The 72089-nt window shown below is 44.3% G+C and overlaps 2 protein-coding genes, 1 long non-coding RNA gene and 1 pseudogene across 6 annotated transcripts; 2 read left to right on the top strand and 2 right to left on the bottom strand.

The window, feature by feature from the left end:
- Nucleotides 1-9296: 9296 nt before the first annotated feature.
- On the bottom strand, nucleotides 9297-32832 carry LOC123396440 (annotated as a pseudogene).
- LOC123400128 (serine/threonine-protein kinase RIO1-like) lies at nucleotides 10572-16302 on the top strand. 4 transcript variants are annotated; one of them, XM_045094539.1, is made up of 7 exons: nucleotides 10572-10889; nucleotides 12844-13100; nucleotides 13465-13593; nucleotides 13878-13957; nucleotides 14109-14555; nucleotides 15475-15633; nucleotides 16038-16302. In XM_045094539.1, the coding sequence occupies exons 5-7, from the start codon at nucleotides 14316-14318 to the stop codon at nucleotides 16233-16235; spliced, it is 597 nt and encodes a 198-aa protein (XP_044950474.1). In that variant the 5' UTR covers nucleotides 10572-10889; nucleotides 12844-13100; nucleotides 13465-13593; nucleotides 13878-13957; nucleotides 14109-14315; the 3' UTR covers nucleotides 16236-16302. The 4 variants fall into 4 exon arrangements, with proteins under 4 accessions (XP_044950474.1, XP_044950475.1, XP_044950476.1 ...); XM_045094540.1 differs by having other exon boundaries at nucleotides 12849-13100; XM_045094541.1 differs by lacking the exons at nucleotides 15475-15633; nucleotides 16038-16302 and adding an exon at nucleotides 11313-11473 and having other exon boundaries at nucleotides 14109-14598.
- LOC123400129 (probable inactive receptor kinase At2g26730) lies at nucleotides 11697-12837 on the bottom strand. Its single transcript, XM_045094543.1, has one exon. The coding sequence runs from the start codon at nucleotides 12453-12455 to the stop codon at nucleotides 11916-11918; it is 540 nt and encodes a 179-aa protein (XP_044950478.1). The 5' UTR covers nucleotides 12456-12837; the 3' UTR covers nucleotides 11697-11915.
- Nucleotides 32833-34055: 1223 nt separating the features above from the next.
- Nucleotides 34056-34585, top strand: LOC123400130. The gene is made up of 2 exons (XR_006610486.1): nucleotides 34056-34217; nucleotides 34436-34585. It is a non-coding gene; the product is annotated as an uncharacterized LOC123400130 (long non-coding RNA).
- Nucleotides 34586-72089: the final 37504 nt, after the last annotated feature.

Here is a 72089-nt window from a genome sequence, read left to right on the forward strand (position 1 = left end):
TGGAGAACTTTGTATTGAAGATCCAAGAGAGAGAAGAAGCCATCTAGCTACTAGCTATGGACCCAAAGGTCTATGGTGAACCACTCATGCATCATCGGAGAGGCAATGGTGTTGATGAAGAAGCCCTCCGTGTCTGAATCCCCCCTCCTGCAGGGCACCAGAACGTGCCCCAGATGGGATCTTGCGGCCGGGCCTGGGTGGCTTGTGACCTCCTCCGAGGTACCCTGCCTTGGTTCTCAAGTTTCCTGCGTGTCTTCTGTTATGGAAAAAAAATCATTCCGCAGGTTTTATTCCGTTTGGACTCCGTTGAATATTCTCCTCTGAAAAAGGTCAAAAACACGGAAAAAACAGGAACTGGCACTTGGCACTGAGTTAATAAGTTAGTCCCAAAAAGATATAAAATAGCATATTCATGCATCCAAAACATCCAAAGTTGACAAGATAATAGCATGGAACCATAAAAAATTATAGATACGTTGGAGACGTATCAAGCATCCCCAAGCTTAACTCCTGCTCGTCCTCGAGTAGGGAAGTGATAAAGACTGAATTTTTGATGTGGAATGCTGCCTAACATATTTGTCCTTTGTAACTTATTTCTTGTGGCATGAATGTTCACATCCGTAAGATTCAAAACAATAGTTTGCTATTGACATAAAAACAATAATACTTCAAGCAAACTAGCAAAGTGATCATGAACTTTTGAAATAACAAGGCCAAAGAAAGTTATCCCTACAAAATCATATAGTCTGGCTATGCTCCATCATCCCCACACAACGAATTTAAATCATGCACAACCCCGGTATTGGCCAAGTAATTGTTTTTGCACTCTTACTTTCTCAAACTTTTTCAACTCACACGCAATACATGAGCGTGAGCCATGGATATAGCACTATAGGTTGAATAGAGTGTGGTGGAGGTTGTGAGGCAAAAAAGAGGAGATGGTCACATTGACTTGGCGTATTAATGAGCTATGGAGATGCCCATCAATAGATATCAATGTGAATGAGTAGGTATTACCATGCAACGGATGCACTTAGAGCTATAAGTGTGTGAAAGCTCAAAAGGAAAACTAGTGGGTGTGCACCCAACTTGCTTGCTCACGAAGACCTAGGGCAATTTTGGGGAAGCCCATCATTGGAATATACAAGCCAAGTTATATAATGAAGATTACCACTAGTATAAGGAAGTGTCAAAACAAGAGACTTTCTATCAAGAAGAACATGGTGCTATTTTGAAGCACAAGTGTGGAAAGAGATAGTAGCATTGTCCCTTCTCTCTTTTTCTCTCCTTTTTTTGGTTGGGCTCTTCGGCCTCTTTTTTTCATTTTTTTGGTGGGAAACTTTGGCCTCTTTTTTTATTTCCTCACATGGGACAATGCTCTAATAATGATGATCATCACACTTTTATTTACTCACAACTCAACACTTAGAGCAATGATGACTCTATAGGAAATGCCTCCGGCAGTGTACCGGGATGTGCAACCATCTAGCTTAGCATATGACGTTGAAACATCTCGCTAGCTATCTTATGATCATGGAATGGCAATATGAAAGTGACGGCACAAGTCATGAGACGGAATGGTGTGAGTTGCCTGGCAATATATCTCGGAATGGCTATGAAAATGCCATAATAGGTAGGTATGGTGGCTGTTTTGAGGAAGGTATATGGTGGGTTTGTGCACCGGCAAAAGTTGCGCGACACTAGAGAGGCTAGCAATGGTGGAAGGTGAAAGTGCATCTATACCATGGACTCACATTAGTCACGAAGAACTCATATACTTTTTGCGAAAGTTTTATTAGTAGTCAAAACAAAGTGCTAAACGCATACTCCTAGGGGAAGGGTTGGTAGGTGTTTAACGATCGCGCGATCCCGACCGCAACACAAAGGAAGGCAATCAATAAAAATCAATTATGCTCCGACTTCCTAACATAGCGGTTCACCATACGTGCATTGCTACGGGAATCACTAACTTCAACACAAGTATTTCTAGATTCACAACACCCTACTAACATAACTCTAATATTACCAAATCCATGTATCAAAACTAATTCAGAGGAATCAAACTTCTCTTTATAATCAATGCACATGAATATGGAAGTTATTATTATATCCTCTTTGGATGCCTATAATCTTTAGGACTACTTTCATAGCACAAGCCAATTACCAAGTTACTCAGAGAGAGCACTCTCAAAAAGATATAAGTGAAGATCGAGAGTTCTTATTTCTCCAAAATATGACACCGCCGTGCTCTACAAAGATTTAGGTGAAGCACTAGAGAAAATTTATCTAGCTCAAAAATATATAAGTGAAGCACATGCGAGCTAAATTGCCTAACTCAAAAGATATGAGCGAAGCTCAATGAGTATTCTAGCAAAATCACGATGAGTGCATGTCTCTCTCTCAAGAAGGTGTGCAGCAATGATGATTGTGACACAACAAAAAGAAAAGACTCCTATAATACACGACGCTCCAAGCAAAACACATATCATGTGGTGAATAAATATATAGCTCCAAGTAACATTACCGATGGATTGAAGACGAAAGAGGGGATGCCTTCCTGGGGCATCCCCAACCTTAGGCTTTTTGGTGTCCTTGTATTTGGCTTCGGATACCTTGGGCATACCCAAGCTTGAGATCTTTCCACTCTTTTATCCCATTGTCCATGAGAACATCACCCAAAACTTGAAAACTTCACAACACAAAACTTAAACAGAAACTCGTGATATCATTAGCACAAGAAAACAAACTACCAACTCTTTAGGTACTGTAGCAAACTTGATTTCTATTTATATTGGTGTTAGATTACTGTATTCTCACTTCTCCATGGCTGGTACCCCCCGATACTATCCATAGTTTCATCAGAATAAGCAATCAACACAACAAAAACAGAATCTGTCAAAAACAGACCAGTCTGTAGCAATCTGTATACTTCGTATATTTGTGCTATCTCAAAAATTCTAAAAAATTATGACAATTAGGGAAATTGGCATATCAACCAGAAGCAAAAAGAACCAACTCAAAATCTCTTTCTGTATAGGAACTAAAAAAAAGTTCATGAACACAAAGTTTCTATCTTTTTCAGCAAGATCAAACAACCATCACCAAAACTGATCATAAAGGTTTTGCTTGGCACAAAAAAAAAGAAACACAAAGAACACAATCATAACAGAATTATGATGGTGTGGACACAACAAAACAAAAAGCAAAAAGTAAACATAAATTTATTGGGTTGCCTCCCAACAAGCGCTATTGTTTAACGCCCTTAGCTAGGCATAAGGCGATAGAATCAAATATCGTCGTCTTTGGTGATCAAACCATAAGTAGCCCTCATCATGGATTCATAAGGCAATCTTATTTTCTTTCTAGGAAAATGTTCCATACCCTTCTTTAATGGAAATTTAAATCTAATATTCCCTTCCTTCATATCGATGATAGCACCAATAGTCCTAAGGAAAGGTCTACCAAGAATGATGGGACATGTCGGATTGCAATCAATATCAAGCACAATGAAATCTACGGGTACATAGTTCCTATTTGCAATAATAAGAACATTGATCCTTCCCATAGGTTTCTTAACAGTAGAATCCGCAAGATGCAAATTAAGAGAGCACTCATCAATCTCATTGAAGCCTAGAACATCACATAAAGACTTTGGAATAGCTCAAATACTAGCACCCAAATCACACAAAGCATTGCATTTATAGTTTTAAATCTTGATTTTGATAGTAGGTTCCCACTAATCATGAAGTTTTCTAGGAATAGAAACTTCCAACTCAAGTTTCTCTTCAAGAGATTTCATCCTAGCATTGACGATATGATCGGTAAAGGCCTTGTTTTGGCTATAAGCGTGTGGAGAGTTTAGCATGGATTGCATAAAGGAAATACATTCAATCAAAGAGAAACTATCATAATTGAATTCCTTGAAATCCAAAGTAGTAATTTCATTACTACTCAAAGTTTTGATATCCTCTACTCCACTTTCAATGCTTTTAGCATCAAGATAGATAGACTCCGAATCATTGGGGCGTTTCTCAACCAAAGTGGATTCATATCCAGCCCCATCATCATTAGGTTTGACATTAGAAAACAAGGATTCAATAGGAGTGACACCAAGCACTTTGAGATCTTCGTGATTCTCGTCACGAGAACACGCCTTTTTAAGCCATTCATGTCTAGCACGAATTTGGTCGGTTCTTTCTTTACTCCCATTCTTGGAAACACGCATAACTTTCAAAGTTTCATCCATATTAATCTTGGGAGGATCACATCTCAATTTCAAAGCATCAACATCAAGAGACATTCTATCAACGGTCCTAGCCAAGTCATCAATTTTGAGCAGTTTTTCTTCTATGGACGCATTGAGAATCTTTTGCGAGTTGATAAACTCCTTAATATTACTCTCAAGATCAGAGGGTAATTTATTGTAATTTACATGAGCATTGTTGTAGGAATTGCCAAAGTTATTAAAGGGATTACTAGGAAAAGGCCTAGGAATAAAGTTTCCTCTATAAGCATTGTTGTTGCCAAAATTATTCCTACCAACAAAATTAACATCCAAGCTCTCATTGCTACTCTCAATCAAGGAAGACAAGGCATATCATTTGGATCTAAAGGAGCACCTTTACTAGCAAACAATTTCATTAACTCATCCATCTTAGCACTCAAAGAGTTAATTTCTTCTATAGCATGCACTTTTTTACTAGTAGGTGACCTTTTAGTGTGCCACTGAGAATAGTTTGTCATGATATTGTCTAGGAGTTTTGTAGCTTATCCTAGTGTGATTTCCATGAAAGTTCCACCGGAGGCGGAATCCAAGATATTTCTAGAAGTAAAATTCAAACCAGCATAGAAAATTTGTATAATCATCCACAGACTCAAGCCATGAGCGGGACAATTTCTAATCATCAATTTCATTCTATCCCAAGATTGTGCAACATGTTCATGATCTAGTTGCTTAAAATTCATGATATCATTATAGAGAGAGATAATATTAGCCGGTGGAAAATACTTGGATATATAAACATTTTTACACTTGTTCCAAGAATCAATGCTATTTTTGGGTAAAGATGAAAACCAAGTTTTTGCTCGATCTCGCAATGAGAACGGAAATAGCTTCAATTTAATCACATCATTATCCACATCTTTCTTCTTTTGCATATCACATAACTCAATGAAGGTATTAAGATAGGATGCGGCATCTTCACTAGGAAGGCTGGGAAATTGCTCTTTCATACCAAGATTCAACAAAGCAACATTGATTTCATATGATTCCGCACTAGTGGCGAGAGCAATCGGAGTACTAATAAAATCATTATTATTAGTTTTTGAGAAGTCACAAAGTTTGGTGTTTTCAGTCATGGTGACTTCAGCAAGCAGACAAGCACACAAGCGAACAGAAAGCAGCGAAAGAAAAGGGCAAACGGAAAAGGCAAATATTTTTGTAAATTTTTGTTTTTCAGAAGTGGGGGAGAGGAAAACGAGAGGCAAAAAGGTAAATGCAAGAGATGAGTTTGCGACAGTTACTTGGATAAGCTTCACTTAGAATCGTCCCCGATGCCAAAAATTGACACGTTGCATGAAGACTATTCTTGACTTGATGCTCCCCGGCAACAGCGCCAGAAATTGGCACGTTGATGGGAGACTATTCTTGACTTGATCCTCCCCGGCAACGGCGCCAGAAATTCTTCTTGCTACCTCTTCAACTTGCGTTGGTTTTTTCCTTGAAGAGGAAAGGGTGATGCAGCACAGTAGCAGTAAGTATTTCCCTCAGTTTGAGAACCAAGGTATCAATCTAGTAGGAGTATCAAGGCAAGTCTCCAAAGTACCTACGCAAAAACAAACAAACTTGCACCCAACGCTATAAAGGGGTTGACAATCCCTTTCACGATTGATTGCAAGGTGAGATCTGAAGGTGGAAAGCGCAACAAAGTAAATGTGTAGAGCTAAAAATATGATGTGAAGTAGACCCGGGGGCCAGAGTGTTCACTAGAGGCTTATGTCATAAAAGCAAGTATTACGGTGGGTGAACGAATTACTGTCGAGCAATTGATAGAACCGCGAAAAGTCATGATGATATCTAAGGCAATGATAATGCATATAGGCATCACATCCGAGACAAGTAGACCGGTACTGTCTGCATCTACTACTATTACTCGACACATCGACCACTATCCAGCATGCATCTAGTGTATTGAGTTCATAACAAACGGAGTAACGCCTTAAGCAAGATGACATGATGTAGAGGGATAAATTCATGCAATACATATAAACCCCATCTTTTTACCCTTGATGGCAACAACAAGATGCGTGCCTCGCTACCCCTTCTGTCACTGGGTGAGGACACCACACGGTATGAACCCAAAACCAAGCTCTTCTCCCATTGCAAGAATTATAGATCAAGTTGGCCAAACAAAACCCACAACTCGAAGAGAATTACAAGGATACGAAATCATGCATATAAGAGATCAGAGGAAACTCAAATAACATTCATTGATAATGTGATCATAAATCCACAATTCATCGGATCTCGACAAAGACGCCGCAAAAGAAGATTACATCGGATAGATCTCCATGAAGATCATGGAGAACTTTGTATTGAAGATCCAAGAGAGAGAAGAAGCCATCTAGCTACTAGCTATGGACCCAAAGGTCTGTGGTGAACTACTCACGCATCATCGGAGAGGCATTGGTGTTGATGAAGAAGCCCTCCGTGTCTGAATCCCCCCTCCGGTAGGGCACCAGAACGTGCCCCAGATGGGATCTTGCGGAGACACAAGCTTGCGGCGGCGGAAAAGTATTTTCGTGGCTCCCTCCCGTGGTTTTAGATTTTTAGGGAATTTATAGGCGGAAGAAGTAGGGCAGGGGAGCCACAGGGGGCCCACAAGCCTGCTAGGCCCGCTCCCCTAGGCCGGGCTTGGGTGGCTTGTGACCTCCTCCGAGGTCCCCTGCCTTGGTTCTCAAGTTTCGTGCGTGTCTTCTGTTATAGAAAAAAAATCATTCTACAGATTTTATTCCGTTTGGACTCCGTTTAATATTCTCCTCTGAAAAAGGTCAAAAACACGGAAAAAACAGGAACTGGCACTTGGCACTGAGTTAATAAGTTAGTCCCAAAAAGATATAAAATAGCATATTCATGCATACAAAACATCCAAAGTTGACAAGATAATAGCATGGAACCATAAAAAATTATAGATACGTTGGAGACGTATCAGTTACCTCTATGCCTTGTGGTGCATGTCGCCCAAGAATTTGATCATGTTGTTGCACTAGGAAAAACTAGATTTTTGCAAATCATCATGCTAGTGATATGTCATACTTTGTTATTGCCTTGTTCCATATCATGGGTTGCTTGCGAATACTTTCAAAGTACTCATTGGCTTGCCACTGGTTATTTAATTGGCCATGCATGGAAGCACCGGAGTTTGGAGAATAGTTTGTTGGGGATGAACATGTGATCTACCGCGCTTTCTAGGAAGAATGCGTGTAGGTTAAGGCAGATGGCATGGGTTCACATTATCCTCCAAGTTATTTGCTTTCAGTAGTATGTTGGTGTGTCGGCCTTCGTGTTCGTATTTATGTAATGACTTGGCCCTAATGTCCTATTTTTTCAGACGTTATGTATGTATGTAAGACTCTTGTTATTTAGTATCTGTGTGTTCAGCGAGCATTGATCTCTGAGACCACTGTACACATGCATTCGGTGATCTTGACCTACAAGTCGGGGTCCCCACAGTTTTGAGACCAACCACACACGCATGCGCCCGAGACATCGCTTAAATATTGCTTTTAAAACTGTGTAAAAATATTCTTCGAATGGGTTGAAAGTTGGCGTGCGGTCTTAATATAGTGTAGGTAGACCGTCTGCCAAATTTCATCGCATTCAAAGTTCCTTTGATACCCGAACCATTAAACCTATAACGACACTATAGTCGGTCAAACGTCACACATTTTTGGTGTTTAAAAATCTGATGTCGGGCTGCCTGTTTGCCCTCTCTTCTATGCCTAGCCTCTCTACACAATGCATCGACCTGCTCGCAACCTAGTCCGAAACCTTTTCAGAACCCAAAACAGGCGTTCATGATCATTAGGTCCGGATCAACCCCATAATACCCCAAACCATCATCGATTATTGATTTGGACTTCCTAACCCAATTTTTCCGACCATTCGATCAAGATCGGAGGATCTAAATGACCCTAAACCTAGACCACTTGCTATATATAGTGCAACCCTAGTTTATATTGATCAACCCAAAAATCTATGGAGTTTGTCCCTTCGGCACTGCCGGTGTCTTGTCCCACCTCAGCATCCTCCCAACTCGCCATCGACTAACCACCGTGGCTCCTCTGCTTCCTGAGATCGAGATCCATCACGCCCACCTTCTCCCGCACGGACGCGTCCGCCGCCCGCAAGCGCACTAGTCTAGCACCCGGATGCCCAGCCGCTCTCGCAACATCTCGTGCATGTCGTGCTCAGCCTCTAGCCCGCAACGCCAGGTGCTCTAGCACCCACACCTCTCATGCACGAGCACCCCAGGGTCCTCGCCCGCGTGTCCTCTAGCACCGGTGACGAGCATGCCAGAGCTCCAGCGAGCCGCCGCTGTCGTGGGACCTTGCCCAGGTCGGCCCCGTAGTTGCCCTCCTCCTTCTCCTTCCTTTTCCCATTACCTCTCTCCCTCTCCCTAGTTCTCTCATTCTCTTTCTGTACTTGCAGCAACACGAGCTCCCCAACCATGGTCGCTGCCATGAGCTCCCTCTACCTCGGATCTGGCCTCCCCTCACCACAGAAGCCGTCCTGCACCCGGACCTCATCGGATCCGTGGGCCCTCGCCCAACCTCTCCCTTTTCGGCCAGCCCCGCTACCCCTTCCTCTACGCCATGGATTCCATGCTGCAACGCACACACGTGAGGAGAACGGAGACGCTCGGTCGTTTTCGCCGTCACTCGCGTTGACCTAGTCAGCCCTTGCCGCACCACCGGAGGCCGCGTCCTAGCACCTTGCCGTACTGCCGTTCGCCAACGCCATCTTGCAAAGCTTCATCACCGTCGGCCTTACCTCTTCTTTGACCAGGCAAACCAAGCCATTGTTGTCCGCTTTATCTCTACTAATAAAAGCACGAGAGGGCAGATTCAACTGAGGATATCAGCCGTTGATTATACATAATCTAATGGTCTTAAACAACATTGCCGAAACGTTAACGAAACGTTAATCCCTTCGTTAACGAAACCAACCACCGAAGAAACCCACCCCCACATCCACGCTCGGAAACCGCCCCACACTCGAACTCGCCCCGCCCACCCTACCGCGCGCAGCCGCCGCCCGCACGCCCGACGCTCGGCCTGCCCACCCTGCCTCGCGCAGCCGGCGCCGCCCGCTCGCCCGACGCTCGGCCTGCCCACCCTGCCTCGTGCAGCCGCCGCTCGCGCCGCCCGCTCGCCCGACGGTCGGCCCGCCCACCCTGCCTCGCGCAGCCGCCGCAGCTCGCGCCACGCCGCTCGCCTCGCCCCCACTCGCTCGCCACACTCCCCTTCCCCAGCACCTCCGCCGACGCGCGCAGCAGGTCCTCCAGGTCGAAGATGTACCCCGCGCCCTTCCCTACGAACACCAGCCGGCTAGCCTCCCCCGTCCCGCCTCCCGCCGCCACCGCGGCCACAGACCCGGAGGTTCCGGCGTCGTCCTTTGGCGAGGACGCTGTGCCCGTGCCATCGCCGGACGACGCCGGCGGTCTTGTTGTGCCTGTCGCCGCCCTTGGGATAGTTAGGCGTAGTGCCGACCTCCAGATCCGCCACCGCCCGATCCGACCTCCTCTCATGTTCTTTGCCTAGGGAGCAGCTCCCCACGCGCCGCTCCGTCTCGTGGATGGCCTTGTACTGCTCGGTGAACGAACACTGAATCTGAAGTGTCTGTTGTCTGCAGGAAGGCGATGTCATATCCATCGCCGATAACTCCTACTCTAGGCAGCAGATCCTGTCCATGGAGAAGAATATCCTGAACAGCATGGCGTGGAACCTCACGGTGCCCACCCCGTACGTCTTCCTGGTGCGGTTCGCCAAGGCCGCCACGGGCATCAAGGAGGTGAGAAGAACTGTTCATGGATTTTGATTCTCATCTCTGAACTTGTCTCTGTCTGACATGGAATTTGCGTCCTACATAGTGCTGAACTTCTTTTCCTTCTGTTCTTGTGAATGAATGCAGCTTGCAAACATGATATTCTTCTTCGCCGAGATGGCGCTCATGGAATACGAGCTGATCACCGTGGGCCCCTCGCTGCTGGCAGTGTCTGCCGTGTACGTTGCTCGGTGCACGCTGAAAATAAGCCCTATGTGGACAGAAACCCTTAAGCATCACACTGGACTTGCTGAACCACAGCTCCTGTGAGTGATCCATTTACTTGTCTCTTTGTTGTCTACCTGCCTGATCGATGAACTTGGCTGCATGAGCTGGAATTCATGGAAATTCTATCTGTTTGTTGGTTTCAGGGGGCCTGCCAAGATGCTAGGCATGGCTCACGCCGCTGCCCTGCAGAGCAAGCTCAAGGCCATCTACAAGAAGTACTCTTGAGAGCAGTATGGGCGTGTGTCCCTGCACGCCCCAGCAGTTGCTCCTCCACAAGGCCTGAGAAAGACCTTATTAGTTGTTCATACAATTTAAGTTATTGCAGGATGCATGCACCATGACAGAGCAAACCCCTATCTCAAATTTAACAGAAGATGGAAATGAATGGTTGTTTTTTGTTGTAGGTTACTCCAAGAATAAGTGCATCTTCAAACTAGATGGCGTATATTGTCCGTCCATAATATGGTTGCTTGTGTATCATGCGACTTGGTTCATCCAGGAGATGTATTTGTGCATGCTTGTAGGACATAACACAAAACTGTAATTTCTAAGAAAGGTACATTAAGTTATGTCATGGCGTCACACATGGATAGTGTTGCCATCTATAATGCCTTACAAGTCTGAGCTCCATCGTGACAATTTGATTACTGTGCCACAATCCTCCCATTTCTAATTTACCAATTCAGTAGTTACTTTAGAGTTTTACATAATGTAGATTTTTCAAAACAGAAATAACTGAATCTATAACCCGATTTTACTTTATTATTTAATCCCAGTTGACTTTGTAAATCCCAGTTTCTCCAGTGTTATAACTCCGTGCCAAATCATCAAATTAAACATATCTTTCTCTTTGGACAACTTGCAATTTGTAATATTACGATTTTCTTTTTTAGAAATCACTTCAACTACCACAGGGCTATGTCTATTAGTGCTCCAGTATTTGTCGGAATGAGTGAACACATTGTATGCCATGAAACAGGCAACTGAAGCATGATGATTTTCGTAATTTCTTGGAAAGATTGAGCCCCTGAACCCAGGATGCATGCTTCATATCAGTTTTTTAGCTGCTGGCCTGCTTCAAGTTAAGTGTCTACAGATTACAAGGAATATGTTTCTTCAAGTGTCTACATGCTACATGAAGTAAGCTTTTTATAGAAGTAGTCAAACCTAGATACCAATTTATTGGAACTATAATATTTTTTATAGAAGTACCCAAACCTGGATATCTATTTATTGGATCCATTAAGGAGAGGCAACACTCTTTTGCGCCGTCCGCGCGCACGCCTCGTCGGGACCTCTTGCAGCAGAACAGGATGGCCAGAAGCAGCAGCAGCGCGACGACCACGGCGGCCACGATGATGCTGACGATCGCTGCGGTGGATACCTTCTTCTTCTTCTTCAGTGGCTTGCCATTGCTGGGGCCCATCCCTGGCGCCGGCGACGGGGACGGGAAGAAGGGGCTGCAGGGGGCAGCGGTGTGCCGCACAACTGGAGGTTTCCGACGAAGGTGTCGGCGGGGAACCGCGCGAGCGCCCGCGGGATGGAGCCGTTGAGCCGGTTGTGTTGAGCCCCGGGTTGGCGATTATGGGGATTTTGCCGGACTGGCGGTTGCTGTCGAGCCTGAGCGCGCGGAGCGCGGCGAGGCCTCCGAGCGTGTAGGGGATGGGGCCCGACAGGTTGTGGTGGGAGAGCACGAGCCGCTCCAGCACCGCGAGCCTGGAGACCCCCGGCGGGATGGCGCCGGAGATGGCGTTGTCCTGCAGGAAGACGGAGTGGAGAGCCGGAGGATGTAGTCGGGGATGGCCCCGGACACGCGGTTGGCGCGAAGGGACAACACCTGGAGGTTGGTGAGGCGACCGATGGTGGAGGGCGGGATGGGGCCGACGAGCCCGACGCCGGGTAGGCGCAGCTTGATGACGGTGGAATTGGCGGCGTCGCAGGTGACCCCGACCCAAGCGCAGGCCAGCGTGGAGGCGCTCCACCCGAGCTTGCGCTCCTGCGGGGTAGCGGCGAGGATCGCCAGCAGCGCCGACTGCTCCCTCGTCGGCGGGTCTGCGAGTGCTAGGCATGCCAGCAAGACGACTACGGCGGCCGCCAGCAGCAGCACCGCCGCGGACGCCATTGCAACCGACGGACGTACGGACGGGCGCGCCGGCTACGAGCTAGGCGGCATTGCTGGGGCGAGGAGGAAGTGGGAAGAGGGGATCTGTTGGGGAGTGAGGGAGGGAGGAGGGGGAGGCGAAGGAGAGCGGCATGGTGGCTCTGGAGTCTGGACATCTTCTTGTCGAAGTTAGCATGCCATACCATCCATGGTATAGGATGCCATTTTACCATATATATGGAGCAGGTTGTTGGGTTCAGTAGCTGCTCAAATGAATTCCAACATTTTTTAATCATCTTAGCTATCTGCCGGTGTTTATTTCTGCATCAATTATAACCTACTTAATTGAAAATTGGGTGTTTATTTCTGCATCAATTATAACCTACTTAATTGAAAATTGTTTCTTCAGCACAGCTTGATCCAAGTTTATATAAATGCTGAAATGAGTGCTCTGGAGCAATGGATTCGCAAGTATGGAGAGGACACACAGTAGTGGCATCGACCCAGATCCGGAGTCAAGCAGGTGAGCACACACAGTGAAGGTGTTGTTCCATCTCTCTGATGGCTCCTGGACATATTGTCGGCGGCCTAGCAGATCCGAGCTCATCGGCAACGAAGCTCCGCCCAGAAGTGTGCTTCTCGCAGCAGCCCCGCTATGGCGATATGGTAGTCTCTCTGCCTCGACTATCCATGCATTCTTTCCAACCAGCCATTTCTAGGTGGTGCGAACTTACAAGTCGTCACCACGGTGGTTCGTCCTTCTATATCATTTCGTACCATTGGTAATCATACAAAAATTGTAGTCGTTAACTGTGCAGAGATGAATTGCTTAATATTAATGAGTGTTATCTGATATTATAAATGTGCACCTGATTTGCATCTGCTAACTTGGATTGAGCCAATGTACTCCCCAAGTTCATAGAGGGTGCCTAGGCACCCGGGTGTTGAAAATCCACTCTCTATCTACAGTCTCGTGTTATGGTACGTTGTGCTCAATATCTTATGTGATGGATTTTGTATTATTTATAAGGAGTGGGAAGGTCGAATGAACGTGGGGATGTCAAATTCGGTAGCGACAGCAATCAGGGACAGCATAAGGGATACATCAATTGGCAAAATAAGGAACCATGAGAAGGCCGATCGTGCTACGGTGGAACAGGTCTTTACATGCTCCCTGCTAAGTGATATTTATTCTGTCCTATGCCTTTTGGAGCCAAACATGTCTGCTTGCACTTGCCATCTTGCATAACCCTAATGTACCATTCCATTCCCTTAATAAATGAAATACAGCTCCTTGTTCGGTAAATTAATAAATGAAATACAGCTCCTTGTTCGGTAAATATAATAAAAAGAATGCTGCTCTATCCGCTTGGTTTCGATTAGCTGTTTTATCTATTGGGTATATCTACTTCTATATTCAACATTAATCCACTTCCTGTGCAGGCAAATGTCTATCATGCAACAAAAATAGATGGCCAGGAGCTAGCAATCAAAGTCTATAAAACCTCGGTCCTTGTCTTTAAGTAAGATTTGATTCTTTACACTTGTTTGTTGCTCCCTATAGATTCTTGTTGAAACATATTGCAGTACTGTGTCATGTGATATGCTCTATCCTTTTCGCATTTGTTAAAATAATTGTTCTAAAATGGTTTGAATGACATTTCTTTATTGCAGGGATAGAGACAGATATGTTCAAGGAGATTATCGTTTTAGATGTGGTTACTGCAAGCATAATCCCCGGAAAATGGTTAAAACCTCGGCTGAAAATGAAATGAGAAATCTTAAACAGTGGGATATATTTTTCATACCTTATTCGTAATTTCATATTGCTGTTACTAAAATATCTATGATTAATTTCAGGAATTTGTAGAATCATTAGGAATGAATTTTCTTGCGAATTATGCTGAGGAATCCATCAATGTGGAGAGAACTTTCTTAAATATGTCATCAGAAATCAAGAAAAAAGTAACCAGGAACTTCACACTTTTAGAGGCCCTTTTTCTTCCCAGTTTCTCTGAAGTGGCGGCGGGAAGCGGCCCTCGATCGGGGCCATGGTCCTCTCTCGGCGGGCAAGGAACAACGGCGGCCACGGACTTGCCCAACTCCCGCACCGGAATACATGTAAAATATGAAACTTTCAATAAATTTATCATATACTTTGTTAGGATTTCTGATGTTTGACATATCGTTTGTTATTTTAGACGTGCGTTGCACGTGCACCATTACTATCTCTACTAATAAAAGCTCGAGGGGGCAGATCCAACTGAGGATATCAGCCGTTGATTATACATAATATAATGGTCTTGATCAGCATTAACGAAACGTTAATCCCTTCGTTAACGAAACCAACCATGTTAATCCCATCGCTAAAGAAACCCACCCCCACATCCATGCTCGGAAACCGCCCCACACTCGAACTCGCCCCACCCACCCTGCCGCGCGCAGCCGCCGCCCGCTCGCCCGACGCTCGGCCCGCCCACCCTGCCTCGCGCAGCCGGCGCCGCCCGCTCGCCCGACGGTTAGCCCGCCCACCCTGCCTCGCGCAGCCGCCGCCGCTCGCGCCGACGCTCGGCCCGCCCACCCTGCCTCGCGCAGCCGCCGCAGCTCGCGCCGCGCCGCTCGCCTCGCCCCCGCTCGCTCGCCGCGCTCGCCTTCTCCAGCACCTCCGCCGACGCGCGCAGCAGGTCCTCCAGGTCAAAGCTGTACCCCGCGCCCTTCCCTACAAACACAAGCCGGCTAGCCTCTCCCATCCCGCCTCCGGCCGCCGCCGCGGCCACAGACCCGGAGGTTCCGGCATCGTCCTTTCGCGAGGATGCCGTGCCCGTGCCGTCGCCGGACGACGCCGACGGTCTTGTTGTGCCTGTTGCCGCCCTTGGGATAGTTAGGCGGAGTGCCGGCCTCCAGATCCGCCACCGCCCGATCCGACCTCCTCTCATGTTCTTTGCCTAGGGAGCAGCTCCCCACGCGCCGCTCCGTCTCGTGGATGGCCTTGTACTGCTCGATGAACGAACTCTGAATCTGAAGTGTCTGTTGTCTGCAGGTAGGCAATTTCATATCCATCGCCAATAACTCCTACTCGAGGCAGCAGATCCTCTCCATGGAGAAGAATATCCTGAACAGCATGGCGTGGAACCTCACGGTGCCAACCCCGTACGTCTTCCTGGTGCGGTTCGCCAAGGCCGCCGGGGGCGACAAGGAGGTGAGAAGAACTGGTCATGGATTTTGATTCTGATCTCTGAACTTGTCTCTGTCTGACATGGAATTTGCGTCCTACGTAGTGCTAAACTTCTTTTCCTCCTGTTCTTGTGAATGCATGCACCTTGCAAACATGATATTCTTCTTCACCGAGATGGCGCTCATGGAATACGAGCTGGTCACCGTGGGCCCCTCGCTGCTGGCAGCGTCTGCCGTGTACGCTGCTCGGTGCACGGTGAAAATAAGCCCTATCTGGACAGAAACCCTTAAGCATCACACCGGACTTGCTGAACCACAACTCCTATGAGTGATCCATTTACTTGTCTCTCTCTTTTCTACCTGCCTGATTGATGAACTTGGCTGCATGAGTTGGAATTCATGGAAATTCTATCTGTTTGTTGGTTTCAGGGGGCCTGCCAAGATGCTAGGCATGGCTCACGCCGCTGCCCCGCAGAGCAAGCTCAAGGCCATCTACAAGAAGTACTCTTGAGAGCAGTATGGGCGTGTGTCCCTGCACGCCCCAGAAGTTGCCCCTCCACAAGGCCTGAGAAAGACCTTATTAGTTGTTCATACAATTTAAGTTATTGCAGGATGCATGCACCATGACAGAGCAAACCCCTATCTCAAATTTAACAGAAGATGGAAATGAATGGTTGTTTTTTGTTGTAGGTTACTCCAAGAATAAGTGCATCGTCAAACTAGATGGCGTATATTATCCGTCCATAATATGGTTGCTTGTGTATCATGCGACTTGGTTCATCCAGGAGATGTATTTGTGCATGCTTGTGGGACATAGCAAAAAACTATAATTTCTAAGAAAGGTACATTAAGTTATGTCATGGCGTCACACATGGATAGTGTTGCCATCTATAATGCCTTACAAGTCTGAGCTCCATCGGGACAATTTGATTAATGTGCCACAATCCTGCCATTTCTAATTTACCAATTCAGTAGTTACTTTAGTGAAAGTGCGTTATATCGACTAGAGGGGGGGGGTGAATAGGAGGTTTTTAGAATTTCATCGCTGAGGAAATTCCTTTTGAGGAAATTCCTCACTGATGACTAACTTACAGCGGAAACAGTAAAGGATTAGACGTGCAAACGTTCACACCAGCAGTATTTCTGAGTGAAGAATGTGAAAACAGATTGCACAGTTAGCAGGTACGTAGAATACAGACGATGATTAACTATTGTGAAGAATTTGGGGTTGAGGAAATTCAGAGAAAGTCTTCAGCAAATTCTTCAAACAGTCATAGTGAAAGTCATCAACACATAATACAGAGAAAGTAAAGAGTTGAGGAATTAGAACCCGATTCTCAAAGAAGACAGTCGTTGATGACCCAGTTCCAACTGCTGTGACAGTTGTACATCTGGTTTGGAGCGGCTTGGTATTGAAACCAAAGGACACCCAGTCCCGGGACACACAGTCCCTACTGTATTCTCCTTGAGCTAAGGACACACAGTCCTCGCCCAACACTCGTGGTAAGTCTTCAGGGCAGACTTCCAAACCCTCACAAACTTGGTCACCCGGCGATCCACAATTGACTGCTGGAATGCTCTAGACCATGACGCCTAACCGTCTGGAGGATGCACAGTGCTCAAAGGTAAAAGGCTTCAGTCCCACACAGGAACAACTTCTTCAGTGATGCTCAATCACTAGGTTTGGTTTGTGGTTTCGGTGGGTGGTGTATTTCCTTACTGATGAATTACTCTCGAAGACTCTGAGGAATTTGGGTTGCTCTTATGACAAGTGTCAGTTTCTAACGGAGCAGCCAACCAGCTAGTGGTTGTGGGGGGTGGTTATTTATAGCCTGGGAGCATCCCGACATGATTTGACACCAATGCCCTTAAATAATATGACCGTTGGAGTGGATAAGACCAGTGACTTGGCGCGGTTATCGAAACGGTCGGAACCCTCAACTGTGAGAGTCCTCATGTCACTCATATTCCTCACTTGAGGCTTTTGGTAGGATTAGGCTTGGGTTGAGCATCATGAGGAAATCCATTCCATAGCGTTACTTTGACCCCCTTTAACAGTACGGTGTTCCTACTCATCAAATGCGAAGAAAGTAAAACAGAAATCGTAAATCTTCATGCTTCAAATTCTTCAAAATGATTTTCTTCAGGAACCACCGGTCTTCTCAATATCAGTATCTTCATGAGGAATATCAATTTCATCGCAGATTCCTCGCGATTCATTTCTTCAGCTTCAGACCAATTTCTTCAACTAAAGATGTATATTTTTAGGGGTCGATATTCTTCAAATATCTCAAACTCCTCAATGACTTATAGATCCTGTGTACACTTATAAACACATTAGATACTTAACCTATAAGTCCTCAAACCACCAAAATCACTACGGGGCACTAGATGCACTTACAATCTCCCCCTTTTTGGTGGTTGATGACAATTAGGTTAAGTCCTCAACAGGGATCAAAAATATGAAGTGTAAATACTCATTTGAGGAATTTGAAAAGAAGATTCAGAGAGACTCCCCCTGAAGATGTGCATACCTTAAGGATTTTGCTCTTATAGCAGATGCACATTGATGATTTATATCATGGAGATCTCCCCGTGAGTCTTGTAAATCATGCATACATATAACATATCATATGAAGAAAATGAAGATGCATGATGGCAAATGGTATCTGACAAATTCCAGCATGCGTGCATTAAAACTTGAGGAATAAGCATGCGAAGAAAAACATTCAAAAGCGTCAGAGTACCATCGGGCTTAAGTTACAACTCATTACATAAAAAATTCAGAAGAGCCAAGAGTTTGTAACTTAAATATAGTTCATAAGCCCCAAAAATATCCCGCTTGAAGACTAACTCTCGAGTTTCTCCCCCTTTGTCATCAAGTGACAAAAAGGGACAAACTGAGGACTAACGCCCGCGAAGACTTCATTTCTTGGCGGTTGAGGAAGAGCCGTGACGCTTCTTGGGAGTAGTCTTCTTCCTTGGGCCGGTTGGTGTGTCGAGTTGTTCCTCATCAGATTCAGCAGTGCGGAATGAAGAAAAGGAGCTGTCTTCTCGGTCTGGCACTGGAATGGGCCTGAACTTCCTCTTGGGAGGCCACGACCAGTCAAAGTCTCGCTCAAAGTCCATTTCTTCAAGCTCAGTCTGAGTCTTCAGATGTGCAAGTGTAGCCCAGGTGCGATCGAAAACCTCATGCAGATAGTGATGGTTAATCTTCACAGAGTTCTGTGTTTCAGTGAGTGTTTTCACAATGGCACCAAACTAGCGTTTGACCCATTTGTGGTTGCGATCCACCTTCTGGTGAAGACTGAGGAGGAGCTCTCTGGTGTTCAGCACGCGAGGAGGAACTGGGCTTGCTAGATGAGTCTCAGTATCGTCCCATGAAGAATATGCTTCTGGCTCTCTGAACTGGCCATCAAGGGGCATGTTGCCTTCTTCAATCACAGATTTTCCTTTCCCTTCAATGGGTTCAAAAGTCTTCTTGTTGACCCGGATAGGAGGCATATAACCAACATGGTTTTGACAATCAGCGTGAAAGTTGATGCATGTCCTTGTCCTGATGAATCTCATGATCCACTAGGCATAAATCTTGTGATCATAGGGGCACATTGCATTGTCGGCCAAAGTCCTCAAGAAGAAATCATGGATATTAATAGGAATACCGTGAATGATGTTGAAGAGGATATTCTTCATGAGGCCTACAACATCTTCTTCATCGTCATGGACTTTGACTGGCGCGAGCACACTGCAGAGGATTCTGTAGACAGACCGGGGTGTGTACTTGAGCTCGTGGACGAGGAAGGTTGTTCTTGGGGGTTTGCCTGCAGCCAAAGGCTTCATGAGGACTTCTATCATTCCATTTGGTAGCTCACGCTCACCATAAAGCTTCACTGCCCCATCTGAGGGAATTGGTACGGGCGGTTCTCTGAGGAGTTCAGAAGCAGGAGCTTTGTAGTGAGTGTTTTGAGACATCCAGTCAAACACCCAAGTGTTGATGTCGTCAGCGTTGCCAGATATGTGAAGAGTGGCATAGAACTGAAGAATAAGCTCGCTGTTCCAGTCTGATATGTCTGAGCACATGGGGAGCAAACCTACATCGTGGAGTACATTGAGGACTGGTTCCAGGCAGGGTATTGCTTCAAGCTCAACATGAGGAATGTGCCTGTGCTGGAATATCCTGTTGCGTCCACAGAGCACAGAGGAATAGTAGTTCATCTGAGTCCTTGTTCAAAACTTCAGATGCCTCATTTGAGTCTTGTCATAAGGGTTCTCTCCGATGAAGTACATGCGTTCTTCAAAGAAATCTTCTTTCTGAAACTTTGGACGCTTGGAGAATGGCTGGCGCTGAACTGGCTGAAGATTTTGCTGAGGAATGGGGGAGGAGACAACAAGAGCAGTCTCTGGGTTGAGCACAATGAAGTGATTGTCTTGGGCGGGTACATTTTCTTCAGCATTTTCCTTAAGGTGAGGAATTTCATCAGCTTGTACTTCATGCTGAGGAGATGATGCTTGCTCTGGCTGAGCTTCAGGCTGAGGAATTTCTGCTTCTTTCTCATTTCGAGGAGTTGGGTCAGCCTGTTTCTCATCTTGAGGAGTCTTCTCAGAGTGTACAATTTCATCAACATGAGGATTTTTAGCTTGTTTTTCCTCAGCTGGCTTTGTGGAATAAAAGGTTGAGGACTGTCATCCATCTGAATTTTCAGCTTGAGCAGTCTCTGTCTGAGGAATAAGAGGTTGAGGACTGTCATCAATCTGAATTTCCTCATCAGTGTGTTCCTCAGAGGCGACATCCTAATTTCCTCATCTGCCCTTGTAGCTAGGTCATCAATGACGACCATCTCATAGGAAGGGGCGACATTGAGAGGCACTGGGTCCAGAGGAGCAGTTTCTTCAGTTTCTTTGAGGCGCTTCGCCTCAGTCTCTTCTACTGCTGAGGAGGCTTTTCTCTTCTTGGCTTCCTTTTCAGCAGCCCTTGTTTTCTTCGCGTCTGATGCAGACGGAATTATCTTCTTCACCTTTGAAGCTTTTGGTGGAGGTGTTCTTTCTTCAGAATCTTCAGCTGGTAGTGAGGAACCAGCTGGAACCGAGTCATCAGCCTGCTTTGATGAAGCAGCTGGGTCATGAGCAGTCTCATCAGTGGCAACAGTTTCATCAGTTGCAGTTTCCGTGATGATTTCTTCAATAGCCGGTTCATCAACACGGCGCTCTTGGTGTTCTTCCTCAGCTTGAGGAGTTTCCTCCTCATCAGGAGATGCATCTGCTGGCTCCTTAACCAAGGGTTGAGGAGTTGGTGCTGGGGGTGCGGTTCTCTTGTTGTAGTCATCAACAACACTAGTGGCTAGCTTGATGAAATTGCTCTTGATGCTTTTGCGATCTGACAGCTTGTCGTACTTGTCAGTCAATACTTGCAGCTCTTCCTGGGTTGACACCAGTGCATCAGGAGTCAGTTTGAGAAGATTCTGCCTGAGGAATTTCTCCTTTTTGGCCTTTGCAACCTTTGCCTGCCTGGCCTGCTGTTCTTTCCACTTGGCTTCATTTATGAAGGTGACCACCATGTGGCTGATGCCAGAAGGAAGTTTCAAATCATCAATGGGAGTGTTTGGATCCTCATACCAGATATTGATGTAGTCAAGGAGGACCTTGGGGTCCATGGCCAGAGGAATAACACTGCCTGATGCTTGAGCTACCCTTTCTTGCTTGTTTCTATTGATGGCTTGCAGGGTTTCATCATCATATTCATCACTTCCCTCTGATGCAGACGGGACTGCGATGATTTTGCTGGAGCTGGGCAGAGGTGCACGTTCAGCAGTTGCCAAAGTCTTCATAAGTGGTGTTGAAGACTTTGTCTCCGAGCTAGTTGCAGCTGGGAGTGAGGAGCTGGAGCTGGCGGTCTTAGGTTTCACGACATGCTTCTGTACTGGTTTCTCTTGAGGCTTTGGAGGTGGAGCTGAGGATTTTGGTGCTAAGGAGATTGGTCTGATGGTTTTGCCGCTGATGGTTTTGGTGTTGAAGATTTTGGTAATGAGGGTTTTGGTGCTGAGGGTTTTGTGACAGAAGCCTGAGCAGACTTCTCTTGAGGCCTTGGAGCCCTTTGCTTTGATGGCACAGACTGCGTGTCAGGAATTTCGGAGCCTGAGGTTTCTGCCGCTGAGGAATTTGTAGCACCGGAGGCAGCAACTGAGGATTCATTAAATTTCCTCACTGCATCTTCTGCCTGCTTCTTGAGCTTGGCCAAATGCTTTTCTTTCTCATCTGGATAGTCATCAATTGTCATGAGGCTTGAGGGATGTGCTACTTGATGATCCTCAAGTGGGGCCCTTCTGCCAGGAGGCTTCAACGCAAATTTCTTCGCATATTTGGGAGTCACAAACCTGTACTCCTTCCATTCGTTCGCACATCGGCGCTCAATCTTCTGCAGCCGTATTTTTCTCTTGGCCATTGTCTCATGTTCATCAAGCGTACAATAGTCCAAGTATATGTCCTCAGGGATATCAGCAGCTGTGTTTTTCTCAAGTTTCTTTCCTCCCTTCTGTTTTCTTTCTTCCTCCATTTTCTTCAGTTGAGGACTTTGCTGATGATTTTGAACTCTTGAGGATTCTGATGAGCCTTGAAGAGTTTCTTCCAGAAATGCTGCAAATGAGTTAATGTGATGAGAACCGAAAGATTCATCAGCTGACATGTGTGTACGTGTGAACAGAGTATAGCTGCGAGGAATTTGGAGAGGTCATATGCGTTCTCAGATTTAAAGAAAATGAAAAAGTTTGACAGTTTGAGGAATAGAACCAGTGGTTGAGGAATTTGCCTAAGCATACTGTTCTTGGGTTCCAGAGTTGTACATATCCGAAATTTCGCACAATTGAGGAATATCGTGAAAATCTTAGATGCTTAGCTAGTTCATCAATGATTGTGGTGATAGGTAGTGTTTGAGGAATCATGTGCGCATTGTATCTTGAGGAAAAACAGATTTCACATAGAAGATGTAAAATTTCAGATCTAATGTGCTATAAAAATGGGATATATTTACCCTCGAAGGTGCGTACGAAGAACACAGAAAGTAGTGTTGGAGAGGCTCTTCGTTCGAGTGTCCAATGCACCCTAACTCGGCGACAAAGGACGTCTACGGCGGCGACGGACAAAGATGGTCCGACTCCGGGTGATTCTGGCGACGGAGAAGTCGAGGCAGTGAAGCTCTTCCTCACCGGCGACAAGACTTCCAGCGGTGGCGCTAGGGTTCGGTGGAGTGTGCTGTGGCAGGAGAGCGATGAGGCGAAGAAGAGGATGCCGAGGGGGATAAGGACATATTTATAGCCAAAAGTTACTGTTGGCGCGAAAATGTCGGACCAGATAGCCCCTGCCTCTACGTCTCCGCAGGACACGTGTAGCTCCCATACGATGCGGTGGAGATAGTGGAGATCGTGGTTATCCGATCGTGGGAAGTGGGGGTTTAGTTACTGTGCCTTTAAAGAAAACAGTTTTTGAAGATTTGAGGATTTTCGTTACAAAATCATCAGCTGAGAAGGATGCAGTGAGGATTTTGAACAAAGTAGCAATTAGAACTCATATGAAGAATTGAATAGACTGGATAAGTATAGCATAGAGGGAAAGTAGGGTCCGATCACATTCACTTAGCAGAAACATCAACTTGAAGAAATAGCAATAAGTGAATGCTGTTGAGGACAAGAAATCACAGTCTATCTAGGAAACTGAAAGTCATCAAGTGTTTTTGAAGATTTTGTAATAAATCATGACAATGAAGAATAGTTGTTTTGAAGAAAAATGCATTGTGAGGAAATTGATCATCTGAAGAAAATCAACTTGAGGAATTTCACATTGGGCGGTAGCGTTACCCACCATATAAGAATGTTGATTACAGACATCGCGTAGAATTGTCGTAGGGCCCTGAGAATCAATTTCTTCATTAATTTCTTCACATTCAGAGTGACTTTCTTCATCAGTTGAAGAAAATCGTTTCATCATGTGTTGCACATCTAAGTCATCAACTTTGCATAAGTGTTAGGATGTGTGCATGTTTTTATAAACATTTGAAGACTCTAAGATATTTAGCTCACACCGCAACTTGCAAAACCTTTTCTCATCCAAGGGCTTAGTGAAGATATCTGCCAGTTGATGATCAGTCTTCACATGGTCGATGAGGATATTGCCCTTGAGGACTTGCTCCCGAAGAAAATGATGAGGAATCTGGATGTGCTTGGTCTTCGAGTGCTGTACTGGGTTGTATGCAATCTTGATAGCACTCTCATTGTCATAGTAGAGAGGCACATTCTTCATGTTGATGCCGTAGTCCTTGAGGGTTTGCTTCATCCACAGCAATTGAGCACAGCAAAAACCAGCAGCAATGTACTCAGCTTCGGCAGTCGAGAGTGATACGCAGTTTTGCTTCTTTGAGGACCAGCAAACTAGTGATCTTCCGAGGAAATGGCATGTGCCAGAAGTTGACTTGCGATCCACACGGTCACCAGCATAGTCTGAATCAGAATACCCTACCAGATGAAGATTGGAGCCCTTGGGATACCATAATCCTAGTGTTGGTGTGTGAGCTAAGTATCGAAGAATATGTTTCACAGCCTTATGGTTAGATTCCTTCGCTTTTGCTTGAAAACGGGCACACATGCAAACACTAAGCATTATATATGGCCTAGATGCACATAGATACAATAAGGAGCCAATCATAGAACGGTATACCTGCTGATCGAAATCTTTACCAATTTCATCAGTGCCGAGGTGGCCGTTGGTAGGCATTGGTGTCTTGGCACCTTTGCATTCGTGCATGTCAAATTTCCTCAAAACATCCTTGAGGTATTTCTCCTGTGATATGAAGATTCCATTGCTTTGTTGACGAATTTGAAGTCCTTAGAAGAATTTCAGCTCCCCCATCATGGACATCTGATATTCTTCACTCATCATGTAGGCAAATTCATCACTGTATCTTTTGTCAGTACAACCAAATATGATATCATCAACATATATTTGACATACAAACTGCTCATTATCATAGGATTTTGTGAAATGAGTTGGATCGAGTGAACCAGGTTTGAAGCCTTTCTTCATGAGGAATTCCTTCAATGTATCATACCATGCCCGAGGGGCTTGCTTGAGGCCATACAGAGCCTTTTTGAGTCTGAAGACTTTGTCTGGATTCTTTGGATCCTCAAAACCTGGGGGCTGAGCAACATATACTTCTTCCTCAAGCTTACCACTGAGGAATGCACTTTTCACATCCATTTGATATAAGGTGATGTTATGATGATTAGCATAAACAAGTAGTATTCGAATAGCTTCAAGTCTAGCAACATGTGCAAAAGTTTCATCGAAATCTATTCCTTCAACCTGGGTGTAGCCTTGGGCTACAAGTCGTGCCTTGTTCCTCACCACTTGACCGTCCTCATCTTGCTTGTTTCGGAAAATGCACTTGGTGCCGATGATGTTGTTCCTGCGAGGATCTGGTCGTTTGACGAGCTCCCATACGTCACCGAGCTTGAATTGAAGAAGTTCGTCTTGCATAGCTTGGATTCACTCCGGTTCGAGAAAAGGCTCAACAACTTTTGAGGGTTCTGTGATGGATTCAAAGGAAAAATGCCCACAAAAGTTAACTAAGTGTGAAGCTTTTGAGCGAGTGAGAGGACCTGGCGCGTTGACGTCGTTGAGGATTTTGTCAAGTTCTACTTCGTTTGCAATCCTCGGATGAGCTGGTTGAGGATTTTGTCTGGGTTGAGGAAGTGGTGCTGTTGCAATTTCCTCAGGTGCATATTCTTGGTTTTTATCAGCGATGGGGATCGTTTCTTCACCAATTTCCTCAGTGGGGACAATGTCTTCAGCAGGCTTAAGCTTTATTGCTTCCTCAGGAGACACCTTATCTAGATAAGAAGGCAATTGCTCTCTTTGCGAGCCATTAGTTTCATCGAACCGCACATCTACAGTCTCAACAACTTTGTTGTGATAGTTGTTGAAGACTCTGTAAGTGTGCGAGTCCTTTCCATAACCGAGCATAAAACCTTCATGTGCCTTAGGTGCAAATTTTGAGCTATGGTGAGGATCTCTAATCCAGCATTTTGCACCGAAGACTTTGAAATAACTTACATTGGGTTTCTTGTCAGTGAGGAGTTCATATGAGGTTTTCTTGAGGAATTTGTGAAGATATACCCTGTTGATGATATGACATGCAGTGTTGATTGCTTCGGGCCAAAAGCAATGAGGAGTCTGATATTCTTCAAGCATAGTTCTAGCCATTTCAACCAGAGTCCTGTTCTTCCTTTCGACGACACCATTCTACTGAGGAGTATAAGGAGCAGACAATTCGTGAGTAATACCAAGTTCATCAAGATAATCATGAAGACCAGTGTTTTTGAACTCGGTTCCATTATCACTCCTGATGTGTTTGATCTTGATGCCAAAGTTCGTCGAGGCCCTTGAAGAAAATCGTTTGAAGATTTCCTGCACTTCAGTTTTATACACTATGATATGCACCCAAGTATATCTGGAATAATCATCAACTATGACAAAGCCATATAAAGATGCTGCATTGGTTAGTGTGGCATAGTGAGTAGGTCCAAATAAATCCATATGAAGCAATTCGAATGGACTTGTAGTGGTCATGATGGTTTTAGAGGGATGCTTGGATCTAGTCATTTTCCCAGATTCACAAGCACCGCAGAGATGATCCTTGAGGAATTTAACTAATTCGATGCCGATGACATGCTTCTTCTTCGCAAGCGTGTGCAAATTTCTCATGCCTGCATGACCTAGTCTTCGGTGCCACAGCCATCCTTCTGAGGTTTTTGCTAGTAAGCAAGTGGCTGGTTGAGGACCTGTAGAGAAATCAACAATGTACAAATCCCCTCTTCTTACACCTTCGAAGACTTTGGATCTGTCAGATTCCATGATGACTACACATCTATATCTACCAAATATAACAATCATATCAAGATCACAAAGCATCGAGACTGACATAAGGTTAAAACCAAGGGATTCAACAAGCATCACTTTGTCCATATGCCTATCCTTGGAAATAGCTACTTTGCCAAGTCCCAATACCTTCCTTTTACCTTTGTCAGCATATGTGATTTGCTTTAGAGGTGATGGAGTTAGTGGCATATTCATCAGTAAGCTTTTATCACTAGTCATGTGATGTGTGCAGCCACTATCGAGAACCCACTCAGTATTTTTGGGTTTGTCATCATGCAGATGAATTAGTACAGCTTACCATCTCATATGCTTCAGATTTGAAGAATATGATACTAATTTCATCAGTTCAGTAATTTCATCATAACAGAAATGTAAGGACGTGTGAAATATTTCTATTTCATCAATCATTAGCTTGTGTCCTATCAAGCATTTCCTCAGGTCTCCAGCAAATTCTTCAGATGATGATTTTCATCTAGAGACCTGTCCTGCAGAAATGATTAGTTCGATTTCTTCACCACCCACATCTGAAGGGGTGCCAAAGCGTTCATCATCCTGCGAGCACCATATGAGAAAGGTGGCATTGAAGCTAATGCACTTCTCTTAACAGTATGGGGATTAAAGTACTGATATGAATATGCAAAGAACTGGTTTGAGGATTTATGAACATAACGATTTGAGGAGTAACGCTCATATTCATATTCCTTGTAGTTTCCCTGCATGTTAGACGCATAAGCACGGGTACGAGCATAGTTTTGACCAGTTGAGGACTTTGATCCTCTTGAAGACTTTGGTCCTCCTGAGGAATTTGATCTGGGGTTCAAATTCTTCAGTGGTGGTGTCATGAGGACATTCACGTGAAGATTTTCAAGACAACTTTTGGGAACCCAGATTTTCCTCAGAGGAGGGCCATTCCTGCAGTTAGTTCCAACATATCGAGCAAATACTTCACCAGATTGATTTTTGAACAGTTTATAGTTGGAATCAAATGACTCATCCGAGGAATAGGATAATTCACATGAGAAGCCAGTTAGATTAGATGGATCAAAAGGAGGCCCAGTAGCAGCAACCCATGAGGTTTTGGGATACTGCTCGGGTTTCCAATAAGATCCATCAGCATTTCATTTCCTCTCAAAGGCAATTCCTTCTTTCCTCGGGTTCCTGTTCAAGATCTTCTTTTTGAGCACATCACAAAGGGTTTGATGTCCTTTGAGGCTTTTGTAAATGCCTGTCATGTACAATTCCTTCAACCCTGCATTTTCACCAGTAACATTTGTGTTTTCCTCAAGTGAGGAAATAGACACAACAGGTGCAGTTGAAGAATTTGTAGCAATGGTAGCATTTGATGATTCTGGTGAGGAATTAGCAGTTTCGCGTTCAATGCATTTAAGACATGGAGGAATAAATTCAAATTGACTAGCGCTGATCTATTGAACTAGTAATGAATCATTTTCCATACGAAGATCATCATGAGACATCCTCAGCTTCTCAAGATCAAGCTTCCTTTGAAGAAATTCATAGGAAAGCTTCTCATGATCAGTGAGGAGTGTATCATAACGATCCTGAAGATTATCAAATCTAGACTGAAGACTTTTCATGTCATCAGTGAGGATTTGGTTAAGGTTCATTTCATCATTCAACAGATCATCACTTTGGTCTAGCAGTTTCTGAAGCTTTTCCAGAGCAGTTTGTTGTTTAGTGGCAATGATAGCAAGTTTACTATAACTGGGTTTCTTATAATCATTAGGTTCACAGTCACTTGAATCAGAGGAGGAGGCATTATTTGATACCTTTGAACCTTTTGCCATGAAGCAATAGGTTGGAGCGAAGTCATCAGCATAGTTATCAGTATGGATGGTGCAATCATTTTCTTCAAGATTGAAGATTGACTTGCTGACGAAAGTGGTTGCTAGTGCAAGACTAGCCTGTCTAGATTCCGAGTCTTCTCGAGAACCCTCTTCTTCATCACATTCCTCTGATTCTGCCTCGGAGTACATTTCCTTACCAATAAGTGCCCGAGCCTTTCTGAAACTAGTCTTCTTGTGTGATGAGGGCTTCGAAGATGAGGATTTTGAAGATTTCTTCTTGTTCTTCGAGTCATCAGAACTGTCATCCTTGTATTTCTTCTTCTTTGATTCCTTTCCCCAACGGGGACAATCAGCATTGTAGTGACCTGATTTCTTGCACTTGTGACAGGTTAGTTTCTTGTAGTCCTCAGATGCAGATTTTGAGTTCCTGATGTCTCTTCTTGATGATTTACCGAACTGGCCACGTCGTGTAAATCTCTGGAATTTCCTCACAAGCATTGCAAGCTCCTGTCCAAATTCTTCAGGGTCACAAATGCTGTCATCTGTGTCTTCTTCTTCAGATGAGAAAATTGCTCTAGCCTTCAGTGCACGTGGTCTGGAATAACATTCTCCATATAGATCTCTCTTTTCTTCTAGCTGGAATTCATGAGTATTTAGCCTTTCAAGGATATCAGCTGGATCCAGCATCTTGTAGTCTGGTCTTTCTTGAATCATCAGAACTAGAGTGTCAAATGAAGAATCCAAAGATCTCAGCAGTTTCTTCACAACTTCATGATCAGTGATGTCTCGAGCTCCCAGTGCTTGCAGTTCATTTGATATGTCAGTGAGGCAATCAAAGGTGTCTTGGCAGCATTCATTGTCATGTCTCTTGAAGCGATTGAAGAGATTGCGAAGAATATCAACACGAGAGTCACGCTGGGTTTATACTCCTTCATTTACCTTGCACAGTCTCTCCCAGATCAGTGTTGCAGAGCCCAAAGCACTTACTCTTCCAAACTGGCCAGGGCTCAGATGGCCACAGATGGTGTTCTTCGCTTGAGAATCGAGTTGCTTGAATTTCTTCACATCAGCTGCAGCGACACTGGCAGAGATGATGGGGACTCCATTTTCCACAATATACCAGAGATCATTATCAATAGCTTGTAGATGCATTTGCATTTTGTTCTTCCAGAAGGGAAAGTTCTTTCCTTCGTAGGTAGGACATGCTGCAGTCACCTTAAACATGCCTGCAGTCGACATAACTAAAACTCCAGGTGGTTAAACACAAATCACACAGAACAAGAGAGTACCTTGCTCTGATACCAATTGAAAGTGCGTTATATCGACTAGAGGGGGGGGGTGTGAATAGGAGGTTTTTAGAATTTCATCGCTGAGGAAATTCCTTTTGAGGAAATTCCTCACTGATGACTAACTTACAGCGGAAACAGTAAAGGATCAGACGTGCAAACGTTCACACCAGCAATATTTCAGAGTGAAGAATGTGAAAACAGATTGCACAGTAAGCAGGCACGTAGAATACAGACGATGATTAACTATTGTGAAGAATTTGGGGTTGAGGAAATTCAGAGAAAGTCTTCAGCAAATTCTTCAAATAGTCACAGTGAAAGTCATCAACACATAATACAGAGAAAGTAAGGAGTTGAGGAATTAGAACCCGTTTCTCAAAGAAGACAGTCGTTGATGACCCAGTTCCAACTGCTGTGACAGTTGTACATCTGGTTTGGAGCGGCTTGGTATTGAAACCAAAGGACACCCATTCCCGGGACACACAATCCCTACTGTATTCTCCTTGAGCTAAGGACACACAGTCCTCGCCCAACACTCGTGGTAAGTCTTCACGGCAGACTTCCAAACCCTCACAAACTTGGTCACCCGACGATCCACAATTGACTGTTGGAATGCTCTAGACCATGACGCCTAACCGTCTGGAGGATGCACAGTCCTCAAAGGTAAAAGGCTTCAGTCCCACACAGGAACAACTTCTTCAGTGATGCTCAATCACTAGGTTTGGTTTGTGGTTTCGGTGGGTGGTGTATTTCCTCACTGATGAATTACTCTCGAAGACTCTGAGGAATTTGGGTTGCTCTTATGACAAGTGTCAGTTTCTAACGGAGCAGCCAACCAGCTAGTGGTTGTGGGGGGTGGCTATTTATAGCCTGGGAGCATCCCGACATGATTTGACACCAATGCCCTTAAATAATATGACCGTTGGAGTGGATAAGACCAGTGACTTGGCGCGGTTATCGAAACGGTCGGAACCCTCAACTGTGAGAGTCCTCATGTCACTCATATTCCTCACTTGAGGCTTTTGGTAGGATTAGGCTTGGGTTGAGCATCATGAGGAAATCCATTCCATAGCGTTACTTTGACCCCCTTTAAAAGTACGGTGTTCCTATTCATCAAATGCGAAGAAAGTAAAACAGAAATCGTAAATCTTCATGCTTCAAATTCTTCAAAATGATTTTCTTCAGGAACCACCGGTCTTCTCAATATCAGTATCTTCATGAGGAATATCAATTTCATCGCAGATTCCTCGCGATTCATTTCTTCAGCTTCAGACCAATTTCTTCAACTAAAGATGTATATTTTTAGGGGTCGATATTCTTCAAATATCTCAAACTCCTCAATGACTTATAGATCCTGTGTACACTTATAAACACATTAGATACTTAACCTATAAGTCTTCAAACAACCAAAATCACTAAGGGGCAGTAGATGCACTTACGTTTAGAGTTTTACATAATGTAGATTTTTCAAAACATAAATAACTGAATCTATAACCCGATTTTACTTTATTATTTAATCCCAGTTGACTTTGTAAATCCAGTTTCTCCAGTGTTATAACTCTGTGCCAAATCATCAAATTAAACATATCTTTCTCTTTGGACAGCTTGCAATTTGTAATATTACGATTTTCTTTTTCAGAAATCACTTCAACTACCACAGGGCTATGTCTATTAGTCCTCCAGTATTTGTTGGAATGAGTGAACACATTGTATGCCAGGAAACAGGCAACTGAAGCATGATGATTTTCGTAATTTCTTGGAAAGATTGAGCCCCTGAACCCAGGATGCATGCTTAATATCAGTTTTTTAGCTGCTGGCCTGCTTCAAGTTAAGTGTCTACAGATTACAAGGAATATGTTTCTTCATGTGTCTACATGCTAGATGAAGTAATCTTCTTATAGAAGTAGTCAAACCTAGATACCAATTTATTGGAACTATAATATTTTTTATAGAAGTACCCAAACCTGGATATCTATTTATTGGATCCATTAAGGAGAGGCAACAATCTTTTGCGCCGTCCGCGCGCACGCCTCGCCGAGACCTCTTGCAGTAGAACAGGATGGCCAGAAGCAGCAGCGCGACGACCACGACGGCCACAATGATGCCGACGATCGCTGCGGTGGATACCTTCTTCTTTTTCTTCTTCTTCGGTGGCTTGCCATTGCTGGGGCCCATCCCTGGCGCCAGCCACGGGGACAGGAAGAAGGGGCTGCAGGGGGGCAGCGGTGTGCCGCACAGCTGGAGGTTTCCGGCGAAGGCGTCGACGGGGAACCGCGCGAGCGCCCGCGGGATGGAGCCGTTGAGCCGGTTGTGTTGAGCCTCGGGTTGGCGATGCTGGGGATCTTGCCGGACTGGCGGTTGCCGTCGAGCCTGAGCGCGCGGAGTGCGGCGAGCCCTCCGAGCGTGAAGGGTATGGGGCGCGATAGGTTGTTGTGGGAGAGCATGAGCCGCTCCAGCGCCGCGAGCCCGGAGACCCGCGGCGAGATGGTACCGGAGATGGCGTTGTCCTGCAGGAAGACGGAGCGGAGAGCCAGAGGATGTCTTCAGGGATGGCCCCGGAAACGCGGTTGGCCCGGAGGGACAGCACATGGAGGTTGGTGAGGTGGCCGATGGTGGACGGCGGGATGGGGCCGACGAGCCCGACGCCGGGTAGGCGCAGCTTGATGACGGTGGAGTTGGCGGCGTCGCAGGTGACCCCGACCCAAGCGCAGGCCGGCGTGGAGGCGCTCCACCCGAGCTTGCGCTCGTGCGGGGTAGCGGCGAGGATCGCCAGCAGCGCCGACTGCTCCCTCGCCGGCGGGTCCGCGAGTGCCAGGCATGCCAGCAAGACGACTACGGCGGCCGCCAACAGCAGCGCCGCCGCGGACGCCATTGCAACCGACGGATGTACGGACGGGCGCGCCGGCTACGAGCTAGGCGGCATTGCTGGGGCGAGGAGGAAGTGGGAAGAGGGGATCTGTTGGGGAGTGAGGGAGGGAGGAGGGGGAGACGAAGGAGAGTGGCATGGTGGCTCTGGAGTCTGGACATCTTCTTGTCGAAGTTAGCATGCCATACCATCCAGGGTATAGGATGCCATTTTACCATATATATGGAGCAGGTTGTTGGGTTCAGTAGCTGCTCAAATGAATTCCAACATTTTTGTAATCATCTTAGCTACCTGCCGGTGTTTATTTCTGCATCAATTATAACCTACTTAATTGAAAACTGTTTCTTCAGCACAGCTTGATCCAAGTTTATATAAATGCTGAAATGAGTGCTCTGGAGCAATCGATTCACAAGTATGGAGAGGAAACACAGTAGTGGCATCGACCGAGATCCGGAGTCAAGTAGGTGAGCACACACAGTGAAGGTGTTGTTCCATCTCTCTGATGGCTCCTGGACATATTGTCGGCGGCCTAGCAGATCGGAGCTCATCGGCAACGAAGCTCCGCCCAGAAGTGTGCTTCTCGCAGCAGCCCCCCTACAGTGATACGGTAGTCACTCTGCCTCGACTTTGCATGCATTCTTTCCAACGAGCCATTTCTAGGTGGTGCGAACTTACAAGTCGTCACCACGGTGGTTCGTCCTTTTGTATCATTTCCTGCCATTGGTAATCATACAAAAATTGTAGTCGTTAACTGTGCAGAGATGAATTGCTTAATATTAATGAGTGTTATCTGATATTATAAATGTGCGCCTAATTTGCATCTGCTAACTTGGATTGAGCCAATGTACTCCCCAAGTTCATAGAGGGTGCCTAGGCACCCGGGTGCTGAAAATCCACTCTCTATCTACAGTCTCGTGTTATGGTACGTTGTGCTCAATATCTTATGTGATGGATTTCGTATTATTTATAAGGAGTGGGAAGGTCAAATGAACGTGGGGATGTCAAATTATGTAGCGACTGCAATCAGGGACAGCATAAGGGATACATCAATTGGCAAAATAAGGAACCATGAGAAGGCCGATCGTGCTACGGTGGAACATGTCTTTACATGCTCCCTGCTAAGTGATATTTATTCTGTCCTATGCCTTTTGGAGCCGAACATGTCTGCTTGCACTTGCAATCTTGCATAATCCTAATGTACCATTCCATTCCCTTAATAAATGAAATACAACTCCTTGTTCGGTAAATTAATAAATGAAATACAGCTCCTTGTTCGGTAAATATAACAAAAAGAATGCTGCTCTATCTGCTTGGTGTCAGTTATCTGTTTTATCTATTGGGTATATCTACTTCTATATTCAACATTAATCCACTTCCTGTGCAGGCAAATGTCTATCATGCAACAAAAATAGATGGCCAGGAGCTAGCAATCAAAGTCTATAGAACCTCTGTCCTTGTCTTTACGTAAGATTCGATTCTTTACACTTGTTTGTTGCTCCCTATAGATTCTTGTTGAAAAATATTGCAGTACTGTGTCATGTGATATGCTCTATCCTTTTCACACTTGTTAAAATAATTGTTCTAAAATGGTTTGAATGACATTTGTTTATTGCAGGGATAGAGACAGATATGTTCAAGGAGATTATCGTTTTAGATATGGTTAGTGCAAGCATAATCCCCGGAAAATGGTTACAACCTGGGCTGAAAAGGAAATGAGAAATCTTAAACAGTGGGATATATTTTTCATACCTTATTCATAATTTCATATTGCTGTTACTAAAATAGCTATCATTAATAGGCATTTGTAGAATCATTAGGAATGAATTTTCTTGCGAATTATGCTAAGGAATCCATCAATGTGGAGAGAACTTTCTTAAATATGTCGTCAGAAATCAAGAAAAAAGTAACCAGGAACTTCACAATTTTAGAGGCCCTTTTTCTTCCCAGTTTCTCTGAAGTGGCGGCGGGGAAGCGGCCCTCGATTGGGGCCATGGTCCTCTCTCGGCGGGCAAGGAACAACGGCGGCCAGGGACTTGCCCAACTCCCGCACCGGAATACATGTAAAATTTGAAACTTTCAATAAATTTATCATATACTCCCTCCATTCCTAAATATAAAACCTTTTAGAGATTACACTATGGACTATATACGGATGTATATAGACATATTTTAGAGTATAGATTCACTCATTTTGCTCCGTATGTAGTCTATAGTGTAATCTCTATAAGGTCTTATATTTAGGAACGGAGGGAGTACTTTGTTAGGATTTCTAATGCTTGACATATCGTTTGTTATTTTAGACGTGTGTTGCACGTGCACCATTACTAGTCAGTTCTAGGAGGCGAGCCGTCCGCGTGTTGACTTGTCGCCTCGCTCACCTCTGCGTCTAGGGACCATTCGCACAAGGCCCAACCTACCCTCTGCCTCGGCTTGGTCTAGGAGTGACCCAAGGTGAGGAGCCTCCCAGCCCAGCACCACTATCACTATTATGTGCACGTGTGCGTAATATATTACCATGCACTGCTGTGTGTTGGCCCAATATGCTCACATTCAGCCCACACCATGTTTTTTTCCTGCTAACCAATTTATCCATTAACTACAGAATAACAGATTTGCATAAAAATGCCATATCTTCATGCATTTAATGAGTCATGAACCGTGCCTCGGATGGAACAATTTGTATATGAAAGATGCTCAGAATTTTGTGTAGATTAATAATACCAACATTTATCCATGGTAAAAATATTTAACTTGCTATTTTCATTTCATTTGCATAAACGCCATATTAAAATGATTTATTTCATAAATATCAAACCATAACTCCGATTATAATGTTTTATATAGGTAACTTGACTAGAAAAATGTGTAGAATAACATGGTGACATGTGTTTTGCTATTTAACAACTCCAAAATTGTGTTATAGGAAGAACAATACCGAAATTTTAATTTGCATATAGGGACTTTCCGGAACTGTTATTCGTTTTTCCGGCCTCATTTAAACTTGCCTAGAATTTCATGTAGTTCCATAATATCTTGCTGCATCCATGATTTAAAATACTTGTGGCTGTCATTTGCATACATTTTGCATTCATGGCATATTATCTTGTGATGGTCATATCTTATAGACTCTAGCTCCATTTTGGATGATCTATATATGTAAATCGACACGAATGACATGTAGAATCAGATGGACTACATTATTTTTCTCTTTAATAAATATAAAATATATTTAGGTCAGATCTGGACCAATTTCCGAATTAACATATGGGGTCATTTCACAAATGCTATAAGTTGTTTCTGACCTCATAGAAAATGCCTAGATAGTGTAGTTTATTTATGCTTCACCTCTTGCCATGTTTAACAACTTTTTAAAATTGCCATGTACCTAAACGAGAGTGAACTAAGTAATTCAAATGTGGAGTTTCGTAAATATGCTACTCGTTGCATATTGAGCTTCACTTAATGTATAGAAGTTAATTGTTGTGCTTTGCCGTGTCTTGCATAATTAAATGGACATGCATCATATTTGATTGTGCATCATGTCATGAATATGCAGTGGTTTTTATCATGTGTTGATTTTTAGTTTTTGGATTATTTCTTCTCGATAGAATTTTGAAACTGCTTCGAAGTGTGACAATCCGTTCGACTACGTTGGGTTGTCTTCTTCACAGGTTCGTTCTTCTTTCTAGTGGGATCTCACCCAAGATGATAATTTGCCTAGATACCAATACTATCATTGCGCCAGTTGTCTCAATTTTATCGCTCTATTTCGCTGACTACCACATGTTATGTCAAGCCTCCCAACATTGCCATGAAAAGCCTTTAACCCCCTCCACATCCCAACAAACCTTGTTTGGCTACATCACCGTTTGCTCAACCGTTCTTCTAGCGTTGCTAGTTGCAGGTGGAAGTTGCTTTCCATGTGGCAACACAGATTCTTTCATATACCACAATGTTATTACTATTTAATTTAATGCACGTATATAATTGGTAAAAGGTGGAAGGCTTGGCCTTCTAGATCGGAGTTTTGTTCCATCTTTGCCGCCCTAGTTACTTGTGTACCGGTGTTATGTTCCATACTGAGTGCTCCTAACATGTTTGCAGTTGTTATGGGGACCCCCTTGATTTTCATTTTGGGATAAAAAATCTTTCGTCAAGGCCCAACATTGGTACGATATTTGCTCAAAATAATAATTCTGAACACCGTTAGTAAAGCATAGGGCACCATGAACCCGAGGATTAATTCAACATAATACAGGAAGGGCCAGTGCTGATGGTGCTGGTCATAAACACAATCGTGTGCAGGGCCAACCCAGGGCAACTCACGAGATTTATATTAGGCCACTGTATGTTGTGGTCATTTGGTTGGACCCTAAGAAAGAGATACGCGCGGCTCCTAATGGGATCTGGCCTTTCGGACGGTCTTGCTGGATTTGTTTTACCCTTTTTGAATGTCTTGTGCACTGGCATATCGAGGATACCTGGGGCTATCTTGAGGTTGAGGTTTTCTCTCCAGGGAAGCTTGTGGTAGTTTGTGATGGACTAGTTGGAGCACCCCTGAAGGGTTAAATCTTTCGGAAAGACGTGCCCAGAGTTATGTGGCAACTTGAAAACTTTGTTTAACACCTGATCATAGAAAACTTGAAGTAAAATCAATTAAAATATTCAAACTATGTGTGTAACCGTGACTGTCTCTTCTCGTGAGTTCTTATCCGAGAGCGGACATGGTGGGGTTATGTTTGACTCATAAGTAGGTGTTAATGATCACTTCGTGATCATTCTAGTTCACGTCTGTTTATGCGTAGATCACTCCCTCTTATTCTTGTACTCGTAAGTTGGCCACTCAAATAAATGCTTAGTGCTTGTTGCAGCCTCACCACTTAACCATACCTCACGCATTAAGCTTTGCTTGTCTTGATACCTTTGGAAATGAGATTGCTTAGTCCCGGTGGCTCATAGATTACTAAAACAACACTTACAAGTTCAGGTAATGTGATGATTTGATGTGAGCGTGATGATTGTTCTATTTGGAGTTTCTTTTTCTTCTTCATCGATATAGGATGGGTTCTAGGCCGACAACCTAAGATATGAAGGATGGACGTCCTTTCTTTATCAGACTAGTCACACCCTGCTCTTCTACATGGTGATTGAGTGTATTGTTATATTGAGATGTCATGTTGTAGCTTGTGGTGAGTGTAAGCCAATTCTGTTGGAAATATGCCCTAGAGGCAATAATAAAGTGGTTATTATTATATTTCCTGGTTCATGTTAATTGTCTATTATTCATGCTATAATTGTATTAACCCGGATACCATAATACATGTGTGAATATATAATTCATGATGTGTCCGTACTGAGCCTCTAGTTGGCTAGCTCGTTGATCAACAGATGATCATGGTTTCCTGATCATGGACATTGGATGTCATTGATAACGGGATCACATCTTTGGGTAATGATGTGATGGACAAGATCCAATCCTAAGCATAACACTAGTTCGTGTTGTTCGTCTGCTAAAGCTTTTCTAATGTGAAGTATCATTTCCTTAGAAAATGAGATTGTGCAACTCCCGGATACCGTAGGAGTGCTTTGGGTGTATCAAACGTCACAACGTAACTGGGTGATTATAAAGGTGCACTACAGGTATCTCCGAAAGTGTCTGTTGGGTTGTACGAATTGAGACTGGGATTTGTCACTCCGTGTGACGGAGAGGTTTCTCTAGGCCCACTCGGTAATCCATCATCATATTGAGCTCGGTGTGACTAAGGAGTTAGCCACGGGATGATGTGTTATGGAATGAGTAAAGAGACTTGCCGGTAACGAGATTGAACAAGGTATAGGGATACCGACGATCGAATCTCGGGCAAGTATCATACCTATAGACAAAGGGAATTGCATACGGGATTGATTGAATCCCCGACATCGTGGTTCATGCAATGAGATCATCGAGGAACATGCAGAACCAACATGGATATCTAGACCCTGGTATTGGTTATTCATCAAAGAGGTGTCTCGGTCATGTCTGCATGGTTCCGGAACCCGTACGGTCTACACACTTAACGTTCGATGACACTAGGGTTATATGAGAATAGTGTACGTGATTACCGAAGGTTGTTCGGAGTTCCGGATGAGAGCCTGGACATCACGAGGAGTTCCAGAATGGTCTTAAGGTAAAGATTCATATATAGTAAGTGAGGATTTGGTCACCGGAAGTGTTTAGGGTGACACCGATAATGTACCGGGACCACCAGAAGGGTTCCGGGGGTCCACCGGGAAGGGCCACCAGCCCCAAACTACTACATGGGCAACAAGTGGATGGGAACCAACCCCTAGGTGTGCTGGTGCGCCACCACTAAGGGCCTAAGGCGCATCAAGGGTTGGAGGAGGCAAAACCCTAGGCGTGGGGAGGCCACCTTGGGCCTCAAGGCCCACCCTAGGGCACCTAAACCTTGGCGGCCGCCCCAAGGGCCATCTAGGGCTGCCGCACCCTTAGGGTGGGAAACCGTAAGGGTGGGCACCCTCCTCCCTCTCCTCCTATAAATAGTGGAGGGTTTGGGGCTGATTTGAGACAACAATTCTCTCTCTCTCTCGGCGCAACCCTACTCCTCCTCCTCCTCGTCCTTCGTAGTGCTTGGCGAAGCCCTGTCAGAGTGCCACTTAGCTCCACCGTCACCACGCCGTCGTGATGCCAGAGCTCTCCCTCAACCTCTCCTCTCTCCTTGCTGGATCAAGGTGTTGGAGACGTCACCGGGCTCCACGTGTGTTGAATGCGTAGGCACCGTTGTTTGGTGCATAGATCGGAATCCACCGCGATCTGAATCACTGTGAGTACGACTCCATCAATCGCGTTCTAGCAACGCTTCCGCTTAGCAATCTTCAAAGGTATGAAGATGCTCTACTCCTTTGCCTATTGCTGGTTTCTCGATAGAGAGATCCTTGCATGATGTAGGATTTTTTTGAAATTACTACGTTCACCAACTGTGGCATCCGAGACAAGGTTCTATGCCTAGATTCTATGCACGAGTAGAACACAAAAGTTGTGGGCGCTGATTTTGTCAATTGCTTGCCGTTACTGGTCTTATCTTGATTCGGTGGCATCATGGGATGAAGCGGCCCGAACCGACTTTACACATACTCTTATGTGAGACTGGTTCCACCAACCAACATGCACTTGTTGCATAAGGTGGCTAGCGGGTGTCTGTCTCTCCCACTTTAGTCAGATCGGATTCGATGAAGAGGGTCCTTATGAAGGTTAAATAGCATTGGCATATCAACATTGTGGCTATCACATAGGTAAGAAGCGTTTTTGCTAGAAACCCTAATCAGTCACGTAAGACTTGCAACAACAATTAGAGGACGTCTAACTTGTTTTTGCAGGGTATGCTATGTGATGTGATATGGCCGAAAGGATGTGATGTTACAAATGTGATGTATGAGATTGATCATGTTCTTGTAATAGGATTCACGACTTGCATGTCGATGAGTATGACAACCGGCAGGAGCCATAGGAGTTGTCTTAATTTATTGTATCAGATGCAACGCCATGTGATTAATTTACTTTATTGCTAAACGTTAGCTATAGTAGTAGAAGTAATAGTTGGCGTGACGACTTCACAGAGACACAATGGTGGAGATCATGGTGTCATGACGGTGACAATGATGATCATGGTGTCCTGAAGATGGAGATCAAAGGAGCAAGAGGATATTGGCCATATCATGTCACTATATGATTGCTTGTGATGTTTATCATGTTTTTCATCTTATTGCTTAGAAGGATGGTAGCAAAGATAAGATGATCCCTCATTAAAATTTCGAGATATGTATTCCCCTTAGTGTTAACCATTGCGAAGGATCGTTGTCTCGAAGCACCATGTGATGATCGGGTGTGATAGATTCTAACGTTTGCATACAACGGGTGTAAGCCAGTTTACACACGCAAAACACTTAGGTTGACTCGACGAGCCTAGAATGTACTGACATGGCCTCGAATATGGGAGACCGAAAGGTTGAACATGAGTCGTATGGTTGATACGATTAGCATGGAGATTCTCACTATTGATGACTAGTCTGTCTCACGTGATGATCGGACACGGTCTAGTCGACGTGGACCATGTTTCACTTGGATGACTAGAGGGATGTCGATCTGAGTGGGAGTTCATTAGTAATATGATTAGATGAACTTAATTATCATTAACTTAGTCTAAAATTGTCTTTACAAATATTGTAGATCCAATGGACAACGCAAATGTCTCATTCAACTGCAACGCGTTCCTAGAGAAAACCAAGCTGAAAGATGATGGGAGCAACTATGCGGATTGGGCTCGTAAATTAAAGCTCATCCTCACTACTTTCGAGAAGGCATATGTCCTTAATGCACCGCTAGGTGATCCTCCTATTCCCGCAGCAGACCAAGATGCTAGGAACGCCTGGCAGTTGCGGAGTGATGACTACTCTCTGGTTCAGTGCAGCATGCTTTATAGTTTAGAACCTGGTCTCCAAAGGCGTTTTGAGCAACACAGAGCATATGAGTTGTTCGAGGAGCTGAAACTTGTTTTTAAAGCTCATGACCGGGTCGATATATATGAAGTCTCCGACAAGTTATTCAGCTGTAAGATGGAGGAGAATAGTTCTGTCAGTGAACACATACTCAGAATGTCTCGGTTACACAACCGCTTGACTCAGCGGGGAGTTGAACTTCCAGATGATGCGGTCATTGACAGAATCCTCCAGTCGCTTCCACCTAGCTATAAAGGCTTTTTATGAATTACAACAAGCAAGGGATGGAAAATACTATTCCAGAGTTGTACTCAATGCTGAAATCAGCACAGGTAGAAATCAAGAAAGAACATCAAGTGTTGATGGTAAATAAAACCACCAGTTTCAAGAAAGGCAAGGGTAAAAAGAACTTCAAGAAAGACGGCAAAGCAGTTGCCGTGCCTGGTAAACCAGTTGCTGGGAATAAGCCAAAGAAAGGACCCAAGGCTGAGACGGAGTGCTATTATTGCAAGGGAACCGTCCACTGGCAGCGAAATTGCCCTAAGTACTTAGAGGATAAGAAGGCCGACAACGTCAAAGGTATATGTGATATACTTATTATTGATGTGTACCTTACCAGCGCTCGTAGTAGCTCCTGGGTATTTGATACCGGTGCTGTTGCTCACATTTGCAACTCTAAGCAGGAACTGTGGAACAAGCGTAGGCTGGCTAAGGACGAGGTGACGATGCGCGTCGGGAATGGTTCCAAGGTCGATTTGATCGCCGTCGGCGCACTACCTCTACATCTACCTTCGGGATTAGTTTTAATCCTTAATAATTGTTATTTAGTACCATCTTTGAGCATGAACATTGTATCGGGATCTCGCTTTATGCAAGATGACTACTCATTTAAATCTGAGAATAATGGTTGTTCTATTTATATGAGTGGTATGTTTTATGGTCATGCCCTGCTGGTCAATGGTTTATTCTTGATGAATATCGATCGTGATGTTACACATATTCATAGTGTCAGTACCAAAAGATGTAAGGTTGATAATTATAGTCCCACATACTTGTGGCACTGCCGCCTTGGTCATATCGGTGTTAAGCGCATGAAGAAACTCCATATAGATGGACTTTTGGAGTCTCTTGATATTGAATCATTTGACACATGCAAACCGTGCCTCATGGGCAAGATGACCAAGACCCCGTTCTCCAGAACAATGGAGCAAGCAACCAACTTATTGGAAATAATACGTACTGATGTATGCGGTCCAATGTGTGTTGAGGGTCGTGATGGATATCGTTATGTTCTCACCCTCACTAATGATTTAAGTAGATATGGGTATGTCTACTTGATGAAGCACAAGTCTGAAACCTTTGAAAGGTTCAAGGAATTTCATAGTGAGGTGGATAATCAACGTGACAAGAATATAAAGTTTCTACGATCTGATCCTGGAGGAGAATATTTGAGTCACGAGTTTGGCACGCACCTAAGGAAATGTGGAATTGTTTCATAACTCACGCCTCCCGGCACACCCCAGAGCTATGGTGTGTCTGAACGTCACAATCACACTTTATTGGTTATGGTGTGATCTATGATGTCTCTTATCGATTTACCGCTATCATTTTGGGGATACGCATTGAAAACTGCCGCATTCACTTTAAACAGGGCACCGTATAGATCCGTTGAGACGACACCGTATGAATTATGGTTTGGCAAGAAACCTAAGCTGTTGTTTATGAAAGTTTCGGGATGCGACGCTTATGTTAAGAAACTTCAACCTGAGAGGCTCAAACCCAAAGCGGAAAATGCGTCTTCATAGGATACCCTAAGAAAACTATTGGGTATACTTTCTACCTTAGACCCGAAGGCAAAATCTTTGTTGCCAAGAACGGATCCTCGAAAGAAGTAAGTGGGAGGGAAATAGAACTTGATGAGGTAATTGTACCTCCTCTCGAACCGGAGAGTAGCGCAACACAAGAAAATGTTTCTGAGGTGCCTGCACCGGCTAGAGAAGAAGTTAATGATGATGATCATGAAACTTTCGATCAAGTTACTATTGAACCTCGAAGGTCCACAAGGGTACGTTCCGCACTAGAGTGGTACGGCAACCCTGCCATGTAAATCATGTTGTTGGACAATAGTGAACCTTCGAACTATGAAGAAGCGATGACGACCCCAGATTCCAACAAATGGCTTGAGGCCATGAAATCCGAGATAGAATCCATGTAAGAGAACAAAGTGTGGACTTTGGTGGACTTGCTCGATGATCGGTGATCCATAGAAAATAAATGGATATTTAAGAAGAAGACTAACGCAAATGGTAATGTGACCATCTATAAGGCTCGACTTGTCGCTAAGGGTTATCGACAAGTTCAAGGGATTGACTACGATGAGACCTTCTCGCCCGTAGCGATGCTGAAGTCATTCCGAATCATGTTAGCAATTGCCGCATTTTATGATTATGAAATCTGGCAAATGGACGTCAAAACGACATTCCTGAATGGCTTTCTTAAAGAAGAATTGTGAAAGTGCGTTATATCGACTAGAGGGGGGGTGAATAGGAGATTTTTAGAATTTCATCACTGAGGAAATTCCTTTTGAGGAAATTCCTCACTGATGACTAACTTACAGCGGAAACAGTAAAGGATCAGAAGTGCTAAGTTTCACAACAGCAGTTTTGCAGAGTGAAGAATGTGAAAACAGATTGCACTGTGAGCTCGCACGCAGAATACAGGTGAGGATTAACTGACGTGAAGAATTTGGGGTTAAGGAAATTCAGAGAAAGCCTTCAGCAAATTCTTCAAACAGTCGCAGTGAAAGTCATCAACACATAATACAAGGAAAGTAAGGAGTTGAGGAATTAGAACCCATTTCTCAGTGGAGACAGTCGTTGATGACCCAGTTCCAACTACTGTGACAGTCGTACATCTGGTTTGGAGCAGCTTGGTATTGAAACCAAAGGACACACAGTCCCAGGACACACAGTCCCTACCGTGTTCTCCTTGAGCTAAGGACACATAGTCCTCGCTCAACACTCGTGGTAAGTCTTCAGGGCAGACTTCCAAACCCTCACAAACTTGGTCACCCGGCGATCCACAATTGACTGCTGGAATGCTCTAGACCATGACGCCTAACCGTCTGGAGGATGCACATTCCTCAAAGGTAAAAGGCTTCAGTCCCACACAGGAACAACTTCTTCAGTGATGCTCAATCACTAGGTTTGGTTTGTGGTTTCAGTGTATGGTGTATTTCCTCACTGATGAATTACTCTCGAAGACTCTGAGGAATTGGGTTGCTCTTATGACAAGTGTCAGTTTCTAACGGAGCAGCCAACTAGCTAATGGTTGTGGGGGGGGGTGGCTATTTATAGCCTGGGAGCATCCCGACATGATTTGACACTAATGCCCTGAAATAATATGACCGTTGGACTGGATAAGACCAATGACTTGGCGTGGATATCGAAACGGTCGGAAGCCTCAACTGTGAGAGTCCTCATGTCACTCGTATTCCTCACTTGAGGCTTTTGGTAGGATTAGGCTTGGGTTGAGCGTCATGAGGAAATTCATTCCAAAGTGTAACTTAGACCCCCTTTAACAGTATGGTGTTCCTATTACTCAAATGCGAAGAAAATAAAACAGAAAGAGTAAATCTTCATGCTTCAAATTCTTCAAAGTGATTTTCTTCAAGACACACCGAATTCCTCAATTTCAGTATCTTCATGAGGAATATCAATTTCATCGCAAATTCCTCGCGAGTCATTTCTTCAGCTTCAGACCAATTTGTTGAACCGAAGATATATATTTTTAGGGGTCGATATTCTTCAAATATCTCAAACTCCTCAATGACTTATAGATCCTGTGTACACTCATAAACACATTAGATACTTAACCTATAAGTCTTCAAACCACCAAAATCACTAAGGGGCACTAGCTGCACTTACAATCTCCCCCTTTTTGGTGGTTGATGACAATTAGGTTATGTCTTCAAGAGGGATAAAAAAATATGAAGTGTAAGTACTCATTTGAGGAATTTGAAATCAAGATTCAGAGAGACTCCCCCTGAAGATGTGCATATCGTGAGGATTTTGATTTTCACAGCAAATGCACATTGATGATTTATATCATGGAGATCTCCCCCTGAGTCTTGTAAATCATGCATACATGTAACATATCATATGAAGAAAATGAAAATTCATGATGACAAATGGTATCTGACGAATTCCAGCTTGCGTGCATTAAAACTTGAGGAATAAGCATGCGATGAAAAATGTTCAAAAGCGTCAGATTACCATCGGGTTTAAGTTACAACTCATTACGTAAAAACTTCAGAAGAGCCAAGAGTTTGTAACTTAAATATAGTTCATAAGCCCCAAAAATATCCCGCTTGAAGACTAACTCTCAACTTTCTCCCCCTTTGTCATCAAGTGACAAAAAGGGACAAACTGAGGACTAACGCTCGTGAAGACTTCCCTTCTTGGCGGTTGAGGAAGAGCCGTGATGCTTCTTGGAAGTAGTCTTCTTCCTTGGACCGGTAGCAGTGTCGAGCTGTTCTTCATCAGTTTCAGCAGTGCGGAATGAAGAAAAGGAGCTGTCTTCAAGGTCTGGTATTGGAATAGGCCTGAACTTCTTCTTGGGAGGCCACGACCATTCAAAGTCTCGCTCAAAGTCCATTTCTTCAAGCTCAGTCTGAGTCTTCAGATGTGCAAGTGTAGCCCAGGTGCGATCAAAAACGTCATGCAGATAATGATGGTTGAGCTTCACAGAGTTCTGTGTTTCAGTGAGGGTTTTCACAATGGCGCCAAACTGGCGTTTGACCCACTTGTGATTGCGATCCACCTTCTGGTGAAGACTGAGGAGGAGCTCTCTTGTATTCATCACGCGAGGAGGAATGGGGCTTGCCGGACGAGTCTCAGTATCATCCCATGAAGAATAAGCTTCTGGCTCTCTAAACTGGCCATCAAGGGGCCTACTTCCTTCTTCAATCACTGACTTTCCTTTTCCTTCAATGGGCTCGAAAGTCTTCTTGTTGACCCGGATAGGAGGCATATAACCAACATGGTTTTCGAAATCAGCGTGGAAGTTGATGTGTGTCCTTGTCCTGATGAATCTCATGATCCATGGGGCATATATCTTGTTATCAAAAGGACACATAGCATTGTCGGCCAAAGTCCTCAGGAAGAAATCATGGATGTTGATAGGAATACCATGAATGATGTTGAAGAGGATATTCTTCATGAGGCCTACGACATCTTCTTAATCATCATGGCCTTTGATCGGCGCGAGCACACTGCAGAGGATTCTGTAGACAGATCTGGGTGTGTACTTGAGCTCGTGGACGAGGAAGGTTGTTCTCGAAGGTTTTCCTTCAGCCAAAGGCTTCATGAGGACTTCCATCATCCCATGAGGACTTCCATCATCTGAGGGAATTGGTACAGGCAGTTCACGGAGGAGTTCAGTAACAGGAGCCTTGTAGTGATTGTTTTGTGTCATCCAATCAAACACCCAAGTGTTAATGTCTTCAGGGTTGACGGATATGTGAAGAGTGGCATAGAACTGAAGAATTAGCTCGCTGTTCCAGTCAGAGATGTCGGAGCACATTGGTAGTAAACCAGCATCATTGAGGACTGGCTCTAGGAACGGTATAGCTTCAAGTTCAACATGAGGAATATGCCTGTGTTGGAATATCTTGTTTCGTCCACATAGCACAGAGGCATAGTAATTCATCTGTGTCCTAGTCCAAAACTTCAGATGCCTCATTTGAGGCTTGTCATAGGAGTTCTCTCCAAGGAAGTACATGCGTTCTTCAAAGAAATTCTCCTTTTGAAACTTTGGACGCTTGGAGAATGGCTGACGCTAAACTGGCTGAAGATTTTGCTGAGGAACAGGAGCGGAGACAACAATGGCAGTCTCTGGGTTGAGCACGACGAATGCATTGTCTTGGTCAGGTGCATTTTCCTCAGCATTTTCCTCAGGTTGAGGAATTTGAGCAGCTGGTACTTCAGGCTGAGGAGATGGTTCTAGCTGGGCGTCGGGCTGAGGGGCTTGCCCTGGCTGTGCATCAGGCTGAGGAATAGTTTCATCTTACTCAGTTGGAGGAGTTGGGTCAGCCTGTTCCTCATCTTGAGGATTTTGCTCAGAGCGTTGAATTTCATCAGCTTGAGGATTTTGAGTTTGTTCTTCCTCAGCTGGCTTGGTGGCAGATGCAGTTTCATCAGCTGGTGCAACTGATCCTTGAGCAGTGTCTTTCTGAGGAATGACGGGCTGAGGACTGTCGTCAATACAAATTTCTTTGTCAGTGTGTTCCTCAGAGGAGGCATCCTTCATTTCCTCATCTGCCTTTTTTTCTTGATCATCAATGATGACCATTTCATAAGACGGAGCGACATTGAAGGGCATAGGGTCCAGAGGAGCAGTTTCTTCAAGTGCTTTGAGACGCTTGACCTCGGTTTCTTCTTCTGCTGAGGAGGCCTTTCTCTTTTTGTCTTCCTTCTCAGGAGCCCTGGTTTTCTTCACGTTTGAAGCTTTTGGTGAAGGGGTTCTCTCAACAGATTCTTCAGCTGGTATTGAGGAACCAGCTGGAACAGAGTCATCAGCTTGCTTGGATGAAGCAGCTGGGTCAGGGGCAGTCTCATCAGCTGCAACAAATTCATCAGCTGGAGCTTCCATGATGATTTCTTCAATAGCCGGTACATCTGCACGTCTTTCTTGGTGTACTTCCTCAGCTTGAGGAGTTTCCTCATCATGAGGAGATTCGTCTGCTGGCTCCTCAATCAAGGGCTGAGAAGTTGGTGCTGGGGGTGCAACCTTCTTATTGTAGTCATCAACAGCTCTAGTGGCCAGCTTGATGAAATTGCTCTTGAGGCTCTTACGATCTGACAACTTGGAGTACTTGTCAGTCAATTTCTTCAGCTGTGCCTGTGTTGATACCAGTGCATCAGGAGTCAAGTTGAGGAGATTTTGCTTGAGAAATTCTCCTTTTTAAGCTTTGCAACTTTGGCCTGCTTGGCCTACCGTTCTTTCCACTTGGCTTCATTGATGAAAGTGGCCACCATGTGGCTGATGCCAGGGGGAAGTTTCAAATCATCAAGCGGAGTGTTTGGGTACTCATACCACATGTTGATGTAGTCAAGGAGGACCTTTGAGTCTATTGCCAGAGGAATGGCACTGCCTGATGCTTGAGCTACTCTTTCCCGCTTGTTTCTGATGATGGCTTGGAGTGTTTGATCATCATATTCATCACTGCCCTCTGATGCAGATGGGACGGTGATGATTTTGCTGGGGCATGGCAGAGTTGCATGTTCAGCAGACACCTGAGTCTTTGCAGGAGGTGGTGAAGACTTTGTCTCGGAGCTGGTTGCAGCTGGGAGTGAGGACCTGGAGCTGGCGGTTATAGGCTTCATGACTTGCTTCTGTACTCGTTTCTCTTGAGGCTTTGGTGGTGGTGCTGAGGATTTTGGAGCTGAGGAGATTCACACTGAGGGTTTTGGGGCTGATGGTTTTGGTGCTGAGGGTTTTGTAACTGATGCCTGAGCAGACTTCTCTTGAGGCTTTGGAGCCCTTGGCTTTGACGGCATAGACTGCCTTTGAGGAATTTCTAAACGAGAGGTCTCAACGGCAAAGGAAGTGGCAGCAGCTGAGGATTCATTGAATTTCCTCACTGCAGCTTCTGCCTGCTTCTTGAGCTTAGCCAGATGCTTTTCCTTCTCATCTGGATAGTCATCAATGGTCTTGAGGCTTGAGGGATGTGCTACTTGATGATCCTCAAGTGGGGCCCGTCTGCCAGGGGGCTTCAGAGCGAATATCTTCGCATACTTGGTAGTCACAAACCTGTATTCCTTCCATTCCTTCGCCCATTGGCATTCTATCTTCTGCAGCCGTATCTTTCTCTTGGCCATTATCTCATTTTCATCAGGTGTGCAATAGTCCAAGTAAATATCCTCAGGGATATCCACAGCTGTGTTTCGCTCAAGTTTCTTTCCTCCCTTATGTTTTCTATCATCCTCCATTTTCTTCAACTGAGGATTTTGCTGATGAGATTGAACTCTTGAGGATTCTGATGGGACTTGAAGATTTTCTTCCAGAAACGCTGCAAATGAGTTAATGTGATGAGAACCGAGAGATTCATCAGCTGACATGTGTGCACCTGTGAACAGAGTATAGTTGCGAGGAATTTGGAGAGGTCATATGCGTTCTCAGATTTGAAGAAAATGAAAAAGTTTGACAGTTGAGGAATATAACCAGTGGTTGAGGAATTTGCCTAAGCATACTGTTCTTGGGTTCCAGAGTTGTACAGATCCGAAAATTCGCACAATTGAGGAATCTCGTGGAAATCTTAGATGCTTAGCATAGTTCATCAATGATGTGGTGATAGGCAGTGTTTGAGGAATCAAGTGCTTATTGATTCTTGAGGGAAAAACAGATTTCACATAGAAGATGTAAAATTGTAGATCTAACTTGCGGTAAAAATGGGGTTTTATTTACCCTTGAAGGAGCACACGAAGAACACAGAGAAGTTGTGTAAAGAGGCTATTCGGTCGCGTGTCCAATGCACCCTAACCCGGCAACAGAGGACGTCTACGGCGGCGGCAGACGAAGATGGTCCGACTACGGCGTGGTTCTGGCGACGGAGAAGTCGAGGCAGTGAAGCTCTTCCTCACCGGTGACGAGACTACCAGCGATGGCGCTAGGGTTCGGTGGTGTTTGCTGTAGCAGGAGGGCGATGGAGAGAAGAAGAGTTTGCCGAGGGGGATAAGGACATATTTATAGCCAGATAGTTACTGTTGGCGCAAAGATTTCGGACCAAACAGCCCCTGCCTCTACGTCTTCGCATGACATGTGTAGTTCCCGAACAAGGAGGTGGAGATAGTGGAGATCGTGGTTATCCGATCGTGGGAAGTGGGGTTCAGTTACTGTGCATTAAAGAAACAATTTTTGAAGATTTGAGGATTTTTGTTACAAAATCATCAGCTGACAAGAACGCAGTGAGGATTTTGAACAAAGTTTCAAGTAGAACGCATATGAAGAATTGAGTAGACAAGATGAGTATAGCATAGAGGGAAAGTAGGGTCCGATCACATTCACTTAGCAGAAACATCAACTTGAAGAAATAGCTATAAGTGAATGCTGTTGAGGACTTGAAATCACAGTCTATCTAGTCAAATGAAAGTCATCAAGTGTTTTTGAAGATTTTGTGATAAATCATCACACTGAAGAACAACTATTTTGAAGAAAAACACATTTTGAGGAAATGGAACATTTGAAGAAAATCAACTTGAGGAATTTCACATTGGGCGGTGGCGTGACCCACCATATAAGAATGTTGATTACAGACGCCGCGTACAATTGTCATAGGGCCCTGAGAATCAATTTCTTCGTTGATTTCTTCACATTTAGAGTGACATTCTTCATCAGTTGAAGAAAATCGATTCATCATGTGTTGCACATCTAAGTCATCAATTTTGCATAAGTGTTAGGATGTGTGCATGTTTTTACAATTTTTTTGAAGATTCTAAGATATTTAGCTCACACTGCAACTTGCAAAACCATTTCTCATCCAAGGGCTTAGTGAAGATATCTGCCAGTTGAGCATCAATCTTCACATGGTCGATGAGGATATTGCCCATGAGGACATGGTCTCGCAGAAAATGATGACGAATCTGGATGTGCTTGGTCTTCGAGTGTTGTACTGGGTTGTATGCAATCTTGATAGCACTCTCATTGTCACAGTAGAGAGGCCCATTCTTCATGTTGATGCCGTAGTCCTTGAGGGTTTGCTTCATCCGTAGTAATTGAGCACATCATGAACCGGCAGCAATGTACTCATCTTCGGCAGTAGAGAGTGATACGCAGTTCTGCTTCTTTGAGGACCAGCAAACTAGTGATCTTCCGAGGAAATGGCATGTGCCAGAAGTTGACTTGTGATCCACACGGTCACCAGCATAGTCAGAAACAGAATACCCTACGAGATGAAGATTTGAGCCCTTGGGATACCATAATCCTAGTGTTAGTGTGTAAGCTAAGTATCGAAGAATATGCTTCACAGCCTTATGGTGTGATTCCTTCGGTTTTTCTTGAAAACATGCACACATGCAAACACTAAGCATTATATCTGGCCTAGATGCACATAGATAAAATAAAGAACCAATCATAGAACGATATACCTGCTGATCGAAATCTTTACCATTTTCATCAGTGCCGAGGTGGCCGTTGGTAGGCATTGGAGTCTTGGCACCTTTGCATTCATGCATGTCGAATTTCCTCAGAACATCCTTGAGGTATTTCTCCTGTGATATGAAGATTCCATTGCTTTGTTGACGAATTTGAAGACCTAAGAAGAATTTGAGCTCCCCCATCATGGACATCTGATATTCTTCACTCATCATGTAGGCAAATTCATCACTGTATCGTTTGTCAGTACATCCAAATATGATGTCATCGACATATATTTGACACACAAATATCTCATTATCATAGGATTTAGTGAAAAGAGTTGGATCGAGTGAACCAGGTTTGAAGCCTTTCTTCATGAGGAATTCCTTCAATGTATCATACCATGCCCGAGGGGCTGGCTTGAGACCATAAAGAGCCTTTTTGAGTCTGAAGACTTTGTTTGGATTCTTTGGATCCTCAAAACCTGGGGGCTGAGCAACATATACTTCTTCCTCAAGCTTACCATTGAGGAATGCACTTTTCACATCCATTTGATATAAGATGATGTTATGATGATTAGCATAAGCAAGTAGTATTCGAATAGCTTCAAGTCTAGCAACAGGTGCAAAAGTTTCATCGAAATCTTTTCCTTCAACCGGGGTGTAGCCTTGGGCTACAAGTCGTGCCTTGTTCCTCACCACTTGACCGTCCTCATCTTGCTTGTTTCGGAAAATCCACTTGGTGCCGATGATGTTGTGCTTGCGAGGATCTGGTCGTTTGACGAGCTCCCATATGTCATTCAGCTTGAATTGAAGAAGTTTGTCTTGCATAGCTTGGATCCACTCCGGTTCCAGAAAAGCCTCAGCAACTTTTGAGGGTTCTGTGATGGATACAAAGGAAAAATGCCCACAAAAGTTAACTAAGTGTGAAGCTTTTGAGCGAGTGAGAGGACCTGGCGCGGTGCTGTCGTTGAGGATTTTGTCAAGTTCTACTTCGTTTGCAATCCTTGGATGAGCTGGTTGAGGATTTCGTCTAGGCTGAGGAAGTGGTTCTGGTGCAATTTCCTCAGGAGCATCTTCTTGACTTTCATCAGTGATGGGGATCATTTCTTCACCAATTTCCTCAGTGGGGATAATGTCTTCAGTAGGTTTGAGCTTTATTGCTTCCTCAGGAGATAGTTTATCTGGATCAGAAGGCAATTTCTCTCTTTGCGAGCCATTAGTTTCATCGAACCGCACATCTACAGTCTCAACAACTTTGTTGTGATAGTTGTTGAAGACTCTCTAAGTGTGCGAGTCCTTTCCATAACCGAGCATAAAACCTTCATCTACCTTAGGTGCAAATTTTGAGCTATGGTGAGGATCTCTAATCCAGCATTTTGCACCGAAGACTTTGAAATAACTTACATTGGGTTTCTTGTCAGCGAGAAGTTCATATGAGGTTTTCTTGAGGAATTTGTGAAGATATACCCTGTTGATGATATGGCATGCAGTGTTGATTGCTTCAGGCCAAAAGAGACGAGGAGTCTGATATTCTTCAAGCATAGTTCTTGCCATTTCCACCAGAGTCATGTTCTTCCTTTCGACGACACCATTCTACTGAGGAGTATAAGGAGCAGATAATTCGTGAGTAATACCAAGTTCATCAAGATAATCATCAAGACCAGTGTTTTCGAACTCGGTTCCATTATCACTCCTGATATGTTTGATCTTGATGCCAAAGTTCGTCGAGGCCCTTGAAGAAAATCGTTTGAAGATTTCCTACACTTCAGTTTTATACACTATGATATGCACCCATGTATATCTTAAATAATCATCAACTATGACGAAGCCATATAAAGATGTTGCAATGGTTAGTGTGGCATAGTGAGTAGGTCCAAATAAATCCATATGAAGCAATTCGAATGGACGTGTAGTGGTCATGATAGTCATCGAGGGATGCTTGGATCTGGTCATTTTCCCAGATTCACAAGCACCACAGAGATGATCCTTGAGGAATTTGACTGATTCGATGCCGATGACATGCTTCTTCTTCGCGAGCGTGTGGAAATTCCTCATGCCTGCATGACCTAGTCTTCGGTGCCACATCCATCCTTCTGAGGTTTTTGCTAGTAAGCGAGTGGATGGTTGAGGACCTGTAGAGAAATCAACAATGTACATATCCCCTCTTCTTACACCTTCGAAGACTTTGGATCTGTCAGATTCCATGATGACTACACACCTATATCTACCAAAGATAACAATCATATCAAGATCACAAAGCATCGAGACTGACATGAGGTTAAAACCAAGGGATTCAACAAGCATCACTTTGTCCATATGCCTATCCTTGGAAATAGCCACTTTGCCAAGTCCCAATACCTTGCTTTTACCTTTGTCAGCATATGTGATTTACTTCAGAGGTGATGGAGTTAGTGGCATATTCATCAGTAAGCTTTTGTCACCAGTCATGTGATGTGTGCAACCACTATCAAGAACCCACTCAGTATTCTTGGGTTTGTCATCCTGCAGATGAATTAGTACAACTTACCATCTCATATGCTTCAGATTTGAAGAATATGATATTAATTTCATCAGATAAGAATTTCATCATAACAGAAATATAAGGACGTGTGAAATATTTCTATTTCATCAATCATTAGCTTGCGTCCTATCAAGCATTTCCTCAGGTCTCCAGCAAATTCTTCACATGATGATTTTCATCTGGAGATCTGACCTGCAGAAGTGATTAGTTCGATTTCTTCACCACCCACATCTGAAGGGGTGGCAAAGCATTCATCATCCTGCGAGCACCATATGTGAAAGGTGGCATTGAGGCCAATGCGCTTCTCTTAATAGTAGGGGGGTTAAAGTACTCATATGAATATGCAGAGAACTGGTTTGAGGATTTATGAACATAATGATTTGAGGAGTAATGCTCATATTCATATTCCTTGTAGTTTCCCTGCATGTTAGACGCATTAGCACGGGTACGAGCATAGTTTTGACCAATTGAGGATTTTGATCCTCTTGAAGACTTTGGTCCTCCTGAGGAATTTGATCTGGGGTACAGATTCTTCAGTGGTGGTGTCATGAGGACATTCACGTGAAGATTTTCAAGATAGCTTTTGGGAACCCAGATTTTCCTCAAGGGAGGGCCATTCCTGCAGTTAGTTCCAACATATCGAGCAAATACTTCACCAGATTGATTTTTGAACAGTTTATAGTTGGAGTCAAATGACTCATCTGAGGAATAGGATAATTCACATGAAAAACCAGTTAGATTAGATGGATCAAAAGGAGGCCCAGTAGCAGCAACCCATGAGGTTTTGGGATACTTCTCAGGTTTCCAATAAGATCCATCAGCATTTAATTTCCTGTCAAAGGCAATTCCTTCTTTCCTCGGGTTCCTGTTCAAGATCTGCTTTTTGAGCACATCACAAAGGGTTTGATGTCCTTTGAGGCTTTTGTATATGCCTGTCACGTACAATTCCTTCAACCCTGCATTTTCATCAGTAACATTTGTGTTTTCCTCAAGTGAGGAAATAGACACAACAGGTGCAGTTGAAGAATTTGTAGCAATGGTAACATTTGATGATTCTGGTGAGGAATTCGCAGTTTCGGGTTCAGTGCATTTAAGACATGGAGGAATGAATTCAACCTGACCAGCGCTGATCTGTTGAGCTAGTAATGAATCATTTTCCATACGAAGATCATCATGAGACATCCTCAGCTTCCCAAGATCAAGCTTCCTTTGAAGAAATTCATAGGAAAGCTTCTCATGATCAGTGAGGAGTGTATCATAACGATCCTGAAGATTATCTAATCTAGACTGAAGACTTTTCACATCTTCAGTGAGGATTTGGGTAAGATTCATTTCATCATTCAACAGATCATCACTTTTATCTAGCAGTTTCTGAAGCTTTTCAGGGCAGTTTGTTGTTTAGTGGCAATGATAGCAAGTTTACTGTCACTGGGTTTCTTATAATCATCAGGTTCACAGTCACTTGAATCAGAGGAGGAGGCATTATTTGATACCTTTGAACCTTTTGCCATGAAGCAATAGGTTGGAGCGAAGTCATCAGCATAGTTATCAGTATGGATGGTGCAATCATTTTCTTCAAGATTGAAGATTGACTTGCTGACGAAAGTGGTTGCTAGTGCAAGACTAGCCTGTCCGGATTCCGAGTCTTCTCGAGAACCCTCTTCTTCATCACATTCCTCTGATTCTGCCTCGGAGTACATTTCCTTACCAATAAGTGCCTGAGCCTTTCTGAAACTAGTCTTCTTATGCGATGAGGGCTTTGAAGATGAGGATTTTGAAGAATTCTTCTTCTTCTTCGAGTCATCAGAACTGTCATCCTTGTATTTCTTCTTCTTTGATTCCTTTCCCCAACGGGGACAATCAGCAATGTAATGACCTGATTTCTTGCACTTGTGGTAGGTTCGTTTCTTGTAGTCCTCAAATGAAGATTCTGATTTCCTCATATCTCTTCTTGAAGATTTACCGAATTGGCCACGTCGTGTAAATCTCTGGAATTTCCTCACGAGCATTGCAAGCTCCTGTCCAAATTCTTCAGGGTCACCAATGCTGTCATCTGTGTCTTCTTCTTCAGATGAGGAAATTGCTCTAGCCTTCAGTGCACGTGGTCTGGAATAGCTTGGTCCATATAGATCTTTCTTTTCTTCTAGCTGGAAGTCATGAGTATTTAGCCTTTCGAGTATATCAGCTGGATCAAGCATCATGTAGTCTGGTCTTTCTTGAATCATCAGAACTAAAGTATCAAATGAAGAATCCAAAGATCAACGCAGTTTCTTCACAACTTCGTAATCAGTGATGTCTCGAGCTCCCAGTGCTTGCAGTTCATTTGATATGTCACTGAGGCGACCAAAGGTGTCTTGGCAGCTTTCATTGTCATGTCTCTTGAAGCGATTGAAGAGATTGCGAAGAATATCAACACGAGAGTCACGCTGGGTTGATACTCCTTCATTTACCTTGCACAGTCTCTCCCAGATCAGTGTTGCAGAGCCCAAAGCACTTACTCTTCCAAACTGGCCAGGGCTCAGATGGCCACAGATGGTGTTCTTCGCTTGAGAATCGAGTTGCTTGAATTTCTTCACATCAGCTGCAGCGACACTGGCAGAGATGATGGGGACTCCATTTTCACAATATACCAGAGCTCATTATCAATAGCTTGTAGATGCATTTGCATTTTGTTCTTCCAGAAGGGAAAATTATTTCCTTTGAAGGTAGGACATGCTGCAGTCAACTTAAACATGCCTGCAGTCGACATAACTAAAATCCAGGTGGTTAAACCAAAATCACACAGAACAAGGGAGTACCTTGCTCTGATACCAATTGAAAGTGCGTTATATCGACTAGAGGGGGGGTGAATAGGAGATTTTTAGAATTTCATCACTGAGGAAATTCCTTTTGAGGAAATTCCTCATTGATGACTAACTTACAACGGAAATTGTAAAGGATCAGAAGTGCAAAGTTTCACAACAACAGTATTCAGAGTGAAGAATGTGAAAATAGATTGCACTGTGAGCAGGCACGCAGAATACAGATGAGGATTAACTGACGTGAAGAATTTGGGGTTGAGGAAATTCTGAGAAAGTCTTCAGCAAATTCTTCAAATAGTCGAAGTGAAAGTCATCAACACATAATACGAGGAAAGTAAGGAGTTGAGGAATTAGAACCCGTTTCTCAGTGGAGACAGTCGTTGATGACCCAGTTCCAACTGATGTGACAGTCGTACATCTGGTTTGGAGCGGCTTGGTATTGAAACCAAAGGACACACAGTCCCGGGACACACAGTCCCTACCGTGTTCTCCTTGGGCTAAGGACACACAGTCCTCACCCAACACTCGTGGTAAGTCTTCAGGGCAGACTTCCAAACCCTCACAAACTTGGTCACCCGGCGATCCACAATTGACTGCTGGAAATCTCTAGACCATGACGCCTAACCGTCTGGAGGATGCACGGTCCTCAAAGGTAAAAGGCTTCAGTCCCACACAGGAACAACTTCTTCAGTCATGCTCAATCACTAGGTTTGGTTTGTGGTTTCGGTGTATGGTGTATTTCCTCACTGATGAATTACTCTCGAAGACTGTGAGGAATTGGGTTGCTCTTATGACAAGTGTCAGTTTCTAACGGAGCAGTCAACCAGCTAATGGTTGTGGGGGTGGCTATTTATAGCCTGGGAGCATCCCGACATGATTTGACACTAATGCCCTTAAATAATATGACCGTTGGACTGAATAAGACCAATGACTTGGCGTGGCTATCGAAACGGTCGGAACCCTCAACTATGAGAGTCCTCATGTCACTCGTATTCCTCACTTGAGGCTTTTGGTAGGATTAGGCTTGGGTTGAGCATCATGAGGAAATTCATTCCAAAGTGTAACTTAGACCCCTTTTAACAGTACGGTGTTCCTATTACTCAAATGCGAAGAAAATAAAACAGAAAGAGTAAATCTTCATGCTTCAAATTCTTCAAAGTGATTTTCTTCAGGACACACCAAATTCCTCAATTTCAGTATCTTCATGAGGAATATCAATTTCATCGCAGATTCCTCGTGATTCATTTCTTCAGGTTCAGACCAATTTCTTGAACCGAAGATATATATTTTTAGGGGTCGGTATTCTTCAAATATCTCAAACTCCTCAATGACTTATAGATCCTGTGTACACTCATAAACACATTAGATACTTAACCTATAAGTCTTCAAACCACCAAAACCACTAAGGGGCACTAGATGCACTTACAAATTGTATATGATATACCGGAAGGTTTTGTCGATCCTAGAAATGGTAACAAGGTATGCAAGCTCCATCGCTCCATCTATGGGTTGGTGCAAGCATCTCGGAGTTGGAACATTCACTTTGATGAGGTGATCAAAGCGTTTGGGTTTGTACAGACTTATGGAGAAGCCTGTATTTACAGGAAAGTGAGTGGGAGCTCTATAGCATTTCTCATATTATATGTGGATGGCGTATTGTTGATGGGAAATGATATAGAAATATTGGAAATCATAAATGCCTATTTGAATAAGAGTTTTTCAATGAAGGACCTTGGAGAAGCTGCTTACATATTAGGCATCAAGATCTATAGAGATAGATAGAGATGCCTCATAGGTCTTTCAAAAAGCAAATACCTTGACAAGATATTGAAGAAGTTCAATATGGATAAGGCCAAGAAGGGGTTCTTGCCTGTATTACAAGGTGTGAGGTTGAGTATGACTCAATGCCCGACCACGGCAGAAATAGAGAAAAGATGAGAACCGTCCCCTATGCTTCAGCCATAGGCTCTATTATGTATGCCATGCTGTGTACCAGACCTGATGTGAACTTTGCCATAAGTTTGGTAGGGGGGTACCAGAGTGATCGAGGAGTGGATCACTGGACAACGGTCAAGAACATCCTGAAGTACCTGAAAATGACTAAATATATGTTTCTCGTTTATGGAGGTGCCGAAGAGCTCGTCGTAAAGGGTTACGTCGATGCTAGCTTCACCCAGATCCGTATGACTCCAAGTCACAAACCGAATAGGTGTATATTTTGAATAATGGGGTAGTTAGCTGGTGCAGTTGCAAGAAAATCGTCGTGGCGGCATCTACATGTGAAGCGGAGTACATAGTTGCTTCTGAAGCAGCACATCAAGGAGTCTGGATGAAGGAGTTCATCACCGACCTAGGAGTTATTCCAAGTGCATCGGGCCCGATGACTCTATTCTGTGACAACACTGGAGCTATTGCCATTGCAAAGGAGCCCATGTTCACAAGAAGAAGATGCACATCAAACGCCGCTTCAACTCCATTCGTGGATACATCCAGGATGGAGATATAGATATTTGTAAAGTAAATACGGATCAGAATGTCGCAGATCCGTTGATTAAACCTCTTCCACCAGCGAAACTTGATCAGCACCAGAACTCTATGGGTGTTCGATTCATCACAATGTAACTAGATTATTGACTCTAGTGCAAGTGGGAGACTGTTGGAAATATGCCCTAGAGGCAATGATAAAGTGGTTATTATTATATTTCTTGGTTCATGATAATTGTCTATTATTCATGCTATAATTATTTTAACCCGGAAACCGTAATACATGTGTGAATATATAGATCACAATGTGTCCCTAGTGAGCCTCTAGTTGGCTAGCTCGTTGATCAATAGATGATCATGGTTTCCTGATCATGGACATTGGATGTCATTGATAACAGGATCACATCATTGGGGAATGATGTTGTGGAGCCCCGCCTGATTATCACTGTAGCCAGACGGTCGTCGCGCATACCAGCCCAGGAAACTCTGGCATGCACGTTTACAACAAGTATCATGAACACATGCATTTCTATTAATGGATATATGAGTCTTAGATGATATACTACAAGGGTGATGGCAGCGGAAAAGCTCTACCTAAGGCAGCTTGGTCTTGGTGCGGCTCCAATCCACAGGGATCTGACTCGGTTACTCTCCTAGCCCGTGAACGCTCTGGTTCCTCGATGATGGACGATGAATCCTTACGTGAACCTGGACATGTTTAAAGCCGCTGAGTACTTTCGAAGGTACTCGCAAGCAAACCAAACTAACATATACACTAAGCAATGCAATCTATGGCATTCAAGCATGCACTTGTTATTAGAGCAATATTAATTATCATGACATAGCTTACCTATCTAGCAGGATTAAATATCATGACATATTAGGATTATCCAACAAGATAACTACTAAAGTAAATACGATAAGGTAAAGCATATTAAGTAAATAAACTATACTTCGAATATACTCAGATCCAATCTGAATGTGATCCAATCCAATCCAACTCATGTGGTCATCCGACCACTCATCTCATAGCCATCCCATGGCTAACATGTCATATACCTGACATCTTCCGATGTCTGCACAAGACGAGTTCTTCCATCATTATTATCATTGATATGGTTGACCACCTACGGAGATCTGGACGGGCTGTCCAATACCGTGGACGTGGCTATTCTAATAGATTTGACAATCTGCAGAGGTTACACACTTTACCCACACCATGGAGCACTGACCTCGTGATCCCATTCGGGTGGACCAACGTTGCTCCAATGAAACCTGCCTGACCCGTGACTCTTCCATCTACCACCGGCATTCATCCTCCCCCACAGTCCTGCCCTGGGTGGCCCTGTGTCCTCAAAACTGTCCCAAACGGGGACACCGACATAAAATAGTCAACGGGCTCACAAGGTTATCACCGCCTACCAGGCCAAGGTAGCGCGCGTGCATAACCTTCCCTATCTGGTGGTACCGTTGGAAGAGCACGCGACCAGACCAAGTCACGGCCGTCCCATACCGGAAAATGTGGTTGCACGGATAAGCCCCGACAGGTGACTCTAGATCAACCGACTAGGTTTGATTTTAAAATAATATTTATCAAGCATGGTTGTTCATCAACAATTACTTAAGATGATGATAACTATGTATGAGATAGCAACAGTACAAACACAACAACCTATCTCCATATCACCATGAGTCATTAATAAGAGAGGATGTAAATGGCAAGTTATTACTTTACAAGTTCTAACTGTAATTAGGCCCACGGAACACTTGCATAAAACCGACAAATGAACCGGTGGCCACCAGAACGGTCTTTGCATCATAGATCTGGGACATTACCACAATAACTCAACCCCGGCTCAAGACGGCTGGAAAGCTGCTCAGAGCATGAGGCGGTGTTGATGAGAAGAATGTAGCAGTTCCCTAAGATGGCCGAGGAATAGCTCAGAGCATAGGGTCACTGCCACGAAAAGAAATTCAATAGCTACCCGCGATGGCCGAAAAGCATCTCACAACACGGGCCAGGTGCTGACAAGAGAAATATAAAGTTGGCATCCACCCCGAACGGTCGAAAGCAGCTCAGCCTCATGCATGGTGCCGTCATTGAAGAAAGTGCAAGCAAGGGCTTGTCAGCATCTCATACAACACACTACTATGCATAGGGACCTAAGCATTTTAATATAAATATGCAAGAACTGTTGAAAATATGCCCTAGAGGCAATGATAAAAAGTTAATATTATCTTTCTTGTTTCAAGATAATTGTTTATTGTCCATGCTATAATTGTATTGAATGAAAACATAAATGCATTTGTGGATATATAGACAAAACAATGTCCCTAGTAAGGCTCTAGTTGTCTAGCCAGTTGATCAAGGATGGTTAAGGTTTTCTGACCATATACAAGTGTTGTCACTTGATGAATGGATCTCATCATTGGGAGAATGATGTGATGGACAAGACCCAAACTATAAACATAGCATGTGATCATGTCATTTTGTTGCTATTGTTTTCTGTGTGTCAAGTATTCATTCCTATGACCATGAGATCATGTAAGTCACTAACAATGGAGGAATACCTTGTGTGTATCAAATGTCACAATGTTACTGGGTGACTTTAAAGGTGCTCTAATGGTATCTCCAAAGGTGTCCCTTAAGTTAGCATGGATCAAGACTGGGATTTGTCACTCCGTGTGACGGAGAGGTATCTCGGGGCCCACTCGGTAATACAACATCACATACAAGCCTTGCAAGCAATGTGACTGAAGTGTTAGCCACGTGATCTTGTATTATGGAATAAGTAAAGAGACTTGCTGGTAACGAGATTGAAATAGTTATAGAGATACCGAGGATCAAATCTCGGGCAAGTAACATACCGAAGGACAAAGGGAATGATATACGGGATTATATGAATCCTTGGCACAGAGGTTTAACCGATAAGATCTTTGTAGAATATGTAGGATCCACTATGGACATCTAGGTCCCTCTATTGGATATTGACCGGAGAGTGTCTCGGGTCATGTGTGCATAGTCACGAACCCACAGGGTCTGCACACTCAAGGTTCGGTGACGTTTTGGTATAGTTGAGTTATAGGTGCTGGTGATCGAAGTTTTGTTCGGAGTCCCGGATGAGATCAAGGAAATCACGAGGGTTTCCGGAATGGTCCGGAAACGAATATTGATATATCGGATTGTTTCATTTGGCTTGTGGAAAGATTTCGGGCATTGCCGGCAGTGTACCGGGAGTGGCGAATGGGTTCCGGGTTTTACCGGGAGGGGCCACCAATCCGGGAGAGAACCTAAAAGGACCATGGGTGGTGCAACAGACCTTAGTGGGCTGGTGAGGCCAGCCCAATGGGGTTGTTTCGGGCAAGAGAAAAAAAAATCAAAGGAGAAAGAAAAAAAGGGAAGGTGGGAAGGAAGGAAGGGACTCCTCCCTCCAAACCGACTTGGAGGAGGATCCCTCCTCCCTCTCGGCCAGCTCCCTAGAGGAAAGCACCACCCCTTGGCTCCTCCTATATATACTTGAGGTTTAGGGCTTTTTGAGACAATATTTACCACGCGCAACCCTAAACCTCTACTTCGTAGTTCTTCCTCTAGATTGGATTTCTGCGGAGCTCGGGCGGAGCCTTGCGGGAATAGATCATCACCATCACCGGCGCACCATCATGCTGCCGGAGAACTCATCTACTTCCTTGTCTCTCTTGCTGGATCAAGAAGGCGGATATCGTCATCAAGCTGTACGTGTGCTGAACGCGGAGGTGTCGTCCGTTCGGTGCTAGATCGGGACGGATCGTGGGACGATGATGATTTGAATCACGAAGCTGCTCCACTACATCAACCGTGTTTCTTAACGCTTCCCGCTTAGCTATCTAAAAGGGTATGTGGATCCGATCTCCCTCTCGTAGATGAACATAACCATGATAGGTCTTCATGTGCGTAGGAATTTTTTAGTTTCCCATGCAACGTTCCGCAACAGTGGCAGCATGAGCTAGGTTCATGCATAGATGTAATCTCGAGTAGAACACTTGTGGGCGTTGATGTTCGATTTGCTTCCGTCCTTAGTATTTTCTTGATTCGGCGGTATTGTTGGATTGAGGCGGCTCGGACCAACCTTACTCGTACACTTACGAGAGACCGGTTTCATCGACTAACATGCAACTTGTTGCATAAAGATGACTGGCGGGTGTCTGTTTCTTCAACTTTAGTTGAATCAGATTTGACCGAGGCGGTCCTTGGAGAGAGGTTAAATAGCAATTTGCACATCACCGTTGTGGTTTTGCATAAGTAAGATGCGATCATACTAGATACCCATAGAAGCCACGTAAAACATGCAACAACAAATTAGAGAACGTCTAACTTGTTTTTGCAGGGTTTGCATGTGGTTTGTTATGGCCAAAGAGATGATGTGATATATTGGATGTATTTGATGATCATGTTGTAGAAGTTAAATATCGACTTGGACGTGGATGCTACGGCAACCGGCAGGAGCCATAGGGTTGTCTTTAACTTAACGTTTGTGCTTGCAGATGCGTTTCCTATATTGGTAGGTTGTAGCTTTAGTAGTAATAGCATAGATAGCACGACAACCTCCACGGCGCCACGATGATGGAGATCATGGTGTGGCACCGGTGATGATGAAGATCATGCTGGTGCTTTGGTGATGGAGATCAAGAAGCACAAGATAATGGCCATATCATGTCACTTATGAATTGCATGTGATGTTAATCCTTTTATGCACCTTATCTTGCTTAAAGCGACGGTAGCATTATAAGGTGATCCCTCACTAAAATTTCAAGATAAAATTGTGTTCTCCCCGACTGTGCACCGTTGCGACAGTTCGTCGTTTCGAGACACCACGTGATGATCGGGTGTGATAGACTCAACGTTCACATACAACGGGTGCAAAACAGTTGCACACGCGGAACACTCGGGTTAAACTTGAAGAGAGAGCGAAATTTCGAGCTTGAATTGTATGGTTGATATGATTAACATAGAGATGTTTACCACTGAAACTACACTCAACTCACGGGATGATCGGACTTGAGTTAGTGAATTTGGATCATGCTACACTCAAATAACTAGAGGGATGTCTATTTGAGTGGGAGTTTATTAGTAATATGATAGCCGAACTCTAAATGTATTGAATATAATCTAAGTAAACTTTGCAATATTTTTATGTTGTAGATCAATGGCTCACGCAGTAGCAACCCTGATTTTCAATACGTTCCTAGAGAAAGCTAAGCTGAAAGATGATGGTAGAAACTTTGTAGACTGGGCTCGTAATCTAAGGCTTATCCTACAAGCTAGGCAACAAAATTATGTGCTTGATGCATCGCTAGGAGATGAACCACCTGCTACGGCTGAACAAGATGTTTTGAACACTTGGCAAGTGCATAAGGAGGACTACTTAGTAGTTCAATGTGCAGTCTTGTATGGCTTAGAACCGGACTTCAACGATGTTTTGAACGTCATGCAGCATATGAGATGTTCTAGGAGTTTAAGTTTATCTTTGAGAAGAATTCCCGGATCGAGAGGTATGATACCTCCGATAAATTTTATGCTTGCAAAATGGAGGAGAATTCGTCAGTCACTGAACATGTGCTCAAAATGTCTGGGTACTCAAACCGTCTAGCTGAGCTGTAGTTTGAACTCCCGCAAGAGGCTATCATTGACATAATTCTTCAATCACTGCCACCTAGCTACAAGAGCTTTGTGTTGAAGTATAACGTGCAAGGGATGAATAAGTCACCCGACGAGTTATTTGCGATGCTGAAAGTAGCGGAGTCAGAAATACGGAAAGAACATCAAGTGTTGATGGTCAATAAGACCATTGGTTTCAAGAAAAGCGGCAAAGGAAAGAAGGGTAACTCCAAGAAGAGCGGCAAAACTGTTGCCCCTCCGATGGATAAACCCAAGGTTGGACCTAAGTCGGAAACTGAGTGCTATTGTTGCAAGGGGATGGGTCATTGGAAACACAACTGCCCCAAGTATTTGGCTGATAAGAAGGCGGCCAACACAAAACCAGGTATATGTGTTATATATCTTATTGATGTGTACCTAACCAAATCTCGTAGTGGTGCCTGTGTATTTGATACCGGTTCTGTTGCTCACATTTGCAACTCGAAGGAGGAACTGCGGAATAAACGAAGGCTGGCGAAGGATGAAGTGACGATGCGCGTGGGAAATGGTTCCAAGGCTAATGCAATCGCCGTCGGCACGGTCTCACTTCAGTTACCATCGGGATTAGTTATGAACTTAAATAATTATTATTTAGTGCCTGCGTTAAGCATCAACATTATATGTGGATCTTGTTTATTGCGAGACGGTTACTCATTTAAGTCAGAGAATAATGGTTGTTCTATTTATATGAGTAATATCTTTTATGGTCATGTACCCAATGTTAGGGGTTTGTTCATATTGAATATTTATTGTGATGACACACATATCCATAACACTAAGCCCAAAAGATTTAGAGTTAACAATGATAGCGCCACCTTTTTGTGGCACTGCCGCTTAGGTCATATTGGTGTAAAGCGCATGAATAAACTCCATGTTGATGGGCTTTTGGAGTCACTTGATTTTGAATCACTTGGCACGTGCGAACCATGCCTCATCGGCAAGATGACTAAGACTCCGTTCTCTAAAACAATGGAGCGTGCAAGTGACTTGTTGGAAATCATACATACTGATGTGTGCGAACCAATGAGTGTGGAGGCACGCGACAGATATCATTATTTTCTCACCTTCACCGATGATTTGAGTAGGTATGGATATATCTACTTGATGAAGCACAAGTCTGAAACATTTGAAAAGTTCAAACAATTTCAGAGTGAAGTTGAAAATCATCGTAGCAAGAAGATCAAGTTCCTACAATCTGATCGAGGGGGCGAATATCTAAGTTACGAGTTTGGTGCTCACTTAAGACAATGTGGAATCCTTTCACAGTTGACACCGCCTAGAACACCATAGCGTAACGGTGTGTCCGAACGTCGTAATCACACTTTCTTAGATATGGTGCGATCTATGATGTCTCTTACCGATTTGCCATTATTGTTTTGTGGCTATGCATTAGAGACAACTGCATTTACTTTAAATAGGGCACCATCAAAATCCGTTGAGACGACACCATATGAGCTATGGCATGGCAAGAAGCCAAAGTTGTTGTTTCTTAAAGTTTGGGGATGCGATGCTTATGTCAAAAAGCTTCAGCCTGAAAAGTTGGAACCCAAAAGCGGAAAAGTGCGTCTTCATAGATTACCTAAAAGAGACAGTTGGGTACACCTTCTATCTCAGATCCGAGGGCAAAGTGTTTGTTGCTAAGAACGGAGCTTTTCTTGAGAAAGAGTTTCTCTCGAAGAATTGAGTGGGAGGAAGATAGAACTTGATGAGGTTGTGGAACATCTGCTCCAACAGTATGGTGGCACAGGGTAGAGGGAAATCTCTGTCGAGGCAACACCAGTTGAGGAGGAAGCTAATGATGATGATCATGAAGCTTCAGATCAAGTTACTATTGGACCTTGCAGGTCGACAAGATCACGTACTTCTCCTGAGTAGTACGGGAATCCTGCCTTATCTATCATGTTGTTAGACAACAATGAGCCTGCGAATTATGAGGAAGCAATGGTGGGCCCAGATTCCAACAAATGGTTAGAGGCCATGAAATCCGAGATAGGATGTATGTATGAAAACAAAGTGTGGACTTTGGAAGTATTACCTGAAGGTCACAAGGCTATTCAGAACAAATGGATCTTTAAGAAGAAGACGAACGCGGAAGGTAATGTGACAATTTATAAAGCTCAACTTGTGGAAAAGGGTTTTTCACAAGTTCAAGGAGTTGACTACGATGAGACATTCTCACCAGTAGTGATGCTTAAATCCGTCCGAATCATGTTAGCAGTAGCTGCATTTTTCGATTTTGAAATCTGGTAGATGGATGTCAAAACGGTGTTCCTTGATGGCTTTCTAAATGAAGAGCTGTATATGATGCAACCTGAACGTTTTTTCGATCCAAAGAATGCTGACAAAGTATGTAAGTGTCAACGATCCAATTATGGACTGGTGCAAGCATCTCGAAGTTGGAATAAGCGCTTTGATGAGGTGATCAAGGCGTTTGGGTTTATACAAGTTGTAGGAGAATCTTGTATATACAAGAAAGTGAGTGGGATCTCGGTAGCGTTTCTAATATTATATGTGGATGACATATTGCTGATTGGAAACAATGTGGAGTTTTTGGAAAGCATAAAGGATTACTTGAACAAATGTTTTTCAATGAAAGACCTAGGATAAGCTGCTTACATATTAGGTATTAAGATCTATAGAGATAGATCGAGACGCCTGATAGGACTTTCACAAATCACATACCTTGAGAAAGTTTTGAAGAAGTTCAAAATGGAACAATCCAAGAAAGGGTTCTTGCCGGTGTTACAAGGTATAAAGTTGAGTAAGACTCAATGTCCAGTAACTGTTGAAGATAGAGAAAAGATGAGTACCGTCCCCTATGCTTCAACCGTAGGGTCTATCATGTATGCAATAATGTGCACAAGACCGGATGTCAGCCGGGCCATAAGTATGGCACGCAGGTTTCAAAGTGATCCAGGAGTGGAACACTAGGCGACGGTCAAGAATGTTCTGAAGTACCTGAAAGGGACTAATGAAATGTTTCTCGTTTATGGAGGTGACGAAGAGCTCGTCGTAAAGGGTTACGTCGATGCAAGCTTTGACACTGATCTGGATGAGTCTAAGTCTCAAACCGGATACGTATTTATTCTCAATGGGGATGCGGTAAGCTGGTGCAGTTCCAGGCAAAGCGTCGTAGCAGATTCTACATGTGAAGAAGAGTACATGGCTACCTCGGAGGCGGCTAAAGAGGGTGTCTGGATGAAGGAGTTCATGACAGGTCTTGGAGTAGTGCCGAGCGCACTAAATCCAACAACTCTGTTCTGTGACAACACTAGTGCCATTGATCTAGCCAAGGAACCAAGGTTTCACAAGAAGACCAGACACATCAAGTGATGCTTCAACCTCATCCGCGACTATGTCGAAGGAGAGGACGTAAATATTTGCAAAGTGCACACAGATTTGAATATTGTAGATCCACTGACTAAACCTCTTCCACGAGCGAAGCATGATCAACACCAGAACTGTATGGGTGTTAGATCCATTACAATGTAAATCACATAGCGATGTGAGACTAGATTATTGACCCTAGTGCAAGTGGGAGACTGTTGGAAATATGCCCTAGAGGCAATGATAAAGTAGTTATTATTATATTTCTTGTTCCAATATAATCGTTTATTGTCCATGCTATAATTGTATTGAATGAAAACATAAATGCACGTGTGGATATATAGACAAAACTATGTCCCTAGTAAGGCTCTAGTTGACTAGCGAGTTGATCAAGGATGGTTAAGGTTTTCTGACCATATACAAGTGTTGTCACTTGATGACTGGATCACATCCTTGGGAGAATGATGTGATGGACAAGACCCAAACTATAAACGTAGCATGTGATCATGTCATTTTGTTGCTATTGTTTTCTGCGTGTCAAGTATTCATTCCTATGACCATGAGATCATGTAAGTCACTGACATCGGAGGAATACCTTGTGTGTATCAAACGTCGCAACATTACTTGGTGACTATAAAGGTGCTCTACAGGTATCTCCGAAGGTGTCCGTTGAGTTAGCATGGATCAAGACTGGGATTTGTCACTCCGTGTGACGGATAGGTATCTCGGGGCCCACTCGGTAATAGAAGATCACATACAAGCCTTGCAAGCAATGTGACTAAAGTGTTAGTCACGTGATCTTGTATTACGTAACATGTAAAGAGACTTGCCAGTAACGAGATTGAAATAGGTATAGAGATACCGACGATGAAATCTTGGGTAAGTAACATACCACAGGACAAAGGGAATGGTATACGGGATTATATGAATCCTTGGCACAGAGTTTCAACTGATAAGATCTTCGTAGAATATGTAGGATCCAATATGGACATCCAGGTCCCGCTATTGGATATTGACCGGGGAGTGTCCCAGGCCATGTCTGCATAGTTCTCAAACCCGCAGGGTCTGCACACTTAAGTTTCGGTGACGTTTTGGTATAGTTGAGTTATAGGTGTTGGTGATCGAAGTTTTGTTCGGAGTCCCGGATGAGATCACAGATGTCACGAGGGTTTCTAGAATGGTCCGAAAATGAAGATTGATATATAGGATTGTTTCATTTGGCTTCCGGAAATATTTTGGGCATTGCCGACAGTATACCGGGAGTGACGAATGGGTTCCGGGTTTTACCGGGAGGGGCCCCCAACCGGGAGAGAACATAAAAGGCCCATGGGTGGCGCACCAGCCCTTAGTGGGCTGGTGAGGCTAGCCCAATGGGGCTGTCTTGGCCAAGAGAAAAAATCAAAGGAGAAAAAAAAGGAAAGGTGGGAAGGAAGGAAGGGACTCCTCCCTCCAAACCGACTTGGAGGAGGATCCCTCCTCCCTCTCGGCCGGCTCCCTAGAGGCAAGCCCCACCCCTTAGCTCCTCCTATATATACTTGAGGTTTATGGCTTTTTGAGACACAACTTTGCCACGTGCAACCCTAAACCTCTACTTCGTAGTTCTTCCTCTAGATCAGATTTCTACGGAGCTCGGGCGGAGCCCTGTAGGAATAGATCATCACCATCACCGGCACGCTGTCACACTACCGGAGAACTCATCTACTTCCCGTGTCTCTTGGTGGATCAAGAAGGCGGAGATCGTCATCGAGCTATACGTGTGCTGAACACGGAGGTGTTGTCCATTCGGTGCTAGATCGGAATGGATCGTGGGATGATGGTGATTTGAATCACGAAGTTGTTCCACTACATCAACCACGTTTCTTAACACTTCCCTCTTAGCGATCTACAAGGGTATGTGGATCCGATCTCCCTCTCGTAGATGAACATCACCATGATAGGTCTTTGTGTGCGTAGGAATTTTTTTGTTTCCCATGCAATGTTCCCCAACAAGAACAACATAGAGCAAAGCTTGAGGGCATATATCAGATGGTTGGCTTTCTTGGGGTCGAAGAATACTCCGGGAAGAAGTGCGGAGAGTCCGAGGAAAGGATCACAGGGAACTATTCTCTCTCGAAGAAGGCTGATAGAAGGGAAAGGGCAACATGGTCATTTTCAGAAGGTGAACACATATTGAAAATGATACCAACATGAAGGGCTCGACGAGACGAAAATGTGGGCGTTGGTTTCACCTAATTCCGAGTTACGGACGCGAAGATATGAGCGTTTGAATACCAGGGACCAATCTGTAAAAATATTTCCACAAACAGGCTCATGGCTGAGAAACAACGCGCCTCCGGGGAGAGTACGCTTTCTAGAAGTGAAAGCATATTCCTGAGAATACGCTTCCACTTAAAACGCGTGGGCCCGGGGCTGGTCAACTCTTAGAGGCTTACATGCGGGGCCCACGACATCTCCTTCCTCTCTCTCCTCCCTCCACTAGCTCGTCTTCTTCCTCCCGTTGTGGAGCAGGGGAGGCTGGGCCACCGGTGCATCTGGCGCCTAGTGACCGCGGGAGGGCCAGCCAGCGAGCGTGGGCGCTCCGGTGCTCCTCTAAGTGCCCGAGGGTGGCGCACAGGCGCTCGAGGGTGCCAGAGGGGAGGCGGCCATGTCGGCAGGGGAGGCAACCACGGCGTTGGGAGGAGTCCCTCCGGCGAGGCCTCTCTGACCAGAGCGAGGGAGGAGGCGGCTTCCAGGGCTCCTAGGGCTGCTGTAGACAGGGTCTAGGGGGAGAGGGGGAGGGCCACGGGCCGGATTTTCCTCGGAGGTCCCGCGGCCGCCTTCGGTCATAGATGGGGAGAGGGAGCTCTGAGCTCGAGGGAGGGGCGAGGAGGTTGCTCGCAAGGAGGGCGATCTTGGAGGCGCCTTAAATAGGCTCAGGAGGACGGTTCTGGGTGTCTCTCACCGGCGACCGAAGCTTCGAGAGGCATGGTGAGGTGGCGGCGCTCCGGTGGTCGGCAGATGCGTCCATGGCGAGGGGCAGAGGGGGGGAATGGACCGCACGAGCACGAGCTTGCTACTGGACATGGAGATGGCTCGAGAAGAAAAGGAAGCGGACGAGGCCGAGGGCCCCAATGCACAGAGCATGCATTTGGCACGCTGTGCCTGTGGTCACCACGTTTCCATGACATTGCCACGCCCCACTCGCAGCCAAACCATGTCTGGGGCCTTCTCCTTGCTTCTTTGAGTTGACCTATGCATCTGAATGGCTCTAGAGGGTTCTGAGGTGACTGGGCCAAGGCAAATAGTTGCTAACAGCAACCTGTTTGTGCTGTGCTGTGGCCACCATAGTGCAACTCTTGGCAAGATCTCTGGCAAGGTTTATCCATCTACTAAGGTGACTAAGTTAACAAAATCTCAGCTCCAATGAACCAGTCTAGATGGTACTCCCTTTGCAACTTGGCAGTGTGACCAGATTTGGAAATGGAGATGCTGGGGCCAAATGGATAGATGAAAATGGTGCAAGTTGGGTGGATAGAAGTTATTTGAGTAAATGAAGCTACTGGAAAAGTTTCATACCATTTGGAGACACCAAAATGGTACTTCCTTCAAAGTGCTTTCAAATGGACAAGAACTTGGGAAAATTGCCGGGCGAATATGGATAGAGGGATTGAGCTGATTTTTGGTTTCCATGAGTGATTTAGCAATTTTAACCACCATGAAGATTTCTAGCTTAAGGAGATCAAGGAATCAAGCACTTCCTTTGCAAACAGGAAATCTGGACAAAATTTGCAAAGGGATGTTGTGCTCAAAATTTGAACTATCGAACTTGGGATATCGATGGAAATGGAGAAGATATGGATAGGAGAAGCGCCACAAATTATTTGGGATTTTTCCTGGCTACCAAAATGGTAGTTCCTTTAGAAAGTGCCCAAAATGCAATATTGGCTTTAAATAGGAAAAGGAAATTTTCCCCCATTTAATAATAGCCAATATTTTACGGGAGCTCAATATGATCACAAGGAATATCTCCACAAGTTTTCATGAACTTTGGAGATGGACAGATATTTTCCTAGATTTAATTCCTTCAACTGACAGAAAAAGGAATTAATTATAAATCAAAAATATTGCAAATGACTTGGCAATATTTTTGAATATCCAGGGTTTAAAGATAAGGGATGATCACTGG

The sequence above is a fragment of the Hordeum vulgare genome, chromosome 5H (genome assembly GCF_904849725.1).
Source record: "Hordeum vulgare subsp. vulgare chromosome 5H, MorexV3_pseudomolecules_assembly, whole genome shotgun sequence".
NCBI classification, from domain to species: Eukaryota; Viridiplantae; Streptophyta; class Magnoliopsida; order Poales; family Poaceae; genus Hordeum; species Hordeum vulgare.

Bases quoted from the DNA above. Each gene is read 5' to 3' on its own strand.
- LOC123400129 (XM_045094543.1), bottom strand. From the start codon at position 12,455: ATGGCGTCCGCGGCGGTGCTGCTGCTGGCGGCCGCCGTAGTCGTCTTG.
- LOC123400128 (XM_045094539.1), top strand. From the start codon at position 14,316: ATGAATTTTCTTGCGAATTATGCTGAGGAATCCATCAATGTGGAGAGA. The intron at 14,556-15,474 runs GTAAAATATGAA...TGTTGTCTGCAG, and splicing joins ACTCCCGCACCGGAATACAT to GTAGGCAATTTCATATCCAT. The intron at 15,634-16,037 runs GTGAGAAGAACT...TGTTGGTTTCAG, and splicing joins CCGCCGGGGGCGACAAGGAG to GGGGCCTGCCAAGATGCTAG.